This window comes from Delphinus delphis, chromosome 1 (genome assembly GCF_949987515.2).
Source record: "Delphinus delphis chromosome 1, mDelDel1.2, whole genome shotgun sequence".
Taxonomy (NCBI): domain Eukaryota; kingdom Metazoa; phylum Chordata; class Mammalia; order Artiodactyla; family Delphinidae; genus Delphinus; species Delphinus delphis.
The window spans coordinates 109,052,874-109,124,962 of record NC_082683.1 but is presented as its reverse complement, the minus strand read 5'-3'; the positions used below and the strand labels follow the sequence as shown (position 1 = coordinate 109,124,962).

General features: G+C 44.0%; 2 protein-coding genes, 1 long non-coding RNA gene and 1 other non-coding gene across 4 annotated transcripts; 2 read left to right on the top strand and 2 right to left on the bottom strand.

The window, feature by feature from the left end:
- Positions 1-12,096: 12,096 nt before the first annotated feature.
- Positions 12,097-12,169, bottom strand: TRNAR-CCU (transfer RNA arginine (anticodon CCU)). The gene has a single exon. It is a non-coding gene; the product is annotated as a tRNA-Arg (tRNA).
- Positions 12,170-17,878: 5,709 nt separating this feature from the next.
- On the bottom strand, positions 17,879-19,105 carry LOC132437021 (uncharacterized). The gene is made up of 3 exons (XR_009521948.1): positions 19,049-19,105; positions 18,445-18,543; positions 17,879-17,924 (listed from the first exon to the last, which is right to left on the bottom strand). It is a non-coding gene; the product is annotated as an uncharacterized lncRNA (long non-coding RNA).
- A 9,365-nt stretch (positions 19,106-28,470) lies between these two features.
- S100A11 (S100 calcium binding protein A11) lies at positions 28,471-33,665 on the top strand. The gene is made up of 3 exons (XM_060007350.1): positions 28,471-28,575; positions 32,346-32,498; positions 33,342-33,665. The coding sequence occupies exons 1-3, from the start codon at positions 28,573-28,575 to the stop codon at positions 33,495-33,497; spliced, it is 312 nt and encodes a 103-aa protein (XP_059863333.1). The 5' UTR covers positions 28,471-28,572; the 3' UTR covers positions 33,498-33,665.
- Positions 33,666-59,304: 25,639 nt separating this feature from the next.
- S100A10 (S100 calcium binding protein A10) lies at positions 59,305-70,116 on the top strand. Its single transcript, XM_060007337.1, has 3 exons — positions 59,305-59,459; positions 66,612-66,774; positions 69,704-70,116. Exons 2-3 carry the CDS (start codon positions 66,643-66,645, stop codon positions 69,863-69,865), a joined length of 294 nt encoding a protein of 97 aa, XP_059863320.1. The 5' UTR covers positions 59,305-59,459; positions 66,612-66,642; the 3' UTR covers positions 69,866-70,116.
- The last annotated feature ends 1,973 nt before the right edge of the window (positions 70,117-72,089 follow it).

Below are 72,089 nucleotides of genomic sequence, written 5' to 3'. Positions count from 1 at the left end.
ATGCTGGCGGGCCAACATTCCTGCTCCACAAGGATAATGTATATGCATGGGCAGAACCTTGAGGCTGTTGGGCAACTGTCTGCTTAACTATAAACTGGGAGCTCTATTAACATCACCTTGGCTGCTGCTGGAAAATGGGGTTGAGGATTTATTATGCTCTGTTATGGAAAAGCTGGTCTCCACGTTTTATGAATTATGTCCCCACAAAGGTTCATTTGATGAAGTCCTAAGCCTCAGTGCCTTAGAATGTGACCACATTTGGAGGTAGAGTACTTACATAGGTAATCAAATTAAAATGAGGTCATTAGGTAGGCTCTAATCCAACATGAATAGTGTCCTTATAAGAAGAGGAAATATGGACATAGACAAGGACAGAGGGAAAATGATGTGAAGACATAGGAAGAAGATGGCCATCTACTGGGTTGGCAAAAAAGTTCCTTCCGTTTTAAAGTAAAAAAAGACATTTTTCATTTTCACCAAGAACTTTATTGAACAATGTATTCACCCTTTTGTTCCACTACCTTCTGCCATTTTTCAGGCAACTTTGTAATTCCATCTTCCCAAAACGTTTTATCTTTTTGAGCAAAGAACTGTTCCAGGTGCCAGGAACAGTCTGCCAGGTAATTGAAATTTTTTCCATTAAGAGCATTTTGTAAAGACCAAAATAAATGGAAATCTGAAGGTGCAAGGTCTGGTGAATACGGCAGATGAATCAGAACTTCCCAGCCAAGCTGTAACAGTTTTTGCCTGGTCATCAAAGAAACATGCGGTCTTGTGCTGTCCTGATGGAAGATTATGCGTCTTCTGTTGACTAATTCTGCTTTTCGTCGAGTGCTGTTTCCAGTTGATCTAATTGAGAGCAGTACTTTTTGGAATTAATCGTTTGGTTTTCCAGAAGGAGCTCATAATAGAGGACTCCCTTCCAATCCCACCATGTACACAACATCACTTTCTTTGGATGAAGACCGGCCTTTGGTGTGCTTGGTGGCGGTTCCTTTCATTTTCCCCACGATCTCTTCTGTTCCACATTCTTGTACAGTATCCACTTTTCATTGCCCGTCACAATTTGTTTTAAAAACAGAACATTTTCGTTACATTTAAGTAGAGAATTGCATGTGGAAATATGGTCAAGAAGGTTTTTTTCACTTACCTTATGTGGAACCCAAACATCAAAGCGATTAACGTAACCAAGCTGGTGCAAATGATTTTCAACGCTTGATTTGGATATTTTGAGTATGTCAGCTATCTGCTGCGTGGTATAAAATTGATTGTTCTCAGTTAATGTCTTGATTTCATTGCTATCGACTTCAACTGGTCTACCCAACTGTGGGGCATGGTCCAGTGAGAAATCTCCAAAAAGAAACTTTGCCCACTACTTTTGACACATTCGATCAGTCACAGCACCTTCTCCATATACTGCACAAATCTTTTTTTGCATTTCAGTTGCGTTTTTATCTTTCTTGAAATAATAAAGCATAATATGCCGAAGATGTTGCTTTTTTTCTTCCATCTTCAATATTAAAATGGCTACACAAAAATTCACCAATTTTGATAAGTTTTTTTTACATGCACGCTGGTATGACAGCTGTCATAATACAATCTAACAAAATTGTTTCAAATGAAGTTAAAGACAGCTAAGCACTACTAGAGCCATGTTACAGAAAAAGTGAACTAACTTGTTGGCCAACCCAATACAAGCCAAGGGTAGAGGCCTGGAACAGATCCTTCCCTTATGGCTCTCAGAAGAAATCAAACCTACCAACACCTTGATTTTTGACTTCTGGCCTCCATAACTTTGAGAAAATAAATTTCTGTTGGTTAAGCCACCCAGTCTTTGGCACTTTGTTATAATAGCCCTAGAAAACTAATATACCATGGAAGGTGAGGTTATGCTTCTAGGGAAATCTATCAGTATTTTGATGATCTTTATCCTTTGACATTGTACAGGTACAAGCAGGTCCTGGTTGCTCAAAGACAATTTCTTTATTAAATCTGCCATAGGGGCTTCCCTGGTGGCGCAGTGGTTGAGAGTCTGCCTGCTGATACAGGGGACACGGGTTCGTGCCCCAGTCCGGGAAGATCCCACATGCCGCGGAGCAGCTGGGCCCATGAGCCATGGCCGCTGAGCCTGCGCGTCCGGAGCCTGTGCTCCGCAACGGGAGAGGCCACAACAGTGAGAGGCCCGCGTACCGCAAAAAAAAAAAAAAAAAAAGTGATTTAATATTTATCAGAAAATATAGAAGCAAGGGTAGGCAGGAAAATTTGGGAAAGGATGTCAATAATAGGGCTTACTATATACTATATTGTTATTATACTATATAATATTATTATGTAGTACACATAGTGTTATACTATATCATATTATTGTATATTAAAATTATCATAAGCTGAAGTAATTAAAATACTGCAATAATAGTGATAATTAAAATGAAAGAGAAAGGTCAATGCAACATAATAAAAAGCTCAGGAACATATCCAAGCATAACTATGAGAATTTAGTATTTTATGAAGAAGATATTTTCAAATCTGGATGCTCTTTCCAGAAGTTTGGCTGGGAAAGAAACAGGAGATGAGATATAGCTACACTACAGACACCAGTTGCAAGCCCAGGTTGTTACCTGTACTTCTGACTGACTGACTACAAATTAGAGGTTCCCCCAACCTCCTCCTTGTGTTCAATTAATTTGCTAGAGTGGCTCAGAACTCAGGAAACCCATTTACTCACTAGATGACCGGTTTATTACAAAAGGATATAACTCAGGAACAGCCTGGTGGAAAAGATGTATAAGGCAAGGTGTAGGGAAAGGGTGCAGAGATTCCATGCCCTTTCCAGGCACAACACACTCTGGGAATCTGCACATGTTCACCAACATGGAAGCTTTCCCAACCCTGTCCTTTTTGGGTTTTGATGAAAGTATGACTGATTAAATCATTGGCCAACGGTGACTGATTCAACCTCCAGCCCCTTTCCCCTCTCAGAGGTCGGGGGGATGGACTGAAAGGTTCAACCTTCTAATCAAGTGGCTGGTTCTCTTGGTAGCCAGCCCCCATCATTAGGTGCTTTTCAAAAGTTACCTCATCAACCTAACAAAAGACACCATTCTGGCTCTCAGCACTTGGGACATTCCAAGCATTTTAGGAGCTCTGTGTCCCAAATGGGGATGAAAACCAAATACATGTTTATTACAAATCACCATATCACACCTCTTTAAAGACCCCATCTCCAAATATAATCACATTCTGAGATACTGAGTGCTGGGGCTTCAGCATATGAATTAAGTCCATAACAACCAAATGTCCTTGCTCTTTCCACTGAAGTACACTAGTTATGCTAACTCTACTAGACCACAAATTCTACGGGGCTGAGGACTGTGCCTGTCTTAAATTCTCTACCCATATCCATCTAGGCAATCGTAGGCATTCATTCAACAGATATTGTTACTCTAATGAACGAATCCTAACTTCTCTCCCTATTCATGCTGCCCAAACCCTCCTCCAGCTGCTCCACGGAGTCTTTGCCTTCACCAGCTCAGCCTGCCCACCCATGTAATAGAGCAAGTCAGCAGCTTCTTAACGGCCATCTAGAAAGAACCACCCACGTCTGGGAGGCATGTGGGCCTCAAGACTTCATGCCTGGGGCTTGTACGCCACCTCGTGGTCACTGACTGCAATGTCCCGAGTAGATCCATCATTAGGCAACAGGGAACGTGGAAAGGACCTCTCACTGCACTGCCCTGACCCTGGGCTGACAGGAAGAGGTGACGTTGTGTGTTCCTTCTTCAAATTGCCAATGGACAGGAAATTCTCACCTTCCATTCATCTGTAACTGAGGTTGTAAGGCGGAGAGTGCTGCACGGTTCTGAAACCCAGATCCTTTACGGATAGGTGTTCCTACTGCATTCCCTTTATTCTAAGGTATTGTGGGTTGTAAGAGGCACCATTGATTAAAAAGCATCATTTTTGTTGGGGGGATAGGGGAGCACTATATTAAATGTGGCTTTCAATTTTAAAACACATCTGAATTTCAGCAATGTTGTAACATGGGAACAAATAGTTCTTAGAATGTGGCTCTCATCCATAAAATCTCCCTGAAAGGAAGGGTGGTATCCACTACAGGCTTTGTGTTCATTTCAGCATCTATAATACTGTTCATGATCACAGCCAGCTCTGGAGGGCAAGTGTTTCAAAAATCACTGCCTAGAGGAGTTCCCCTGCCAGCCACCTGCTAAAAAATGAAGAAAACTCCTGTATGGAAGGAAAGACCAAGATAGAAACTACAAAAATAACTTGACTTCCATCAGTGGAGTTGTACAGTGCTAAGAGATGGTTATTCATTTGTTAATGACCAGGGCTGTAGACTGAGGACTAGCTACCAACTCCCAGCCTGCAGTTTGCTGAGCCTGCAGCTGGCTAATCAGGTAACCTTAGATCTAGAAATGCATACCCCTCCCCATCCCACTCTCTGGGTAGGTACAGGCACAGGAATGTGTTGTTATTGTAATAACAAAATACCTCTTTGAAGTGGAGCTGCTGAGAAAAATGTCTTGACATAAGTTCAGGGTGGAAGGCAAGACCCAGAGGGTATGTATAAGTGATAAAACATGACTGATAAACTTCTAGTCATGGAAAGAGAAATCTGGGTTTTTCCAAGAGGAAAGAGGAAAAGAAGAGGGAGGAGTCCACAGGTGGCGGAAGGCTGTGTGAGGTGTGATGTACCCCTTCCCAAGACCCCCAAATCTAAAATAAACACAGATGCTCGTGTGGGTGGTTTTTTGGTAGAAATCTAAAAAGAGGCTGAATTATCCATGTCAAGGAAGCAGAAAGCCAATACAGGTAGGAGGCCGCCACGAGAATAGGAGCTTCAGGAATACACAGAGATCACCCAGAAGGCTTGGAGTTTCTGCTGGACAGATTTAGTGTGGAGATGGTTCAAGTTAATTTCATTCAGCTCTGAGAGTCAGACCATTTCTGGCTGACCTATGGACAATATATGTCAAAACCTTTTTCAAACCTTCATTGTCCTTGACTCTATACCTTTAAGCCAAGCTGACCCGCCCATTGATCAAGCCCCCAACAGCACAAAGACAGCACAGAATAGCACCCCTGACATTATCTGATAGGCATGGCTAGAACCCCCTCACTGCTTCCATTCTGATCCAGCAACTCCTGTCTGCTGACCTTCAGCTTGATGTCCTGGTTTCAAACGTGTCCCTGTCCCTTAGACTTGGTGTGATATATTCGCCAGCTCTGACTCCTACCAACCCAAATCCAACCCTCTGATTCGTTCTCTTAAATATCTAGTGTAGCTTAAACCAACTTACCTTGAGGGAAACCTAACTCCCAAGACCCCCATGAAGAGGAGAAGGGAATTATGCCTGTATATGTTATTCCTATAAGTCATGCCAAAGATTCTCAGAGAGGGCTCTGGGACTACCTACCTCCTAAGCACCTAGCTGGTGAGTGAGACTTATTAAAATGCAGATTCATGACCTTCTGAATTAGAATCTCTGAGTGTGGAGCCCAAGTGTCTGAATCATTAATAAGCTCCCAAGGTAAGTCTTATGCATACTAAATTCTGAGAACCATCCTCAAACAAATGGAATGTACTTAAGTGGAGACACTCTCACAGTTAGGGACTGAATGCTCTTGGCCAGCTAGACATTCTAATCAAATAGATTCCAATTACCTCATGCAACCATTAGAAACAAGGAGGTAGATTATTCAGTGATATGAAAGGGTATTTACAATGTATAGTCACATTAAAATAATCAAATGTTATCCCACTTTTGTGTGAAAAGGGAATGTTTACATATGCATAGAACACAAGTCAGGAAGAGCATACACTGGAAAATTAACCTGGATGATAGAATTGTGTTTTCTCTCTCCCTTCCTTCCTTCCTTCCTCCCTCTCTCCCTCCCTCTCTCCCTCCCTCCCTCTTTCTCTCCCTCTCTCTCGCTTTCTTTCTTTCCTTCTTATCAGCAATTTCTATATTTTTGCAACAGGTACACAAATACATATGCATAATGAGATTTCTGTGAGATCAGGGACTTTGTTTTGTTCCCTACTAAATCCTTGTGCCCTAGAAAAGACTCTGGCACAGGAAGGTCTCCAATAGGTACTTGCTGAATAAATAATAAAGGGAAATTAACTTTTTAAAAAAAATTCCAAATATGACCTAACTTAATCTACCTTGAACATAGATATGGTTCCTAATACCAGGTTACTATAGTATAAATAAACGGCTTTGACTGAGGGTGCGTGCTGGGTGAGTTCACAATTAAACAGTAATGATGTTGCTTATATATTTGTAGTTGACACTTTGATTGAACACATATTCAATTTATGAAGTAATATGAATAGCATTTAACATTTATCATTTCATCTAACATCTTTAAAACCCCTTACTATGCACAACTGCAAGAGTAGTTATTCTAAAGGATGTCAACTACAATATGACAGGGGAGAGGTACCCAGTAATTCACAAGAGAAAATTAAGGGGGCCAGATGTAATACTTAGGACTCCAGAAATTGATACAGCAGTGAACAGACTGGACCTGATATTGTGACTCAAAGGGGAAAGTATGATGCCTTATCCCTAGCACCCAGCACAGTGAAAAGCATATAATGGGGCTCAATAAATGTAACTGTTGAATTTCCAAGACTTGGGGAGAAAAGACTTCTGGATGGAATACATGAGGGAAGTGCATACCCTCATCAGAAATAAATAAACAGCGCTATAAGGAGGAAGGAAGCACGGTGCTAGGCGACAAGATAGAGCTGCATGTACATCTCTAAGACTGAGGATGGGAGATTGCTAGGGAGCATTGGAGTGTAGACAGATATGATGTGTGAGAATATGCTAGAGGCTTCCTTGGCCAGATGGAGTGTACTTATGAGCATTCCTGAAGCAGATCACAGATATCACACCAGAGCACCCATGGGCTGTGACAAGAGGCAGCACAAAAGCACGGGAAGGCTTCAGAGCCAACTCCACATCTGCCTCTTTTTTTGGCTTTGTGAGATTTTTTTTAAAACTCTTTGATGGGACTTCCCTGGTGGCACAGTGGTTAAGAATCCGCCTGCCAATGCAGGGGACACGGGTTTGATCCCTGGTCCGGGAAGATCCCACATGCCACAGAGCAACTAAGCCCATGCGCCACAACTACTGAAGCCTGCGTGCCTAGAGCTCGTGGTCCCCAACAAGAGAAGCCACTGCAATGAGAAGCCTATGCGCACCACACTGAAGAGTAGCCCCTGCTCGCTGCAACTAGAGAAAGCCCACACACAGCAGCGAAGACCCAACGCAGCCAATAAATTAATTAAATTAAAAAAAAAAGAAATATGTACAGTTAAAACAAAAAAAAACCTCTGTGAGCCTTGGGGACTTCCCTGGTGGTCCAGTGGTTAAGACTCCATGCTTCCACTGCAGGGGGTGCAGGTTTGATCCCTGGTCAGGGAACTAAGATCCCACAAGCCGCGTAGAGCGACTGAAAAAAAAAAAAAACTAAAATCAATCAATCAATTAGTTAATTAATTAAAAACTCTTTGAGCCTTAGTTTCTTCATCTTTATAAAGAGGCTTATAATACTTACCTCATAGGTTTATTGTCAGGATCAGGGAAAATGTATATAAAATATTAACCCTGGGCGGGGATTTTCCTGGCACACAATAAATGTTGAATAAATAGCAGCTAATATCATTACACTGGTGGAGTGGGGGTGGGGGGGTGCTGGCTGAAGTGAATTAGAAACTATGTGCTTGAAGGACCACCAATCCCAGGGCTGTGTGACATCTGCGTTAGCACAATCTACTAAAAGTACAGTTTTTTGATAAGGTCTTGACTTTCCTTCCTCTTTCCATCATAAGAGTCATCTCTCGCAATGAAGAAAGTGCTGCACAGTATGGAATAAGGAAGAGTTGACTGATGCTGTGAAAGTGATGAAAATCTTGAAGGAGAACAATGTCATCTTAGGTTTCATGAAAGCCAAGACATGAAAGACTGGGCATGATATGAGATAAAAACTAAAAATCAAAGTTCAAAGGAAATGCAGGCATAGCTCCATGTTGTGCTTAAGAAAATCACTGATGTACTATTAATTTGTAATTACATTATTTGGTGACAGTCTATTACATGCTCTATTAAGCACTGTTTATAAAATATACATTCCTATGAAATCATAATATTTTGTTGAAACAATTTTTCATTAACTTCTGTATATTCAAATCTTCAAAATACAAAACTATTAAAAACCCTAGAACAGAAAATGGATTTAAATATGGACATTTTTCTCATTGGCCTAAAAAAAATCTTCAAAGGGAAAGAAAACAGAAGTATATATGAAGGAGAAGATGACAAGATGATGAGCTCACCTTTAGACATATTTAATTTGATGTGGCTGTTAGACACCCTGGTGGAGATGGCCAGTGGACTATGGAGTACGGAGATAAAGATTTGGAGGTCAACTTGTATATAAGTGCTGGTTAAAACTAGGAAACAGGACTTCCCTGGAGGTCCAGTGGTTAAGACTCCGCACTTCCACTGCAGGGGGCAAGGGTTCACTCCCTGGTTGGGGAATTAAGATTCCTCATGCCACGCGGTGCGGCCAAAAAAAAAAAAAGGTAGTTTGCAAAATGAATTGTTAAAGCATAGTGATAATGAAAACTAGGAAACAGGGATTTCCCTGGTGGCGCAGTGGTTAAGAGTCCACACTCTCAATGTAGGGGGCCTGGGTTCGAACCCTGGTCAGGGAACTAGATCCCACATGCATGCCACAACTAAGAGTTCGCATGCCACAACTAAGGAACCCTCAAGCCGCAACTAAAGGAGTCCGCCTGCCTCAACTAAGACCCAGTGCAACCAAATAAATAAATGAATATTAAAAAAACTAGGAAACAGAATGAGATGCCCAGGGTTGGGGGCGGGGGATGCACAATAAGAAGAGTGGGGTGGGCGCCGAGGACAGAAGCCTGGACAGCACCAGCGTTTAAGGGGAAAGCAAAGGAAGGGACCCCAGAAAGAGAAGCAGAAGAAACAACCATAGAGGTATATGGAGAGACAGGGATGTGAGCAATCCCAGAAGCTAGCATGTGGAGGACAGATCCACAATGTCATTCATACCCCTCACTCAGGGAGGCCACGTGAAACAAGCACAGAAATAGGCCCAGGAGATTTGGTCATTAGGAGGCCTTTTTCAAGAAGTACGTTAGAATGATGATAATAAAGCCAAATTGCAGAAGCTTGAGGAAATGAGTGGGAGCTGAGAGAGAGCAGATGTTACATGAAAACTACTCACATATAGATGTATAATTAAGAAATAAGAGAGGAGAGTAGGGGCACCAGTTATTAAGCTAGTATCTGTTGGCTTCAAAACCACTCTTCTGTGCACACTTTGGGGTGTTGGAGCTGGGACTCCACTTTGCAGCTGAATCCCAGTTACCTCTGCCAATGGGGACCATGGAGGGAGACCGGAAGAGGAGAGGAACTTACTACTCCCCCTGGCTTCTGGTTAGCTGCAGTGTCATGCCAGCTTCATTTCTTCACCCAGCAGGGCAGTTTCCCCACAAAGGAACAATGTATTCGCAACTGAGAAGCCCTGCAGGAGGAAGCTGAACTAGCTTGGGTTTTGTTCCCCAAAGGCAGTTGAATCCAGTGTGCAGTCTTTCCAACCTCACAGAACCAGCTCTGAGACCTCTGCACCAGCAAGAAGCACCCCTTCTCAGAGGCTTAAGTCTCAGTCCCCCTCCTCCAACCTTCTGATAATTCCAACCTCTCCCCTTGGAAGTTAGCCGTGGGGGTAACTGCTGGTTCCTGAAATTGCTACTTGCATATACCCTAGAGCAGTGGTCCCCAACCCCCATGCTGCAGGGTCCACGGCCTTTTAGGAACCAGGCCGCACAGCAGGAGGTGAGTGGCAGGCGGGAGAGCGAAGCTTCATCTGCCACTCCCCATTGCTCCCCATCGTTCACATTACCACCTGAACCATCCCCCACCCACCCCGTCTGTGGAAAACTTTTCTTCTACAAAACCGGTCCTTAGTGCCAAAAAGGTTGGGGACCACTTCCCTAGAGTTCTCTTTACCCTTTGTTACCTAGTTAACGAGTCTCTCTGTTAAATTCTTTCTGTTAAAATAACTGGTGTGTAGCAAACAACCCAATCAAAAAAATGGGCAGAAGAACGAAATAAACATTTCTCCAAAGAAGACATACAGATGGCCAACAGGCACATGAAAAGATGCTCAACGTCGTTAATTATTGGAGAAATGCCAATCAAAACTACAAGGTATCACCTCACACCAGTCAGAATGGCCACCATCAAAATGTTTACAAGTAATAAATGCTGGAGAGGGTGTGGAGAAAAGGGAACCCTCCTATACTGTTGGTGGGAATGTAAATTGGTACAGCCACTATGGGGAATGGTATGGAAGTGCCTTAAAAAACTAAAAATAGAGTTACCATATGACCCAGCACTCCCACTCCTGGGCATATATCCAGAAAAGATGAAAACTGATTTGAAAAGATGCATGCACCCCAATGTTCATAGCAGCACTATTTACAGTGGCCAAGACATGGAAACAACCTAAGTGTCCATTGACAGATGATTGGATAAAGAAGATGTGGTACATATACACAATGGAATATTACTCAGCCATAAAAAGAATGAAATAATGCCACTTGCAGCAACATGGATGGACCTAGAGGTTATCATACTAAGTGAAGTAAGTCAGACAGAGAAAGACAAATATCATATGATATCACTTATATGTGGAGTCTTAAAAAATGATACAAATGAACTTATTTGCGAAACAGAAACAGACTCAAAGACATAGAAAACAAACTTACGGTTACCAAAGGAGAAAGTTGGGGCGGGGAGGGGATAAATTAGGTGTTTGGGATTAACAGGTACACACTACTATACATAAAATAGATAAAACAACAAGGACCTACCATATAGAACAGGGACCTATATTCAGTATCTTGTAATAACCTATAATGGAAAAGAATCTGCTGTGCACCTGAAACTAACACAATATTGTAAATCAATTGTACTTCAATTAAAAAAAATAATAGTAGCTGGTGTGTTTTTGTCTGCTGCCTGATACATAGGAAATAATGACTTTTTCTTACATTGATGAAACTAGAGTGTATTAATAGACTATGATAAAGGAGCCCCTAGAGAGAGGGATCAAAGAAACAGAAAAGAGGAGAAAACTATGGCCAAAGTCGGAGAGTATACAAAAAAGGCAGGATCAAGGGCAGGAGGGTGCTGGCCTAGAAGAGAAGGGGGGAAAGAGGTCAGGATGGGTGTGAAAGAAGACATGACTGTGTATGGCAGAAGTTGAGGAAAACTGTGCCTAAGGGCCTGTGTTTCTCCAGGAATTAGGAGGAAAGCCCCCCTGCAGAGGTGGGAGGATGAGAGATGAGAAGAAGCATCTTCAGATGTGGAGAGGTCCCTGAGGGGAATGAAGATCATTAACCAAAGACAAGTAAAGGGGCTGATAAGAACACAGGCTAAAGTGGAAAGAACAGGATCCATGACTACTTGATCTTCCCCACTGGACCCGACCACAGCTGAGCGGGTGCAGCAAAGATACGATGAGGGTCATGAGGGTCCTGTTGGACAGACAACCACTTCAAGACAGAACTGAAGGGAAATGAGACTGTCGTTGACTGAATTACTCAGGTGGTCCATGGAGTCCAGCCTGGGAGGTCAGGAAAAGAGGCATTCAACAGACAGAGAAACAAGGGGATCAGGGACTCCATTAGGTGAAAGCAGATAAGGAGGTGAGGTCCATGTCAGCTCTTATAGGACCATGGTGCCAGGCTCTGAGCTAATGACACCTGCCACCCTGGAAAGAGAACCATTTCACCTCTACATAAGTGGTTGATCTCTTCCCCAACAAAGCCTCCAGATATTGGGAGGGAAATTATGATGTCAGACAAACATTGGTTTTTGTTGTAAGCTTTTTTTTTTTTTTTTTTTTTTTTTATTTGGCCGCCCCGGGTCTTAGTTGTGGCACACGGTATCCTCGTTGCCACGTGTGGGATCATTTAGCTGCCGCATGTGGGATCTTTTAGCTGCCGCATGCAGACTCCAGTTCCCTGACCAGGGATCGAACCCGGGTCCCCTGTATTAGGAGCACAGAGTCTTAACCACTGGACCACCAGGGAAGTCCCTGTAAGCTTTAAAGAAGCATACACTTTATATTTCAGGTTTCCTTTTTCAGCAGTCCCGTCTATTTGCAAAGATTTATATTTCATAACTCTTATTCTGTCTTAGAGTTCTTCTAAAGAACTAGGGAAGACTGACTGACTTTTTAAAAAGTAGAATAGGGCTTCCCTGGTGGCGCAGTGGTTGAGAGTCCACCTGCCGATGCAGGGGACGCGGGTTCGTGCGCCGGTCCGGGAAGATCCCACATGCCGCGGAGCGGCTGGGCCCGTGGGCCATGGCCGCTGAGCCTGCGCGTCTGGAGCCTGTGCTCCGTAATGGGAGAGGCCACGGCAGTGAGAGGCCCGTGTACCGCAAAAAAAAAAAAAAAAAAGTAGAATAAAACTCATTCTGTCTTGTGATTATCATATGGGTCCATTGGACCATTTTAGAAATCTAAGCTACATTTTGAGGTCTTAATGATCATATTTTTTCTCTATCATGAAACATTTCAAGATATAAGAAAACAGCAATGATGGGAACACTTCAAGAATACTGCAAGAGTGAAACAAATCATCACTGTGACAGCATCTGCAACATCCTTCAGTTTTCCTAGGAGGTACCCAAAGCATTGCATCATCTTTTAAATACAAATCTTCCAAATACAAATACATAAATGTACGGTGTTGATTTGTATTTGTTTTAGTTTTTCTTGAACACAGTTGAATAATTAGAATTTTTCATTTTCTTCGGTTAATAGCAAAGAGAAGAAAATTGGCAAAAGAACACATCGCTCAACTATCTCATGAATCAAAAGATAAATGCGAAGAGACCCATAGCAAAACTCTCTAATGACCATGGCAAAATTGATCAAACAAATGAAATCTCATACTTTGAGTCTTCAGAGGACAGTATTCTCAGTGAATTTACTCAAGCTCAGGGATCATTGCATGGGAGAGCGAGACATGGTCTCATTGAGATATTGTCACCTCGCTGATTACCAGGGTTGATTCTGCTGCTCTGGCTGGCTAGCTGGGTGCAGCCTGCCCTCCTCACACCTCGGTGTCTGTCTCTCCCAAAGCTGAATGCTTGGTAGAGGAAGATGGTGTTCCCTAGTAGAGAAGATCATTATTTCCTAAAGGTAATACAAGTAGCTGTGCTGCCCTCCAAATAAGCTTGCAAGAATCAGAGAGTGAAGAATATGTTTCTAAGGACAAAAAGAAATATGGTATTTTCATCCAGTTAGTTATTCAACAGGAAGAACTGTTTCACTCAATATTATGCATGAACCTTAATTATCCCATTTTGCTAAAAAGACGTGTGACTTTATTCTTTCATCTCTTATAATGTTTATGCACTAAAATGTACTTGATATATTTGCCATAACAATGCTGAAGACAGGTGTGTGTAACAAGGCAACTGGGAAGAAATAGGTGATATAGAAACAAAAACATTCATTGGATTATTTGGTATTTATAAATCTAAAAATGAAAATGTTTTGCAATTATGGAATAAAGATGATACACATACATATAAGCCTATATATGTGTGTGTGTGAATGTATACACACATCAAACACACACACACACAAAGTGAGTATGTATATCTTCAAATCCAGGAACATATGGAACAAATATTTGAGTTTGCTATATCTAAATTCTTATTATAATTTCTAATAAATTTATTTTTTACTATTTCCTTCTTCTTCTATAAATTATAAAATGATTCAAAAGATAGATAGGTGGGTAGGTAGATAGATTCGATAGATAGATAGATAGATAGTTAAAAAGAGTGCCTTGGACCCAGATGGTAAATGGTGATCATTATTTTTCCTGGTATACTAAGGGTGTAAGGCGTCATGCGACTCCTATAATTTGACAACTCCTTCTAGGTGAAACCTGTAATGAATTAGGTCTGTCTTCCCCACCCTCCCAACACCAGCTCTGCGACCCACAGTAACTCCAGCCCCGGTTGCTGTGCCCACGGTTGAAGCCATAGGGCTGCCACCTTCTGGGATTGTGGACAATGATGGTGGGTGGAGAGCGTGAGGTAGCATGACAGCATTTCTCTCTGGCAACTTCTGGGGCACGGCTTCCTGGCATTTTTAGAGCCCCCAAATATTTGTGACAACAGGTGGTGCTCACATCTCTAAATTACTAGAGTTCTGGCTACCAAGGTGTCCAAACTCAGGAAATTGAGTGGAACAGAGCCGGACCACCCTGAGGGCTGGGATCATTGAGCCCATAGCAGCTCTACTCAGGGACCCACCCACAAGCTCTCCAGAGAGATAAGGAAAGCTGCAACTCAGACAGTACATGTTTCTGAGTCATTTCCTGGGGAGTGGCTCTGAGCCTCTACCCTGCCCCAGGCCCCAAATCTGCATGAGCAAACATAATTTTTTCCACTCAGACCATCAAAACCACCACATTTCCTGGTCCACTGCTAGATCTCTTACTGACCAGCCTGGCTTGGAGGGGAGAGACAGAGCAGTGGGTCTTCCTCCATAGGGACGAAAATCATGAGACAGACTAGAGACAGGGTTCCTCTCTGCTCCTGATTTGTGGGACCAGAACAGGAGGCGCAGCGGCACTCAGCCCTGCTGTGCCCAACACTCCCTCACACATTCAGTCTGTGCCTTGGTGCTCTGAACTGGCACAGGGTACGTGCTCAATAAATATTTACTGACTAAATAACCTTCCCATCCTCACATTGTGAGCCTGTTTAACCTGGTTTCTTTCGTGTTTTAAGTTTACGACTTAAAAATTCATACTGCTTTGCTCTAAAAGAGCATTTGCTTTTCTCTCTTCCTCTAAAGCGCACCCAGCAAACCACAAGGAGAGGCCACACTCTGGATAATAACTGGGAAATCATAGACCTTTCTGGCAGCAGGGGCTTGACTGAGAAACGGGAAATTCCTGTTCCTCGGGCTGACGGGTTTTTTTGCTTTGGCTCCTTATCAAGGGGTAACTAAGCAACAGAGGGGGATTTTGCCAAGTGCCGAGAGGCTCACAGTGGAGAAAAGGGAGCTCTATAGGCTGGGCTGGAAATGAGGAAAGGGTGGCTAAAGGAAGCCAACCAGAACCAAAGCAACATTCCCAGTGGGCTCCAGAAATGCCTCATATCTAGGATAAAACACAAAAATGTACCACAGCATTTAACTCCTTTGTATCCATTTGGTGTTTTATGCCTCAGCTGACTTGCTGATCCACAGACCTAAGAAGTGACTTGCTTTCTGTATCAAAAACTACTAACCTCTGAAGGACAATTTTGCAACATCTGTTAAAAATTTAAATGCTCGTATCAGGGAAACCATTGATTGCGTAATACTTCCAAGAATTTCTCCTCAGTTATACCTGTATGTGTACAGGATTTCTGGAACATTTCTTAGGGAAAAAATGAAACCATCTAACTGTCTTTCAGTAAAAGTCCACTACTAGACCTTTGATATTATATCTGTATTATAGAATGCTATGTAGTCATTAAGAAGACTAAGGTGGAAATATATGCACTGATATGAAAAGATGTCCAAAATAAATCATTAAGTGAAAACAAAGTAAGTGGTGAATGATGATATACAGTGTGACTCCATATATGTAAATCAAACAAAATAAACTCCTCAAGAAACAGATTACAGAGGGTAGTGGATCTAGAAGGAACGAGAAGCTGCTGCTTTTCACTCTAAAGCCTTCTACATTATTGGAACTTCCAATAATAAGTCTGTATTTCTTTTTCTAATAATAACAATGAGTTTTAAGAGAAAAAATTAAAATGCATATATACAGACATATATACAATGTCTAAGGAAAATATTTTATTATAAAGTGTTGAAGCACTTGATCTGACAGGTCTACAGAAGGGCTGAAATTCACTATCACAGGAGAAAAATCTAAGATATGCAGTCACTATATGCACTCACTCTTTCGTCTGTTCATTTACATATTGAAGGCCACAACTGCGTTATGTGTTAATTAAAAAAAAATAACTAAGATATGGCGTCCATCTGCAAGGAGCTTATAGTCTCAACAGGAAGAGATGTACGCGTAGATAAATAACTGCTTGCAGCAGTCAAGGACATCAGGGTACTGTGGAGACACTGGTCAGCTCTACTGGATGGGGAGTGGGTGGGAGAGGCCATCAGGATCACCTTCAGAAAGAAAGGGCTGCTCTGTTGAGTCCTAGGATGAGCAAGTATTTACAGTAAAGCCGGAGACCTAGTTCTAAAGAGTCCTCACCAATTCCTGCAACCCCTCTGGACTTCAGCTTCTTTATCTCTAATGCAATCAGCTCCAAGAATTCCAACCCATAGAAAATCATTCAAATAGACAGTTAATGAGAACCTGACTGTATAACACAGGGAACTCTACTCAATGCTCTGTGGTGACCTAAACGGGAAGGAAATCCAAAAAAGAGGAGATATATGTATATGGATAACTGATTCACTTTGCTGTACAGCAGAAGCTAACACATTGTAAAGCAACTATACTTCAATAAAAAATAAATAAATAAATAAATAAAGTGTGGCTTGTGTAGACTAAAAAAAATTTTTAAATAAATTTAGACAAAAAAAGAAAATCATTCATTCACTCAGCAAATACTTACTGAGTATCTCAGTGGTCCGAATAACAGAAACCTTGAAATAATAAAAACCCAGAGGGACCAAAGTCTTAGGGATGTCTCATCTTATAATTCAGGAAGCAACCAAAGTTACCTCCACATTTGATCAGTGGAGGAGAAAGAGGAGACAGTCTCTCCTCTGGAATCTAGAAGTTGTTCTCTTCCTGCCAAAGGCTCAGATGTTCTACATAAGCCCAACTGTTGCCAGGTTGCAGGGCAAAAGACGTGCAGAGAACGGAAAGCCAATTCCGGGAACAGGCCACTTTAGCAGAACACTGCAAAATGCACTCAACAGAGATTCAAGTCTGCAACCGCCAATTAGCTGGTGAAGACAGTGCTTGAAGCCTGAGCTTTAAGAAATTGTCAACAAACTCTTAGACTTCATAGTAGGAGCTTTGAATATCAGGAAAGGACCGATGTGGATCATATGACGGAGGCAGCAAGGCAAAGAGGAGGTACATAAAAGTTCAGGGAAATAAGCAAACCCAAGATTACAAAGTAGAAGATCAAGACAGCAATAATTCCTTTAACCACACCTACTTAAGGAGTTTAGTCAGATCCCTAAGAGACACAGAATTTGTTACCATTTAAATAACACTAGAGCATGGACTTGAGGATATGGGGAGGGGGAAGGGTAAGCTGTGACAAAGCGAGAGAGAGGCATGGACATATATATACTACCAAACGTAAGGTAGATAGCTAGTGGGAAGCAGTCGCATAGCACAGGGAGATCAGCTCGGTGCTTTGTGATCGCCTGGAGGGGTGGGATAGGGAGGATGGGAGGGAGGGAGGGAGACGCAAGAGGGAAGAGATATGGGAACATATGTATATGTATAACTGATTCATTTTGTTGTAAAGCAGAAACTAACACACCGTTGTAAGGCAATTATACTCCAATAAAGATGTGAAAAAAAATAAAATAAAATAAAAAAAGAACAATTATAAAATACACAGAAAAAAATAATAAATAAATAAATAACACCATATTACTCTATTACTTATATATTTATGATTGAGTTAACACTTTAAAAACAGTATATAGATTTTTCTAAAGTGTGAATTCAGTCATTCTCATCTTCAGTTAAAACAAATAAATAAGTTACTCTGGGGAATACTTACTTGAGCTGAGTGGACCCTTCTGACAGCGAGTCAAGATCCTGGTTCCTAGAATAGGCAAAACGGGTAAGAAGATGCCTTAACAAGGATTACTCCTTCCAGGGTGGGCCGTACTTTAAGTAAAAAGGGAGTAGATAGTTGTCATTGATTATTTTCCTTGGATCCTGAACATCCAAATCACAACCAGCCATCTCCTACTGCAACTTCTCAAGGGAGATGTGCAAAATCACTGCTTGTTATTATAAATCATGAACCTCCAAATCCCATATAGAAATCCCAGACAGCGAATAAGTTGAACTAAACAATAAAATTCCTTTCAGGCTTCAACTCTTTCCTCACTTTAGGCCTTGCCCTTGATACCTAACTAATCCAATGACAAAAAGAGTAAGACACCAGAGAAAGCACTGAGGAAACACAATTCTTTCCAGAGTGCACCCCTGTTCCAGCTGTCTACTGCCGCATAACAAACCACCCCAAAACTTAGTGCCTTATAGAACGGCTCTCCTCTGCTTCACATGGTGGCAGCGGGGTAGCTGGAGGCTGGAGGGTCCACTTCCAAGATACGCACCTCACACGGCTGGCTGTTCAGTGCTGGCTGGTGGTTTCCCTGCACATGGGTCTGTCCATGTGGCCGCTTGGGCTTCTTCACAGCATGGTGGCTGGTTTCCTTGAGTGCGCACCCCAAGAGAGAAGCAGATAGACTCCATGTCACCTTTTAACATCAAGTCTCAGAAATCACATAGTGCCACTTCCAAAGTAGTCACCACAAGCCCACCCAGGTTCAAAGGGAGGAAACATAGATCCTACCTCCTGAGGAGGGGAGTGTGAGGGTCACATTGTAAGAAGGGCGTGTGGGAGGGCAGATAGTGTTATGGCCATTTTTGGAAAATATAATCTCCCAACACAGCTCCCCAACATCCATTCCATCCCTAAACAATTTGTCTCAGCTAATTGGGGTAATTCCATCCCTTTGGCCATCTATTCCTTCAGGGATAGGCAGGCCTAAACCGTGTGAGGTAATGGGATTTAAGAGAAGGCTGTTCAGGATTTCTGGAAAAGAAAAGCAAGTTTCTCCACCCGAGATGTGAACAAGAAAATACATGCCCTGGATGTGTCACCTATGATTATAATGGTAAAGTGGATCATGGGATAAAAAGATGAAAGAATCTCACCCCTAATGACATCCCTGAGCTGCTGAACCAATCAACCCTGCTCTTCTGCTCCGGGGGACTCCTGTTGTAAAGACAATAAATAATAACGTTATGGTTCCTTAAACTGTCTTAAGTCAATTTCCTATTATCTTCACCCAAAAGCACCCTAACTCATATATTTTCTCTCTAAAGCCTGGGAACAGAGCTGAACTAACCTGCCCACTCCTAGGCCTTCCAAGAGCTGGGGGGTGGGGATATGGGGACCAGGGAGAGGTGAATCAGAAGGAAGTCTTATTGCACAGAAATGTCAAACCGTTGAAAAAGACTGCAACGCAGACCACAAGAAACTTTAAATTCTTCATTTGTCACATAAAAGTCCTCATGCCTACTACTAACCCATCACACACTTGTCCTAGACCCAGAGTATGGGTAGTAGTAGTTTGAATGACATTTAGGGTGAGTGGGTGGTGCCCCACAAAAAAGGCATTATACTATACCTGGTCCTCAAGGAGCTGACAGTCTAACAGGAAAAAAATTGGTACATACTTAAATAGCTATAATTCAAGATAGGCTGTAATACATGCCACAAAAAAAGTGCAGATAAAAGGCTGTGGTAGATCAATGAAGAGACAGATCCTTTTTAGTTGGAAGAGATAAGTAAAAAGCTTCCTGGAGAAGGTTCTTTATGAGTTGGGTCGTCTTTGTACAGGTAGAATTTGGACATGAGAAGATGAAGGAAAAATTTCAGATGAAAGGAAGGAAACACAAGAAAAAAAATCAGTAAGTGGGAAATTCTGGGGCTCCTAAAGACAGGAAGATATTCAAACTGTGACCTAGCACTGACCAATCAGAACAGTGGCCAGGCTACGAGGCTGGAGCAAGTCCTAGAGACCCTCACCACTCCGTGCATTAATCCTTAAGTTACTTGATTATGGGAATCACATGGCCCAGGAGAGGGACTGAGGTGGCTGGGGCTTCAGGTGAATGGCACTCAGGGATTCAGGCAAGAAGCGAGGACAGGGCTACCCTGGTGGGCAAGTGGTTAGGAATCTGCCTGCCAGTGCAGGGGACATGGGTTCAAGTCCTGGTCTGGGAAGATGCCACATGCTGCGGAGCACCTGAGCCTGTGGGCCACAACTACTGAAGCCCGTGAGCCTAGAGCCCGTGCTCTGCAACAAGAGAAGCCACCACAATGAGAGGCCCGTGCACTGCAAGGAAGAGTAGCCCCCATTCGCTGCAACTAGAGAAAGCCCGCGTGCAGCAACGAAGACCCAACGCAGCCATTAATTAATTAATTAATTAATTTTAAAAAATTAGAGAGGACACTTAGCAACTGGTAGAGAAGAACTTCAATATTGTAACAACTAGTGTGGGCGAACCAGTGAGAACCGGCAGGAGGATCAACCCTGCCTACAGGCAATAGCGAAAAGTTCCCACTTGACCAGAGTTCACAGTAAATGAAAGAAAATAATGAAAAAACAGAAGCTGGGATTCGAATTTCATCTTGAATTCCAAGATGAAAAATTTGGACAAAAAATGAGCAATACAGATCCACTGAGAACACTTTGATGACACATTCAGATCACAACGGATTAGACATGGATCTGATATGGTGTGGCCTCCTCGGAGTAGAAATGTAACATACATGCAACTATTTGCTGTGGGTCATTGTGAAAGAGAAAATTTCTCAACTCTGCCTAACGACAGTTGGAGACTAAAAACAACTATGTGGAGGACTTTAATGGTTTCCAGCCACCAGCATGAAAGATGTCTAGAAGAATATGAAGGAAAATGTAGATGTGTGCAGACAATGGAGGAAAGCAGTTAACTTCCACCAGCTTGCCCAGGAACTCCATGTCTGTCCTGAAGATGCCATCACCATAGGACAAATGAGGGAATTAGTGAGGGCCAGCAATTAGGGCAGAGGCAACGGGAAGTGAAAAGACAAGGGCTTGAAGGGATAACAATAGTGACACCAAGATCTGCAAAGTAGAGCCTACAAAGCACACTTTCATTTAATCCACACAGCAATACTGCAAGTAGTAATTAACATTTGTATAACACACCACCATTTGAAGAGCCCTTTTATATTTATTTTCTCCTTTATTGCTATCACCATTTTACACAAGGAAAACTGAAGCTCAGAAGTAAAAACAGTTTATCTAGGGAGAGGGCTGGAACTCAAACTCAGGCCTTTAGATTTCTTGTCCAGCATTTACGTTTACATCACAGTGGCCTCAGAGATTGACGGGTCATTCCTTAATATTGCAAATGTGGCCTCAGTGCTGTGGGCAAGCACTGCAGATTATGGGAGAAATCAAAGGCTCTCCCCTTACAGTCCTTATCTTCAAGAGGTAAATCTTCCAGCCCAGGACTTAAATGGGAAGAGCCTCAAGAGACTGAGTGTACACCTTCTGATGCAGATGACTCAGTTTCTAGAAGGAGCCCATTCCTGTTTTTTTTTTAAAAAAAAAAATACTTATTTATTTATTTAATTTATTTGGTTGAGCCAGGTCTTAGTTGCAGCTCCAGGGCTCCTTAAGTTATGGCTCCAGGGCTCCTTAGTTGTGGCATGGAAACTCTTAGTTGTGGCATGCATGTGGGATTTAGTTCCCTGACCAGGGAAGGAACCTGGGCCCCCTGTACTGGGAGCGCAGTTTTATCCACTGCGCCACCAGGGAAATCCCAGCCCATTCCTGTTTTATTAATCAAATTAGATTTGGGGATCCTCAAAGGCAGGAACCATGACTTTTTTATCTTTGTACCCTCAGGCCCTAGCACAGGATCTGGTACTTAATAAATACTTGCTGAATAACTTAACTTATATAAAATTTAAAACTCTTAACAGAAAGAGCTTGCGATCCTTCCCCCAAAAAAGAAAAACAAAACAAAGAGTCAACAATTCTTGGAACAAGTATTTAACATTGTCCTGAATGTTAAATCACACAGAATTAAACCAAATACAGCCCCTACTCTGAAATCATACTATTCGTTCAATCCCATGAATGTTCACTGGGTCCTACTATGTGCAAATGGCTATGAATGACACAAAAATGAACATGACGGATCCATAATTTCAAGGAACTCACATGCTATCAGAAAAGATACATCTATTAACATAAATCCCTGTAATACACAGCAGAATATTAAAATCCCTCCCCACAAGAAACAATTTACAAAATATTATGGAAGGAAGGGTAAATGTGGGTGGTGGAGATCAGAAAAGCTTCATGAAGGAGGAACTTCATTGAAGGAGCCATAGAATTTCATCAGAGGGAACTGAAATTAAGGATGTTTCAAAGGCAGAGAAAGCTTGGGTAACAGCAAAGAGGTAAGAAAGTACAGAGGATCTTTGAGTGATAAACAGTGGTTCCATTTGTTAAAGCATGGAGCATAGAAAGGAAAGTGGCAGATGACACGCTGAGAACCCCTGCCACAACCTGTCAGCGTCCTATACCTGTTTCACTTCAGACAGCATAACCTGCTTCACACTCTTGCTCTCCACTCCAGCTCCTCTCATCATCCCGGCTGAGCTCAGCACTGACGAGGATCACCCACCCAATGCCCCACCCTCATAGCTCTTGACCTCCCTCCTTGATGCCCACGCCACATACACTGCAGTCAGTTTGAGGCCCTTAGGCATGCTTGGATTTTGCCATCATAAGAGTTCTATCTACAAATTACTAAACTCACTGGAAGTTTGTATTATACGAATAACTTCTTAAATCCCCAGCTCTCTCCATCCCTCTTTTCCATTTAACTTGTTCTTTGATGTTATGGAGAAATTTTTTTGTGCCCACCCACCTTCCATGTCCTCACTCCTTCCTTTTTCTTCCTGTACTCAATGCCCAATCAAGTGGATTACTTTCTCACCCACATCCTCAACTCCTTCACTGCTTTATCCTTTTGTTATATCCATTCTGTAAAACCCTAAACCTATTTCACAAGCCTCTCTCTTGGATCCGGTGACTAGATTTCTAAACACACCAGAAGAAAGCCATACAGCCTCACAATCATACAATCATGTGTATTAGAGTCACTGCAAAATTATAGCTTCCTAATCTTCTGCACCACTCAGCCATCTGAGTCAGCTCCTGTTTCCATTTCCCTCTGGGACCATAGAGAACCTCTTCAAGTCTCCTACTCAAATCCTGTGGGCTCTGTCAAGCATGTCCTTACCTCCCTCTTCGTATGCCAACAAGGGTATCAGGAAGGATACTCCTCTGCAGCCCTCCCAAGGCTATGGTCCCTCTATAGTCTCACTCCTCATTTTCCCCTCTTCCACTCTGTGGAGTAATTCATCCACCATAGCTCCTGAGACCTTGCTCTATCGTTTGTATCATCTCAACCTTGTACATGTGCCTTCCCATTCTGGTGACTCCTCCATACCCTGTGAACCCCCTCAAGGGAACACTGCAGTAAGCAGGATACTGGCTCTGCCCTCAAGTAGATTGCTGTCTAGTGAGGAAAATAACCAAGTAAACAGAAAATGACTGTAGAGTATAGTAAGAATTACAGTACAAGGAGCTATGGGGGAACGTATAGTGGATACAGGACATGCTGAATTCCTCCAGCTTTGAATTGTGACAACACATGCGAAGTTCTGTCTACCAGAGAACCTCATTAGAGACTCGGTGCCCAAGGCTTTTACTGGAGGCTGGTCGCATACGCACACTCTCTCCAGCATGTACTGGAAAACTCCAAACTCCCAGAAGGAAAGCAGGTGCTTGGCATAAACTACATTGTTTGTACCAACAGTTTAGGCACAATGAGCCACCTTAGGCACAGTGAGGCACAGTGAGGGAACAGATGAGAACCCTCTTGAAATCCAAGTTCCCAGATGCCAGCCGAAGTCCAGCCTTGCAAGCAGGCCTTTCCAAGGACAGCAGTCTCGGGCAGCTATGCTAACTCTTTTTTTGCATAGATACCTAGCACTCTCTTAGGAGATGAGGAATGCTTAGGGAAGATGATTTCTAAGTTATATGAAGGATGACACTATGGACTTAACTGTGTCTGTCCCAACAACAACAACAACAAAATTTGCATATGTTAAAGCCCTAATGTGACTGTATCTGGATATAGGGTCTTTAGGAGGCAATTACAGTTAAATGATTAAATGCTTAAATGTCATAAGAGTGGAGCCCTAATTCAGTAGGAATGTGGCCTTATAACAAAAGGAAGAGAGAGAACCCTCCCTCTCTCCACCATGTGAAGACTCAGCGAGAAAGCAACCATCTGCGAACCAGGAAAAGAGCCCTCATCAGGACCTGAGTCGACTAGTACCTTGATCTTGGACTTCCAGCCTCCAGAACTGTGAGAAAACAAATTTCTGTTTAAACCAGTCAGTCTGTGGGAGTTTGTTATGAGAGTCCAAGACAACTAAGATGAGAAAAAGACTATTGCAGGCAGACCAGACAGATGTGCAAAGGCCCTGAGGTGAGACAGAGATTTGAAGAGCTATAAGTAAATGTGACTGTTCCCGGTCCTATTCTCTCCTAAAGTGATTTCATTCCTCTTCCAAACCCCCCACATCTAAGCAGAGGCCAAGTTTGATTGCTTTTGCCTTCTCGGTACTTGGAAATTCCCTGCCCCACCTCCATGGCCATCTCACCTTGGTTATTGCAACAGTATCCTAATATGTTCCTTGCCTCTAGTCTGTCTCCTCTCTGGTACATTTTCTATGCTTCCCAAAAGGTGAAGTGGATCAAATCTCCTGATTTAAAATCTTCAGTGGTTCTTGATAGATAACCCTCAGATACAATCCAAATTTCCAAGCGTAGCCCTTAGTGCTCTGACCCTTACCTCTCCAGGCTCAGTCCCACAGCTCCTGGCTCACATTTACCATCACCCCATACCCAAAGCCCAGGACTACCGAACCACCTGCAAGTACTGAGAATACACATATGCTTCCCCCCTGCTTACTTTTGCACAAGCCATTACGGAAGGGTTCCTCTGAAGACACCACTCTACGTTCTAAGTATTTTACATGATTACATCTTCATCCTCACAACAACCATATGAAGTGAGTACTACTACTCTCCACTTTATAGTTGAGGAAACCAAGGCACAGAGCAGATAAATGACTTGCTGGAGCTCATACAGATAATATGTTGCAGCACTGTGCTTCACCTTGCTTCACCACTGTGCCCATCTACCTGATGAATTATTTTATTTACTTTTTTTTTTTTTTACACCTGGTGGATTCTTATTCATCCTTCACTACCCAACTCAAGCACCACTCTCTCCACAACACTTTCTCTGCTCCTCCAGAGTTAACCACTCACTTCATTCCCAGCAGTATCACTGTGCCTTGATCACACCCCTGTTATTATGGTTGGCTATTGTATCCATTTAAGATCCTGCCCAGCCCTGCACAGAGCTCAGGTTGCACATAAGAATTACCCTGCACAGTGGAAGTCCCCACATTTATTTCCTGAATAAATTGACTCATCTGTACCTCATTTTTGTCTCTTGGTATCAACTTACCAGCCCTCACTCATCCTCAGCTCCCTGCCCACTTTAGCCCTTCACTTTGACACACCATTTACCTACTTTGCCAATTCTACTTTGCGTGCCATCTTCCTGAACTCTCCCCTCCTTTAACTGAAAACCCCTTTCATCATGACCCTGGTGAGTTGTCAACACAGACAGCCCTCACTGGGCGGGGCTGATTCCCCAACCTGGTTCTGGAGAATTCATACTTATTTGATTCAGCTCTTTACGTTGGTTTCACTCAAGCTACCTCATAGGGCAGGGAAGTTATTGAAAGAATAGAGGCCTTACATGAAATCAGGAAAACTAAACAACCAGGTGCAGGGAGAACAAGAACACTATTCTGCACATTTTTTCCAAACTTCACAGCTCCTACTTATTTATGGTGTCTGCTTCTTCCTAATTTTTATTTGCCGTGACCTCATGATTCTGTCCATGCAAATGTTCAGCTTCACTTTTCTCAATGCCTAATTTGCTATGTGTTGCTAATTTCAGTTTCCCAAAAAGCTGAAGGGTCCCAGCTCATCTTTTCACGTCACGTCGTGAAACATCCACTACTATCCATTCTATGGACTAGCAGTCCTTGAGTCCAGCACTAACCTCAATCCAATCAGCTGTGACAGTGGGCACAGGGTCAAATCATGCAAAAATTCACTAATGGGGCTGGATTTTCAGCAGAGGCAATAAATGGGGTGTTTTTCCTTAAAGAGGAATGTTGTATGGGAGGTCCCATGATTCAGGTATGGAGTAGTTTAGACCAATGATTCTTTACTATTTTTGATCATAGATTTTTCTGAGAAACAGATGAAAGCTCTGAAGAAGAAGTTCTCTTATGCAGAAAATTTCACATATACCTTTAGGGTATTTGTGGACCCCAGCAGCCATCCATGGAACACCCCCCAAAACACCATAGGTCTAAAGTCTATCCATAGACCACCCCAAAGGCAGACATTAATATCACATTTATGTTTGTATCTCTTGTACCTAGCAGTGGGCCTGGCACATAGTAGTTTTCCAAAAATATTTTTTGAATGAATAAATTGAAGGAGTCATTCATTAATTAAGGTTAAAGAGGATTTTCAAAGCCAGATAGAAGCTAAGAAGTTTGGATTTGATATAAAAGGCATTAGAGAGCCATCTTGTTTGGTTCTTTTGTTGTGTTTCGTTTTTAAGCAGGCACTTGATCAGAGCTGTACATTAGAAAAATGTGTCTTTAACAGTCAATAGAACAGATTGGAGGGCAAGAGACCAGTTAGGAAACTGGAGGAAAGAGGGAATGCAAACCTAAACTAGAACACTGGAGGTGAGAATAGAAAGTATGAGGGGCAGATCCAAGAGAAAGTGTAAAAATAAAACTGATGGGGCTTCCCTGGTGGCGCAGTGGTTGAGAGTCCTCCTGCCAATGCAGGGGACACGGGTTCGCGCCCCGGTCCGGGAAGATCCCACATGCCGCGGAGCGGCTAGGCCCGTAAGCCATGGCCGCTGAGCCTGTGCGTCCAGAGCCTGTGCTCCGCAACGCGAGAGGCCACAACAGTGAGAGGACCGCGTACCGCAAAAAAAAAAAAAAAAAGAAAAAAACTGATGGTACTTGGCACTCGATAACATTTGGGGGTAAGAAAGGGATTTAGAGTCAAAACCTGGCTCCAAAGTTCTCAAGTCGGGAGAACAGAAGAGTGGCAATACCATTAGCAGAGGTAAGGAAGACAGAAGAGAAACAGATTTAGGGAAAACAAGTATCTCTTGAATTGAGTTTGAGGCTCAGGTGAGACTTTCAAGTGGATTCAAGAACAACTGAAAATGTGGGTCTGGCGTAGGTGAGAAGAGATGAAGGTCTGATCAGAAGTGACCAGCTGAAGCTGCAGGAGCAGAGGGGATGCCAGGAAGCAGTTTACACAATGCCCTGCAGCCCATTATCTTTCCTTTGCATCTATTCCCGTTTTTGAAGCCCTCCCAAAGCCATCTCTTTTTTTTTTTTTTTTTCGGTCCTCAGGCCTCTCACTGTTGTGGCCTCTCCCGCTGCGGAGCACAGGCTCCGGACGCACAGGCTCAGCGGCCATGGCTCACGGGCCCAGCCGCTCCGTGTCATGTTGGATCTTCCCGGACCGGGGCGTGAACCCGTGTCCCCTGCATCGGCAGGCGGACTCTCAACCACTGCACCACCAGGGAAGCCCAAAGCCATCATTTTATCTGATAGTCATAACAATTTTGTGAAGTAGGAAAGGAAAGGGCACCTACTTTTACAGGTAAGGAAATGGAGACTCAGAGGACTGAGGGGTTTTGCCAAACGTATTGCAACGAAGTAATTACAGATCTAGGATTAGAACCCAGAGCTTCTGATTCTTCATACAACTCCCAACTCCGTTGCCAACTGCACACAGATAAATGCCCTACTTGCAGGGTTCAGTAGTTTGCAGTAGTACTGTACCGTTGCAGTTCTTTGGGGTCTAGGGTCTTGCTCTGTTTTGTTTGTTTTTTTTAACTGTTTTCGGTTTAGAGAGAAGTCTGAGACAACGGTGCTCCAGCTGGCACAAATCACTACCATTTAGTCTGTTAACGTCTCCAGTGCGAAAGAGACAGCCCTGGTTTCTAAGGAACTTATAGCCCACACTCCACGTTGCACGTTTTTCAAAGGGACCTTTCTGCCTGTCTAACATGCATGACCAGAATGAGCTCGTGAGCTTGTACAGGGAAAAGACCCACAGACTTGGACAGACTTCCAGAAGACCGCTATGCAAAACTTTCAATTCGGAAAAGTTCAAAATCTTCAAGGTTCACGGGACAGGGGAGAGAGATTATTTAGGGCTCAGGGAGGACAATGGGTTTTGTGTGAGTTTTAAGGTGAAGCCGTATGCTTGGCAAAGAAAGGCGACGGTGACCCGTCCGGATCCGCGCGGCGGCGGACGGAGCGGAGGAGGGGTCGCGTGAGTCAGGCGGAAGCCGCGCGGGGCGGAGCCGGGTGGGGCCGGACCTGGGAGTTAGCAGACCCGGCCCGCCGCCCAGTGCGCGCCTCGCCGCTCTTCGCTCGCAGCCCTGTGCTTCGTTCCTCTCCGAACATGGTAAGCCGCGCTTTTTATTTGTCTTCCTCTTGCATGAAAAGAAAAAAGCAACAGCATACTTTTCACCAGACTTGGTCTTTGATTTTTATATGGACGTGTTAGGAACCAGAGCAGGACGAATGAATCTATGGCAGGGAATTAGGAAAGAGCGGATGGAAGGAAGAAGCCCTGAATTATACCTGTAATAACAGCCTAGGGGTAGCAACGGGAGGTTCTTTTGTTTTCCAGGCGAAGGTCTAGGGCTGGGATAGAGGAAATGCACTGCGAGCCGCGCCCGCTCGGAGCCCCGCACAGGGTGAAGCCGCCCCGACCCCTCGCTCAGCCGGGACGGGGGCAGGGGTGTCCGGCCGGTGCGGGACGCCCCTCGCCGCCGCTGTCCGCGGAGCCCGGGGTACGACCTAAAGACAGGGGTTGGAATTCTGCGCGGCGACGCTAGTTATGTACAGTTCTAGAGACCAGAAAGGGAACGTTTCAGACCTAATGGTCTGACCCCTAGGGGAAATCAGAGTTTCGGTAAAAGACCGGCAAACGGCCAAGGCGCAGAGACTGAAACTGAAGCGGGTCCCAGCTAGCCGAGCGGCGCCCAGGAATGTGGGAGGAGCCCGGCGACCGGAAGCCCCCTCCTCCTTTCTTTTTCCCCCTAGCCCACCATCTTGTTAGGTGCTCACCCCGTCTCCTGTTTTTCTTCTCTCAGCTCCTGCCATCCCCATTTTGAACTCTTTTCTTTTCCATTAATACACCTCCAAAATCTGCCTCTTCCTTGGCCTCTCTTTAGTGAAGGGAGGTCTGCAAACTTCCGCCCAAGGGCCAAATCGGGGTTCTGTTCGCCCACGAGCTACGAACGGATTTTACATATTTAAATAGTTGAAAGAAAGTCAAAGGAAGAATAATACTTTGTAACACGTGAAAATTATATGAAAATCAAACTTCAGTGTTCATAAAGTTTTATTGGCGCACGACCACGCCCATTCATGAGTTTTCTGTGTGGTTGCTGCCCTGCTACAAAAGCAGAGTGACAGAGACCATATGAGCCGCACTGGCCTAAAACTTATACCATCTGGCCCTTTACAAAACACGTTTGCCAACCCCTGCTTTAGTCTGCCAGTCTGTACCCCCGACTGCGCTTTCTCCTTTCCGTGCAAAAGCGAGGAATCAATGTCCCATGGAACATAGAAAAGGCAGACCCAGCACCACCAAGTGGTAAAGACGTGGAATGACCGCCCCGGCGGAAGGTGGATGCCACCAGGGCTCCTTGGGAGGAAAGGGAGCATGTTAGTTAAGAATGAGAACTGCAATACTTGAGTTTTTTCAGGCGTTACTTTTTTTTTTTTTAACTTTCTCAAATGTTGAGTGTTTAGCATGCATTTTTTAACATTTATTTTTGTCTGCGTTGGGTCTTAGTTGCTGTGCGTGGGCTTTCTCAAGTTGTGGTGAGCGGGGGCTACTCTGTTGCAGTGCAAGGGCTTCTCATTGCGGTGGCTTCTCTTGTTGCAGAGCACAGGCTCTAGGTGCACGGGCTTCACTAGTTGCGGCATGCAGGCTCAGTAGTTGTGGCTCACGGGCTCTAGAGCGCAGGCTCAGTAGTTGTGGCACACGGGCTTAGTTGCTCCGCGGCATGTGGGATCTTCCCGGACCAGGGCTCAAACCTGTGTCCCCTGCATTGGCAGGCAGATTCTTCACCACTGCACCACGAGGGAAGTCCCTAGCATGCATTTTTTTTAATTCTCTCACAGCACCCATTTATCACGCTGTTTTCTCCTTCCTATCATTGTTCCCATCAAATACAACTCTGAGGATGCAGTGATGGGGAGCACTGGCCTCCATCCAAGCAGGAGATCTCCTCCTTCAGCCACTTCTCGAACTTGAGCAAAGCTTTCCTGTCTCTGGGCCTCTCTGCCCCTCCAGCACTACAAATTTTGCAATTCCATTTAAGTAATTTGATAATTGTGTTTCTTTTCCTCTGGAAATTACCTCTGGGAAGAAATGCAGGGGTTTTAACTTTCTCCATGTGGCTGATAGCAACAGTTTTAAAGGGGAAAAAAAAATCTGTCAAGATTGACGTTAAGGAGAGAAAAAGGAAAAGCAGAAAGCCACTTTGAAACTGGAAAATCAAAAAGCAATCTGAATTCCGCAAAGAAAAGAGGCAGAGGACACATCTGTAGGTCTAGAAAAAGATCACAAAGCCCTTGCTCCTCAACCTGGAACCTTCTACCCTATCTGGTGTGCCCTTCCAGTCAGCCTTGTTCCTGTAATCTGACACGTTAGTAAGACTGTGAGATTGTAGTCCTGGTAAGAAAAGCTGTTGTGCAAACACATCTGTTTCTAGGCTGTGGTATTTTGTTTCTCACCAAAACTCTGAAGCTACCAACACTTTTCTAAAGAAAAAGTTCTGACAGTGTGACCATTGAGGAAGAATAGATCTCCAGAAGGGGCTTTATAGATGCTTCAGGATGCAATGAGCACCGGCACCTGGCTAGGCAGTTAAAGCACCTGGAGAGACTGAAGGAGGGAAGGAGACTGGCAGCTGTGCAGCTAAGAGCTCAGATCAATAACAGGGCTCACATCAATCCTTAACATATTAATTATGGGGCCTGAAAGTCTCTAGCTCTGGGCTCCAGGAAGTCCATCCCAAGAACAAATTAACGGGCTAAGTGCCACATTGCGAATGTCACCATCCAATGTAGACATTGTTAATGTCCACAGAGAAAGCTTTGGAGGAAGGGTGTGGCCCTGCAAGATTTCCAGAAAGTCTGCAGTTCCCCTTCTTATCCACCAGGGGGAGCCCACGAGTTCCTCACGTCTGGGGCCCAGGCGCTGGCTGGAATGAGGGGCAGACTCGGCATGACAGAATTTCCTTGAAGACATCTGTTGTAAGGAAGGCAGAGCCCAGAACAGGATATGAAGCTTGTGCTCCTTCTAGTGCAGCCACAGCTGTGGTTCAGCTCCGTAGATGCGATGGGAGCTGTGTGAGCGGCAACCTAAGAGCCCCCATATCAACCTTCCTGGTGTGAAGTGACCAGAGAAGTTCCACCAGCCTTTTCTGTGGGAATTAGTGGCATCTGGGAATAGAAGGAGCAAAGGCCAAGGGCTGCAGAAAGCAACCTGGAGGCTGAGATTGTAGCAGTAGCTCTGCCATGTCAGTTCCCTTCTCATGCCTGTTTCCTCACGTGTAAAATTAAGGGGTTCTAACTCTCAAATACGAAAGCTGCTTTCCAACATCCAAAAAGTTCTCAGATCTCCTACCCCATACACAATAATAACTATGCTTTTAGTTTTCTTCTAGAAAATGTATGAGTCCTGGGAATTCAGTATTCCTTTAAAAAGAAATGCCATTTCACTTATCACAGTAGCCTCCATATACTCTTGGAAAATAGGGAACTTTTTAATCTATAGACAATGCTTGGTATGTATATGGATTTGTGGATATATAGTTATACATATATTTATCCACACATTCTAAAAATATCAGTAAACCCTGTCACCTCACGCTCATCTAGGCAGTCTACTGCTTTCAAACATACCAGCATGCTCCATATTTACCCTCACTAATTTTCACCTGGAATAAACATGTGAGGAGATGTGGGGAGGAAGCTCACCGAATGTGACTTTCTGTGGTTGTCTTGGGCCCCTTAGCCCCCTAAACAACGACCGAGTCTTTCAGGAAACTGCTTGACCCAAAATGAAGAGACAAGATCCTCTGGAGTTTTCCCTAGCACCCAGCTTTTGATATCTTGCCCTTGTCTGAACCCTGAATTTTTTTTTTTCCAAAGGCAAAAACATCCAGCCCTACAGAGACTGAACGGTGCATCGAGTCTCTGATTGCTGTTTTCCAAAGGCATGCTGGAAGGGACGGTAACAACAGCAAACTCTCCAAGGCGGAGTTCCTTATCTTCATGAATACAGAGCTGGGTGCCTTCACAAAGGTATTGGTCCCTGCCCCCACCCCCAGGCCACACACAGCATGAAACAAGACCCTGGGAGAATGGCTAGGCGTGAAGGACAGCAGCTGAGCCCCTAGGGCTGAGTAAACTCTGAATGACTATTAAAGGACCTTCTGTTCTCCTCTTCTTTGAATAAAGTATGTTCTAAAGATCAAAGTTATCAAACTACACTGACATAGGGAACAGTGATTTTTTTCATTTAAGGAGAGGGGCTTACAAAATGGTAAATGGAGTAATAGAAGAGTTTTCAAATTTTATTCCTCCACCCCAAAGCCTCTAGGGCAGCCGTAGAACTTTCTGTAGTGATGGAATTAATGTTCTATATATGCGCTACCTGATATGGTAGCCACTAGCAACTAAAGGACTGACTTTCTAAATTAATTAAGTAGCCATATGTAACCAGTGGATGTAAGTGTGCGTATGTGCTGGGGGCTTGGATGAGTGGAGGATGGGGCTGATTAGGCAGGGACCGCATCCTCTTTCCACCTCCAGTCACTCTGCTTTTATGTAGTTTGTATATTGGAGTTGCATGCAACACTTAGAAAAAGTTTTCCACTGTTTTTACAAAATTGAGTAACCCCTGATGGTCACAGAAAGAACCCTGGACTAGGAGCTAGAAAAGCTGGGTTCGTGTCCTAGGTCTTCCGCTTAGGCCACTCACTTCACCTGTTTGAGTCTGTTTCTGTCTCTGAAAAGTGCGAATATTAATAACCCCTACCCGGTACCTCACACTCTTGTAAGAATAAAATGTGGAAACATTTTTGAAAGCATCTTAGAAAGTACAATATAAAGGTACTAATATCATTATTGTTATTATCTTTGCAGAACCAGAAGGACCCTGGTGTCCTTGACCGCATGATGAAGAAGCTGGACCTCGACTCTGATGGACAGTTAGATTTCCAAGAATTTCTTAATCTTATTGGCGGCCTGGCCCTAGCTTGCCATGACTCCTTTATTAAGTCTACCTCTTCCCGGAAGTAAATCGGAGGAGCCTTTGGGCCTGGCCTCCAGCCCCACTCCCTTTCCTTCAGCCTCCCAATTATCATCTACCCCTCACAGCCCACACATACCCTGAGCCCAGTGTACCCACCACCGCATGCAGGCCACTCCTGCTGGTAGTAATAAAACAATATTGTTTTTTAAAGCACACACTGGAGAGTCAGTAAATTTGTGCAAGGGAGGGAGATGACTGGGAGGAATATAAATTAGATTGATGGAAACAGTTACCAGAAGTTGCAAAGTAAATAGTAAAAATGCATCTTGGGTGTATAAATAATCATGACTAATGATACCAACATAATCATCTAAATTACTCAGACTGATGGAGAGACATCACTTATTGTTCACTCATTAAACGTCTATACACTCCTACTACAGGCACTGTCATAGGCTTTGAAGATACAGTCAGCAAGACAGATAAGTTCCTGCCTTCACTGAGGTTACCTTCTAGTGGGGGGGGGAACAAATGAATAAACAAACAAATAAACAAAGAACTATGAGTGCAAAAACATAGTTGTTGTCTTTCTGAAAGCCAAATTGAATTCTTTTCAAAAACTTGATTAGAGAAACTCACTGAAGATAACTGTGGTTGATGTAGGTGTAGCTGAAACAACTGTAAACAAATGTGAAAAGCCTCATAAAAATCTAGAAGCATCTTTCACTCAGATTGCCTCACAAGTATCTTTAAATTCCTCCACTTAAAGGAACTGGGACTTCATCCTGGTGGTCCAGGGGCTAAGACTCCACGTTCCCAATGCAGGGGGCCCAGGTTTGATTCCTGGTCAGGAAACTAGATCCCACATGCTGCAACTAGGAGTTCACATGCCACAGCTAAAGATACTGCATGTCGCAACTTAAAAAAAAAAAGAGATCCCACATGCTGCAATGAAGATCCCTCGTGCAGCAACTAAGACCCAGTGCAGCCAAATAAATACATAAGTAATAAATTGTTTTTTTAAAAAAAGGAACTGAAAATCATAAGTGTGATTTATGCGAGAAAGGCAGTATAGCAAAATATTGGTAAATGTACATGTTTTAAGTTTAAATATTTAGAATATTTTTATGAATACCCATTTTAACTGATTTTTTTTTTTAAGTTAACCAGCCAGCTACTGGTCCCTAGCCTTCAGAAAAGACAGTCTCTACCATTTCCCAATAAACTCGTATTCTTCTCTCTGCCCCAGCTTGATCTCTTCCACTCCTTTCTCCACCCTGTGACCAAAGAGTTTTTAAAGGCAAACTTGATGTCACTCCCTTGGTTAAAACCAAGCATTGATTCCTCTTAATAAGCAAGATGAAATCCACAGTTATCTTTGGGCACCCAAGGGCTTTCATGGTGGGTCCCTAACCCCTTCTCCAGCCTCATTCCCACTTCTCTCTAGACTTGCCAAATACTCCTGAGCTGATAACTAAGTGCTGTGCCTCTGTCCCTTCATAATCTCTTCTTGCTGCCCTGAAAGCCCTTCGCCCCTTTCCCACCTTTTCCTACTCTATAGAGCAGCACAAGTGTCATCTCCCCTTACACTGTGCTTCCACAGCATTCTGTTCTCACCTCTCTTACAGCACTTATCACTCTGTATTGCAACAGTGATGTCTTCCCAGACTTGACTTTGAACTCAGGAAAAGGGATCTAGTTAAATGCATCACTGTATCACTAGTACCTAGCGTGGTGCCCGGCATATAGTGGGTCTGAAAAAGTAGATAGTGCTATAAAATCAGACTTGGGACACTACGCATATCAGTCAGGGTTCCCACAGGAAACACGTGCACACTCACCAGGGTCACTGAAGAAAGTTTACTGAAGAGACTATTACAAAGTTGTGCTCAGGGATAAGAGAAACAGAGGGATGTCAAAGCACCAGGGACTAACAAAATTAGGAAGCTGTTACCACCACTAGGCCTGACTGGGCAAACCAAGGAGCAGTTACTGGAAGCTAGCAAGAACCACAGGCAAGGGAGAGGAGTCCCCACAGATGCTGTGGCCTTGTTCATAGAAATACGGCCACTATCAGACCACAGGCGGCAGGAGGGAGCCAGGGGAATAAATACCGATTTCTCTCTCTTCCCATCTTCATGATCTCCTGCCAGCACCTCCCATGGGACAAGCCAGCTGGAAAGCTGAGAAGGGCAGAGAAGCATAGAAAGTGGATATGGAGGGGCAAAGAGAATATCTATCACATCGTAGAAAGATGAGATCATTATTTCCCTACCACAGAGTTACTCCTGTCAGAGAGAGAAGCAGAGGATAAAGTGCTAATGCAAATAAATATTTTTTAGTATATATCCTTCATTTATTAAATGTTTTTTTGTGGTTAAATTTACATAACATGAAATTTAACATTTTAACCATTTTTAAGTATACAGTTCAGAAGCATTAAGTACATTCACACTGTGGTGCGACCATCACCACTATTCATCTCCAGAACTTTTTCTTCCATGACGGAAATTTTGTACTCCCCACTCCCCTCTACTCCCATCCCTGGCTACAGACATTCTACTTTCTGTCTCTGTGAATTTCACTACTGCAGGTACCTCATACAAGTTTTTTTGTAACTGGTTTATTTCACTTAGCATAATGTCCTCAAGGTTCATCCACGTAGCGGCACATGTCAGAATTTCCTTCCTTTTTAAGGCTGAATAATATTCCATTGTATGTCCATTGTATGTATATATTACACTTTGTTTATCCATTCACCCCCCAATGGACACTTGGATTGCTTCCACCTTTTGGTTACTGAGAATAATGCCACTATAAACATGGGTGTACAAATATCCATTAGAGTCCCTGCATTCAATTCTTCTGGATTATACACCCGGAAGTGGAATTGCTGTATCATATGGAAATTCTGTGTTTAATTTTTTAGGAACCACCATGCCCTTTTCCACAGCAGCTACACCATTTTACATTCCCATCAGCAATGTACAAGCAATGTCCAATTTCTTCACATCCTCACCAACACTGGTTATTTTCTGTGTCTTGGATAATGTTCAACCTAACAGGCATGAAATGGTATCTCATTATTTTCATTTTCATTTCCCTAGTAATTAGTGATGTTGAACAGCTTTTCATGTACTTATTAGTCACATATATCTCGACTGGAAAAATATCTATTCTAGTACTTTGCCCATTTTTTCCCTATTGAGGTATTAATTGGTATAAAAAAACTGCACATAATTTACGTATACAATTTGGTAAATTTGTCCATTTTTTAATTGGGTTGTGTGGTTTTTTATTATTGAGTTGTAGGAGTTCTTTATATATTCTGGATATTAATCCCTTATCAGATACATGATTTGCAAATATTTTCTCCCATTCTGTGGGTTGCTTTTTCACTCTATTGATAGTGTCCTTTGATGCACAAAAGTTTTTAATCTTGATAAAGTTTTATTTTTGAATGTGTCTATTTTTCTTTTACTGCCTGTGTTCCTGGTTTCACATCCAAAAAACTATTGCCAGGGGCTTCCCTGGTGGTGCAGTGGTTGAGAGTCCGCCTGCCGATGCAGGGGACGCGGGTTCGTGCCCCGGTCCGGGAAGATCCCACATGCCGCGGAGCAGCTGGGCCTGTGAGCCATGGCTGCTGAACCTGCGCGTCCGGAACCTGTGCTCCGCAACGGGAGAGGCCACAACAGTGAGAGGCCCGCATAAAAGAAAAAAAAAACCATTGCCAGACCGAATGTAGAATTTAAAAAAAAAAGAAAAAAAAATCAAGCAAAGATCTAGCCCTTTTTAGGAAGGTTTGGGCCATGATGTTAGGACTTCTGTCAAGATTGAGGATGGAGCAAATACAGCAAGCCCCTTCCTACTGCAAATAATGCTGGATAAAATGGAACACCCCCCTCCAAAATAAGTTTAAATACTTAGTTCAAAATTCAGAAAGAGAAATATCCAGATGCCAAAAGCAAAAAAGGAACCCACAGTTGTAATTATGCCAGAATTGAGGTCATGTGAACCTAGGCTGCAGAACAGGAGCTCTTAGCTAAAGGAGACAAACCACTAAAGAGTTGCCCTATCAGTGATGAAGACTGAAAAACTCAGCCCACCACCCCAGACAAGACTCAGAATAAGCCATAGGGGGAACAAAGTTATCTGAGAGAAGTCAAAATGCTGCACTTGTGCTTCCTGGAGGCATGGGGCTCAAACACACACTGCTGCTTTGTACAGAATCTCCAGGCTAAGAAACTACCTTAAAAGTGCTCCAGAGCAGTAAACACAATAAAACCCTAGGCAAATGCAAACCACCTCATGGAGACACCCCAGGCATTTGGAGGATTTCCACAGAAGACAAATTCTGCTAAAATAGGCTGCAAACATTACAAACATTACACTGCATGTGAGAGGCTATCAGTATGTGCAAAAGATGAGAGACTTTGCACCCAAGTAAAGAGAGAGAGCAATCTGGAAAGGACTTTAACATGTTTGTTTAAAATGTTCAAATAAACACAGGCAGGAAGTAGGATACATGAAACAAGAACAGGGATACATGAAGTAGGAAAAAAAAAGAGAAGCAAATAGAGAGTCTATACGTGAAATATATAGTCATGCAGATATATAAAGGATCATGAAGCTGGACGTTTCACCAACAATTCCTGGCCCTGCTGGGGTGATGACGGGAGGATCCCGTCCTGCCCGCTAGACCTCAGGAAGACCTCACTGACTCACTGCACCCGCCCACCTCACAACGACCCTGTTGTACTCTCCACGAACCTGGTGAGAGATGTTTCGGGAATTTGGGCAGAGAGACAGAGAGGACCACACCTGTACAGCAAGATTGATAATTCACGCTTTGTTTCTCTGCTGTCTCTAATCTCCCCTAGTCACCAGTGAAAACATTCCTGAATGGCCACAGTCAAGAAAGAAGACTCTGAGAGGGAAAGACAAGTCTGCACTGGCTGGGAACTGGCTCTCAGTGACTGAAGCACCCTGTGAGAACAGGCAGCGAGGGCGGAGAGGAACAACGATAATCCCGGGCCCTTGCCGCACCTCTCCCGGCTGAGACTGCAGCCCACACAGAGAGAAATGTTGCTGTTGCCAGATTCATATTTCATCCTCACAGCGACTTAGTGTCAACGTTATCTTAAACATGATGCATGGAGTCACCAGAACTTCTGGTAGGAATGCAAAACAAAGACAACTCAGGAACGTTGTAAGTCCAGTCCACAAAGAGATTAACTTCTGACAGAGCAAGAAAACCAAATGTGGAAGTTGGAGAAGGTGTACGTTAACATCACCTAGGCAGCAGAGGTTGCTTCATAAATGCTAGCGACCCTCTCCTCATTTCATCACCATTAAACCTCCTGAACGGATGGCTGGAACTTTTGTTCTCACCCTGCTGACTTCTGGGGAGGGGAGAGGAACTAGATGTTGGGTTCAATCACCAATGGCCGATGATTTAATCCATCAGGCCTATGTAACGAAGTCTCCATAAAAACCCAAAAGGATGGGGTTTGGAGAACTTCTGGGTTGGTGAACACATGGAGACAAGGAGAGAGGGGAGCGCTCTGAGGGGACATGGAAACTCTGAGCCCCTTCCCGCAAGCCTTGCCCTATGCCTCTCTTCCACCTGGCTGTTCCTCAGTTATATTCTTTATATAACCAGGAATCTAATAAATAAAATGTTTCTCTGAGTTCTGTGAGCCACTGTAACAAAGTGACGGAACCCAAGAAGGAGGTCATGAGAACCTCCAAAATAGAGCCAGTCAGTCAGAAGCACAGGTGACAACCTGGACTTTCAGTTGGCTCTGAAGTGAGGGGAGGGAAAGGACTGAGCCCTTACCATGTGGATCTGACCCTATCTCCAGGGAGATAGTGTCAGAATTGAGTTAAATCGTAGGACACCCAGCTGGTGTCAGAGAACTGCTTGGTCGTGTGGGGAAAAAAACACGCATACAGTAGTTGGTGTCAGAATCATTACCTAGCATCCTCTAAAAGTGACCAATGGGGGAGTTCCCTGGCAGTTCAGTGGTTAAGACTCCGTGCCTCCAATGCAGGGGACACAGGTTCGATCCCTGGTCTGGGAACTAAGATCCCGCATGCCGCACAGCGCGGCCAAAAAAAAAAAGTGAGCAATGAGATCGTTTTGCTGTCATTATTTAGTATCATTAGTAACTCATGGATTTAAGCATATTAAATATGTTTCCATTGTTTTCCTTATCAATGCTCATACTGTCTCATGTTTGGCCAGTGGGAGTTCCTTTGAGGTGGGGCCTAAGTTCCTATGACATGACCCTAGTAGTCTTTGATAACTTCCTTCTTGCTGGTATAAGATGTTCCTAGATCATCTAGTGCATTTCCTGCACCAGACCTTTCTTCAAGGATCCCTTCTTCCTTTTAGCAACCTCTCATCCTTTTTGTTTCCTTTGCCCACTCTTCTTTCTGTACCTTAAGACTCAAACTCAGTCTTTGACCTTCTCCTCTTATGTCCCTAGTTTCTCCCATCAATGAAAGTCATAACCAGTCACACTTCAACTAGCACTCCTAGCTGGGCTATATGTCTGCGTTCTTTTTTTTTTTTCTTTTTTAATAAATTTATTTATTTATTTATTTTTGGCTGCGTTGGGTCTTCATTGCTGCGCGCAGGCTTTCTCTAGTTGTGGCACACGGGGGCTACTCTTTGTTGTGGTGCGCAGGCCTCTCATCGCGGTGGCTTCTCTTGTTGCGAAGCACAGGCTCTAAGCATGCGGGTTTCAGTAGTTGTGGCTCGGGGGCTCTAGAGCGCAGGCTCAGTAGTTGTGGCGCACGGGATTAGTTGCTCCGCAGCATGTGGAATCTTCCTGGACCAGGGCTCGAACCCGTGTCCCCTGCATTGGCAGGTGGATTCTTAACCACTGCACCACCAGGGAAGTCCAATTTCTGCATTCTTAACAAGAATAAGCTCTTCAACCTGGTTTGAACCTGCACCATCTGCCCTCCAAATTCTCGGGCTTTTGGACGGAGACTACATTATCACACCGGCTTTCCAGGATCTCCAGCTTGCAGGTAAATTTTGTAGAATATGTGGAATTAGGCCAAATAGAGGGGAGGGGAACAACAAATAGATTACCTCTGCACCTTTGCTGTTTTTTCCTTCACATGGAATTCAATTTGACATGATTCAACTTAAATTTATTGTCTTCCATGTCCTAAATGTTGTACCCTTATTGTTGGCATTAATAGTAATAATTCTAATAGCTAAAACTTAAGTACTTACTGTGTGTCTAAGAGCTTTACATATATTATATCTTAACAAGTATTCCTCAACAATTCTATAATATAAGCACAATTATTAATGCCTAGTTTATAGAGTAAGACACTAAGGCACAGAGAGACTGAGAAGTTTTCCCAGGTCTCACAGCAAATAAGAGGCAAGGCCAAGTCTGCCTGACTCCTCGTGATGGTTAATTTTATGTGTCAGCTTGATTGGGCAAAAGGGATGCCCAGGGGCTTCCCTGGTGGCGCAGTGGTTGAGAGTCCACCTGCCGATGCAGGGGATATGGGTTCGTGCCCCGGTCCGGGAAGATCCCACATGCCGCGGAGCGGCTGGGCCCGTGAGCCATGGCCGCTGAGCCTGCGCGTCTGGAGCCTGTGCCCCGCAGCGAGAGAGGCCACAACAGTGAAAGGCCCGCATACCGCAAAAAAAAAAAAAAAAAAAAAAGGGATGCCCAGATAGCTGATAAAATATGATTTCTGGGTATGTCGTGAGGGTGTTTCTGGAAGAGATTAGCATTTGAATTGGTAGACTGAGTAAAGCAAAAGGTCCTCCCCATGTGGGTGGGCAGCATCAGATCCCTTGAGAGGCTGAATAGAACAGAAGACAGAGGAAGGGCGAATTTGCCCTCTCTGAGCTGAGACATCCACCTTCTCCTGCTCTCAGACTTCGACACTCCTGGTTTTCTGGCTTTCAGACTCAGGTGGGGACTTGCAACATCTGCCCTCCGAATTCTCAGGCCTTTGGACTTGGACTACATTATCGCACCAGCATTCCGGGATCTCCAGCTTGCAGAGAGCATATCATGGGACTTCTCGTCCTCCATCACCTCATGAGCCAATTGATATAATAAATTTCCTTCTATATGTATCTATATATGCTCTTGGTTATGTTTCTCTGGAGAACTCTGACTAAAACACTTCCAAACCCTATCTTGACCACTAATCCATTTGTTGTTTCCCTCCCCTCTATTTGGCCTAATACCACATATTCTACAAAACTTACCTCAAGTCTCAGGTCTTCTGAGAAGCCTCCCTTCCTAGTCTGACCAGTGTGACTCGCCCTGTCCCTCAACTACTTCACTACCCATGAGGCACTTAAGAATACACTGCCATGCAGCTTCATTCCATTTCAGCTGCAGATTCTGATTCCCTGAGTCCGTGGTGGAACGGGAGATTCTGCATTTCTAACAAGCTCCCAGGTGATGCCGCTGCTGCTGGCCCATGAACCACATGTTAAGTAGCCAGGATATAGCAGACATACATATATAACTTCATCAACTATATTTACCAAAATATGAACAATGGTTATCGCTGGATGCTCCTTTTGTTCTTTATATGTTTCTGTATTTTTCATTTTTCTATCAATGGATACCGTTTACTCTTATAATCAGAAAAAGGTATATAAGTATTAAGCTTTCGGGACTTCCCTGGTGGTCCAGTGTGTAAGACTTCATGCTCCCAATGTAGGGGGCCTGAGTTCAATCCCTGGTCGGGGAACTAGATCCCACATGCATGCTGAAATTAAGAGTCCGCGTGCTGCAACTAAGAAGCTCACATGCCGCAACTAAAAGATCCCGCATGCCACAACTAAGGATCCCACATGCCACAATTAAAGATCCTGCATGCCACAAAGAAGATCTTGCGTGCCACAACTAAGACCCGGCAGAGTGAAAATTAATTAATTAATTTATTATTTTTAAAAAGTATTAAGCTTTCAATGTTCCTCACAGTATTCAAAATAAAGTTCAGATTTCTTCACTCAGCACCAGTAGCTCTTTGTGATTTGGCCCTTTACAGATTCTATGTCTTGATCTCCTGCAAGCTCCCATGTACCCACACATCCCACGTACCCACCAAACCTTCCAAATCATCTGTGGTTCTCTGGATGCCTCTCCCTTATTCCCTCATCCCCCCACCTTCTTCACCTGGCTCTTACTCATCCTTCAGGTTAGCCTCAAGTGGCTCCTCCTCCAGGAAGCCTCCCCAACTCCCCTATCTCTGCTCTCTTCTCTGCACTCCAGCCAACAACCAGAAGCACTTTGACCACAATACTTTTCACCTTACATGTTTTATTTTTCTGCCTGGCCTACTAGAGCGGGGTTCCTGAAGACAGAGACTACGTCTTTCTATATTTTTCTATATTTTCTGTATTTCTATATCCTCAGCATTTAGATAGTGCCGGGCATATAGTTGGCACTCAGTAAGTTTCTGAATGAATATACAAAAATGATCTGTATAATAAAGTGCAATGGCTTTCCCAAATATTGGTTATTATTATCCTCACTTTGAAGATGAAAAAACAAATTCAGAGAGGTTAGTAACTTGGCCTAAGTCTCAAAGCTAATGAATGGTAGAACCTGGTTACTATGAGGTCTCTCTCTCTCTATATATATATACATATATATGTATGTGTGTGTGTGTGTGTGTGTGTGTGTATATATATATATATATATATATATATAAATAATTATTCTAAGTTGCTGATGTCTTAATTTCAAATGCATTTTAACAGCCCTGCATTTTTACTTCCCTCTTCCCATGATTATTGTTTTTGACATCATATTTTATATCGTTTTGTTTTGTGTATCCCTTAACTATTTATTGCAGATATAGATGATTTTACTACTTTTGTTTTTTAACCTTCCTACTACCTTTGTACATGGTTGGTTTACTACTTTTTCTATATATTTGCATTTTCCAATGAGTTTTTTCCTTTCGTAATTTTTTTTTTTTTCTTTCGGTACGCGGGCCTCTCACTGTTGTGGCCTCTCCCGTTGTGGAGCACAGGCTCCGGACGCGCAGGCTCAGCGGCCATGGCTCAACGGGCCCAGCCGCTCTGGGGCATGTGGGATCTTCCCAGACCAGGGCGCGAACCCGTGTCCGCTGCATCGGCAGGCGGACTCTCAACCACTGCACCACCAGGGAAGCCCCCTTTCGTAATTTCTATGTTTCTAGTTGTACCTTTTCTTTTTTGCTTAGAGCAATTCCTTTGACATTTCTTTTTTTTTTTTTTAAGGTTTAGTTTTATTTATTTTTGGCGGCGTTGCATCTTCGTTGCTGCACACGGGCTTTCTCTAGTTGTGGCGAGTGGGGACTACTCTTCGTTGCGGTGCACGGGCTTCTCATTGTTGCAGAGCACGGGCTCTAGACGCGTGGGCTTCAGTAGGTGTGGTGCACGGGCTTAGTTGCTCCGCGGCATGTGGGATCTTCCTGGACCAGGGCTTGAACCCACGTCCCCTGCATTGGCAGGCGGATTCTCATCCACTGCGCCACCAGTGAAGTCCCCTTTGACATTTCTTGTAAAGCTGGTTTGGTGTTGCTCAACTCTTAACTTTTGCTTGTCTGTAAAACTTTTGATCTCTCCATCAAATCTGAACAAGAGCTTTGCTGGGTGGAGTATTCGTGTTGTAGGTTTTTTCCTTTCATAACTTTAAATATATTGTGCCACTCCCTTTTGACCTGCAGAGTTTCTGCTGAAAAGTCAGCTGATAGCCTTATGGGAGTTCCCATGTACAGAACTTGTTGCTTTTCCCTTGCTGTTTTTGTTTTTTTTTTAAGCTTTATTTATCTTATTTTTTATTTATTTTTTGGCTGCGTCAGGTCTTAGTTGCAGCATGCGGGATCTTTCATTGCGGTGTGCAGGCTCTTCATTGCAGTGCGCGGGCTTCTCTCCAGTTGCAGCGCACAGGCTCAGTAGTTGTGGCGCATGGGCTTAGTTGCCCTGCAGCATGTGGGATCTTAGTTTCCCGACCAGGGATGGAACTGGTATCCCCTGCATTGCAAGACGGATTCTCAACCACTGGACCACCAGAAGTAGTGGAAGCCCCTCCCTTGCTGCTTTTAATATTCTCTCTTTAATTTTTGCCATTTTAATTACAGTGTGTCTTGGTATGGTCCTCTTTGGGTTGATCCTATTTGGGACTCTCTGTGCTTCCTGGACCTAGATGTTTGTTTCCTTTCCCAGGTTACAGAAGTTTTCAGCTATTATGTCTTCAAACATGTTCTCTGCCCCTTTCTCTCTTCTCCTTCTAGGACCGCTATAATGTAAATGTTAGTACACTTGCTATTGTCTCAGAGGTCTCTTAAACTGTCCTCACCTCTTTTTATTCTTTTTTCTTTTCTCTGCTCAGCTTCAGTGATTTCCACTACTCTGTCTTCCAGATCACTGATCCATTCCTCTGTATTATTTAATCCACTGTTGATTCCTTCTAGTGTATTTTTTTAATTTCAGATATTCTTCATCTCTTTAGTTCTTCGTTATATTTTCTCTTTATTGAAAACTTCTCACTGTATTCATCCATTCTTCTCCCAAGTTGTTTGATCATCTTTATGATCACTACCTTGAACTCTTTATTGAATACATTACCTATCTCTACTTCACTTAGCTTTTCTGGGATTTTATCATATTCCTTTGTTTGAAACATGTTCCTCTGGTGCCTCATTTGCCTAATTTGTTGTTTATATCTCTATGTATCTGGTAGGTTGGTTATATTTCCCAACCTTGGAGAAGTGGCCTTTTATAGGAGATGTCCTGTGTCCAGCAACATACTCCCCTCTGGTCACCAGAGCTATATGCTCCAGGGGCACCCCTTATATGTGGGCTGCGTGGGTCCTGTTGTGGTGGCTGACTACTGTGGGCAGTCTGGTAGGCATGGCTCGTCCCTTGTCCAGTTGGCTGCCAGGCCCTGCCTTGTGCAGAGGCTGCCAGCCGCTGGTTGATGGAGCTGGGTCACAAGGCGGCTAGCTGCAGAACCCCAGGGGGGTCCTAGGGCTAGTGCTGGCACACTGGTGTGCACAGCCAGGTTCTAGGGTGGGTGGTTGTGAAGCCACGGTTCCCAGATCTAGTGTTGACCTGCTGGTAGGCAGGGCTGGTTCCTGACACAGATGGCTACAGTTTCCGGGGTGTCCCAAAGCTGATGCTAGCCCACTGGTGATTGGGGATAGATCCTGGGGTGGCTGGCTGAAGAGTCCAATGTGTCTCATAACTGGTGTTGGCCTGCTGGTAGCCGGGGCTGGGGCCCAGTGGTCTCTGGTTACAGGGCCCTGGGGGTCCTGAAGCTGGTGTCAGCCCGCTGGAGGGTGGGGCTGGATCCCAGGACCACTGGTTGAGGGGCCCACAGGCTGTGTTGGCCAGTTGGTAGAGAGGGCCAGGGCCCAGGGGCCTCCCAGGGCTTGTTCTGGCCTGCTGATGTGTTGGCTGTGTCTTGCCACGGCAGATTGCAGGGCTGCAGTGGTCCTGGGGCTAGTGTCTGCCTGCTAGTGAATGGTGTTGGGGTCCAGGGGACGTGGACTGAGCCTGGCTGGGAAGAACTCTGCAGGAGTGGAATCCTGCCAGGACCCTGCCTGACCATGAAACACGCACAGGTAGCCAAAGGTCAGTGCTCAGGGAAACAGACAACTGGGACAGCCTGTGTCTACACACTCTCACAAAGCAGGTCATTTCCACTTAGAAATCCCACCTGCAGCGATTTTATCACCTTCCTTCCGAAGCCAGTATTTCCTCTCCGCATTGGGCAGGTACCACAATACTCCAGGTGCCCGGGCTGGACAATTCTGGGTAGCTGTGCTCATCCTCTCCCTCATGCCCTGCAGCTCAGTAATGGCAGGACTCTTCCTGCAGATTTTTCTCAGATCTGTACCTTCCTGTCTACTCTTACCACCACCATTCCAGTGCAGGTCTGTATCATCACCAGCTTCACCTCCATCATCTCCTGGCCCCCATTCTCTCTCACCTCCGGTTGTCAGTGGTTCTGGCTTCTGCTGTTTAGTTGTGTCTACAATTTAAATTTTTAGTCTGCAACTCAAAAGCATCAATAATCTAGCCCTTATCCCTCACCCTAACCCTTTTTCTAGTTGTACTTGATCCTTCTCCAAACCTGTCCCGCACATTCGCTCCTCTGTGCTGAGAGGATGGTCCTCCTCTCAGCACCTGTTCCACATGCCCCATCGATGCCTATCAAATGGGATAGAGACCCAATGTTCAAGGCTCTCTTCAAATCTTATCTCCCATGAAGTTATTCTTAAGGATCCCAGCAAAGGAAGCCTGCTCTTCTAAATTCTTGCTGGTCTTACTGTCTACACCCATGCAAAACTGGCCACACACACTACCTCCTATTACAGCTATTTGGGAATATTCCCATGTTCCTGCCTAGATTACGGCTACGTTCCTAAGCAGCTGTCCTATTGCTGCTCTACCCCCCCCCCCAAAAGTAGAGGGTGGTGGTGGCAATAGGGAGGCTTTAACAGTAGGCTTATCTGGGTTCTAATAGGGCCATACAGATGCCCTTAGGTAAGTTATTATTTAAACTCTCTGAGCTTCCTTTCCTCATCTGAAAACACACTTAGCATCTGTCTTACAGGGATTTTATGAGACTTAGAAATAATATATGTAAACCTCAATAAATTACAATAATCATAATTCTAATAGACCTCAAATACTTCTTGGGGTGATTATAAGGAACAAATAAAATAACACATGAGACAGAGCTTTGTAGACTATAAAATTATTATGTTAATTTTTAATAAGCGAGACCTGGATTACATTTTTCTTTTTATAGGACATGACCAATATAGACCTCAAAGATGCCCCCCATTAATTACCAGCAAGTATATCCTCCAATATCCAGGCACTTTGGCTTTCAGAATATCTGTGCCCAAAACTGTTAGAATGAATGCGCTTAAAAGCCAACCAATAAAACTGGTTGAATTCTATGTCCCAGTTGAGGCTTTTATCTATATAGCACCAAACGCTAGTTCAACCTAATGTCTCTATTTTCATGCTTTTTTTTTTTCATCATGTACACAGAGCATTACTGTTCCCACTGTTCAAGCCCTGAGAAACGCTACCAAAGGAATGAGCCACTGGGGCAGGGTTCCCACCTAAATCACAGCCTCCATCTCAGTACAGCTCTGAACACTTCCCAGCACCATCTTCATCCCTCGGGTTTCTCAACAAAGCTTCCTGCTCCATATGCTGCCAGGCCCAGTCAGAAGAAAGCAAACCCAACTGCAGAGCTACTCACTCTGCAGCCACCAGAGGGTCCCACAGCATTAGCTAGGAAGCAAGGACACACCCTCTCCCAGCACAAATCTCCACCAAGCTTACACTTCCCCGGTGCCTCACAGCAGCTTCCCCTAGCTTCCAGCTACCAAACAGGATTGCCTGGAACCCCCAGAGCTACTTGCTGGCTAATACTATTGAGGCACCAGTTCATACTAAGTGGCCAGCTTTTCACAAGGGGTTTGTGTCACCAGGGCCCCATGGAGTCACATTTCTGTGGGTCTGAGAACTCCTCAGCCACATTCCATTATCCATGAACACAGAGTATCTGGGGCTTAAATAACTTTCTCTTTCATACAGGCCCCAGAATTTCTGTCTGGAACACCACTTCCTCTCAAGTTTTAATAAAGAAAAGGTAACTGCATATGAGACTGGCAGACTACAGCCCATGATGGGCAGGTCTCATCTTGCAGAGTTCTCCCCCAACTCCAAGCATTCTTGGGGTACAGACAAGCTGGTGTTCTGTTCTGGACTGATTACTTAACTCAAGGTACAGCATCCTTTTTTCTTCCTCCTTTGAAGAGCTCTGGAAAATCAGAGTCCCTTATGACTAGAAGATGGAAGAGGAAGGCTAGAATTCCCAGGTTTTTCTTTGTCGACTACCCCAATCCATAACATAAGTAGACCCGCAAACTTGTGACTGATTTTCATTAAGTTTTTTTTTATAAATTTATTTATTTTTGGCTGCTTTGGGTCTTCGTTGCTGCATGCAGGCTTTCTCTGGCTGCGGCGAGCAGGGGCTACTCTTCATTGCAGTGCACAGGCTTCTCATTGCAGTGGCTTCTCTTGTTGCGGAGCACGGGCTCTAGGCACGCGGGCTTCAGTAGTTTTGGTGCACGGGCTTAGTTGCTCCATGGCACGTGGGATCTTCCCAGACCAGGGCTTGAACCAGTGTCCCCTGCGCTGGCAGGCAGATTCTTAACCACTGTGCCACCAGGGAAGTCCCTCATTAAGGTTTTGTCTGTCTCTTTTTTGAGTGTTTAAAAAGAGGCTGGATATATTTGGGAAAATACTTTAAAATAATTAAAAGACCTTGAGAGGTTGGCTGCTACCTTCAGGATGGCTGCACATAAATCACTTCATATAATCCCCATAATAACTTACCTCCCAGGATAGGAATACGAAGTCCATTTTATGGATGAGGAGACAGAAGGCATGGAGGCTTACTTTCTATGGCACAAAGCAATCATGCAGCAGAGCCAGGTTTCAACACAAGTCTGTCTGCCTCCAACCCGCCCTCCACTTATTAATAATAATTATAGTTAACAGGAGTGGGGCACTTACTATGTGCCAGGCACACTGCTAAGTATTTACTCATTTATAGCCACAATATTCCTAGGAGGCAGGTATTCCTTTTGAGTCCATTTTCCAGATGAGAGAACTGAAGTTTGGAAAGGTTGGTGACATGTCCAAGATCACATAGCTAATGAGCGGCAGAAAAAATATGACTCACTCCCCAAGCCTGCGTTCTTAACCCCTGTGATATGTAGCCAAACTGTCTCTCCGAATGTCCAGTCCCCCTCCCCCGTGCTCCCCTTGACACAGGCACACTGGTGTTTTTCAATTCCCATCCCAGACCAAGCCCCTCCCCACCTCCCAGCCTCTGCATGTGCTTTTCCCTCCACCCAGAAAGCTTCCTCCTGGTCCCTCCCTTATTTGCAACCCTAGTTCCTCTTCTTCCTCTAGGTCTGAGTTCCAATGTCCCCTCTTCAGTGTAGTCTTCCCTGACTTTCTACTTCGATTCTTCTCTCACTCAGATCCTTGTTTTTCCCATCAAGGCACTCATTACAACTTACCCAAAATTTTATTAGTTTCATTTTACTTGTATTTTATTTGCCTTTCCTGCTAGAATGAAAGGCCTATGAAGGCAGAAATTTGTCTGTCTTGGTCCCTGACATATCTCCAGTAGCCAGAAGATTCCAGGTATTAATAGGTGCTCTGTAAATATTTGATAGATTATAATCATTAGAATTTGCAGCTCACCAATAGAAGAAAGCTAAGAGTTCTAAGCTAACCCCAAGCTCTGTAAATATTTGATAGATTATAATCATTAGAATTTGCAGCTCACCAATAGAAGAAAGCTAAGAGTTCTAAGCTAACCCCAAGCTAAGAGTTCTCTTGTGTTAAAAAAAAAAAAAAAAAGGTTTCAGCTTCTGCTGCTCCAAGAGGTAAGTTAGCACAGCAAGCACAGCCTCGATGGAGTCCTCCCAGTGCCCTAGCAGGAAGTCTGCTCAAAGGTGTTCACACACAAATCCCACACCAGGGACCTTGGGCCACAGAACAGCCCTGCTTGGCCTCCTTAAAGCTTCTTCTCCACAGGGAGGGATCACACAGAATCTAATCTGCTGCCCAGAAGCTGCTGCATACCAGGGCTGAGCTGGATGCCTCATGGTCATGAGCCAGTTCATTCTTTGCCATCACCCCAGACGATAGGCATCTATCCCTATTTTACCCATTAGGAGACTCAGGTTCACAGTGGTGAGATGGCTTTCCCAGAGCCACGCAGCTGGTAAGTGGGAGAGTCACTCACTCCCCCTTTAACATTCTTCAGTGGCTCCTTGTCACCTTCAGAAATGAACTCCAAATTCTTTAGCACGTAACAGAGCAGGACCCTATAGAACTTTCCTGGGACAGACCCTTCACCACCTTGTCTTCTGCCTGCCTCCTTTTTGTAGAAAAGCTGTAGTCTCCCAGGCTGCCCCTGAGTCACAAAAGCCTGACTCAAGAGTTAAGGACTGAAAGGATGTGAACATGTAGTGGCAAAAATAGCAGTTGGGCCAGGAGAACTGATAAGAATTTAAACAGTAGATTGGCCATATGGCAGTCACAGAATCTTTAGTTCTTATCTGAAGTATATAGATAACAGTATCCGATGCACATTTCCTGAGTTGTTTTACAGATGCTAAAACCCCCACCAAATGGAAGAAGTTAACTACTTGATGACCATGAGCACTGTAGCCCCCAGAGCTACCGGAGCCTGAGGATTGATAATGTTAACCCCTGTGACACCACCCTGTTACCTCACCATCAACCAATCAGAGAATTGTGCAAGAGCTGATCACATACCCTGCGACTCCCCTCCCTCACCTTGCCTTTAAAAATGCTTCCCCAACCTAAATGTCCATCAACAGAGGAATGGATAAAGAAGATGTGGTACATATATACAATGGAATATTACTCAGCCATAAAAAGGAAAGAAATTGGGTCATTTGTAGAGACATGGATGGACCTAGAGACTGTCATACAGAGTGAAGTAAGTCAGAAAGAGAAAAACAAATATCGTATATTAATGCACATATGTGGAATCTAGAAAAATGGTATAGATGATCTTATTTGCAAAGCAGAAATAGAGACACAGACGTAGAGAACAAACATATGGACACCAAGGTGGGGAAGAGGGAGTGGGATGAATTGGGAGATTGGGATTGACATCTATACACTCTTGATACTTTGTATAAAATAGATAACTAATGAAAACCTACTGTGTAGCTCCGGGAACTCTATTCAGTGCTCTGTGGTGACCAAAATGGGAAGGAAATCCAAAAAAAGAGGGGATATTTGTATACATGTAGCTGATTCACGTTGTTGTACAATAGGCTAACACAACATTGTAAAGCAACTATACTCCAATAAAAATAAATTTTAAAAAGTAAAACATAATAAAAATGCTTCCCTGAAACCCATGGGGGAGTTCAGGTTTTTGAGCATTAGCTGCCCCGGACTCTTTGTCTGGCACCTACAATAAACGCTGCACTTTCCTTCGCCACAACCTGGGGTCAGTAGATTGACTTTACTGTACACTGGCGAGCAGAGCGAAGTTTGGTTCAATAACAAGCAGAGTATCCCAGGTGCCCTGGAGAAAGGCACCTCCTCTTGAGACTCATCCCCATCTGAGGCCCTAATGGACTTAGCACTCTCCCCATGCAGAACTGAGGCAATTCCTGGAATAGACACAATACCTCAGAATTCCATGCCCTGGCACATGCTTTTCCCTCCTATCTGCCCAACCACAGAATGTGGCTAACCCTACTGGTCCTTTAAGATCCCCATAAACAAACAAACAAAAAGGACAGTCCCTGATAGGAGTCTATCCTAAGAAAATAAACATGGGCAAAGATGTTTATTCAAAAGTAGTTCTTTTATATACAATTATTATTTATGACAGTAAAAATTGGTAACAACTTAAATGTTTGAAAAATATGGGAAATGTTTAATAAATTGTATTTCCCTATTTAGGGTGTACTAGTAAAGCCACACTTGGAGGTTTGTTGTTTTGTTTTGTTTTGGGGGTTGCCAGCAAAAAGTCTTGACCAGGCAACTGTAAATTGGTAGTTCTCAAATGAACTGCCATGGAGGACTGTTGTGACTCCTTACTAGGGCTCTGTAATTGGTGAATAAAGTTTCCTTTTGTTACAACTATGATTCAAACCATTAATACAATGCTTTGGAAACCCAGGACTTTGGAAGTCCTGTCCATCTTGTGGAGCTGCAGCCACTAAGATGTGGGAGCCCTCAGAATCTGGCCAGCAGGCCAAAGAAGAGAGCAGAGAAGCCACAGTGTAACTGAATACAGTTTTCCCTTGGTACCCTTGTGGGTACTGGTTCCAGAAACTCCCCCCATACCAAAATCCATGGATGCTCAAGTCCCTTACATAAGATGGTACAGTATCACATAAAACTTACACACATCCTCCAGTATACTTTAAATCATCTCTAGATTACTTGTAATACCCAATAGAATGTGAATACCATGCAAATAGTTGTAAATAGTATGTAAATGCAATGTAAATAGTTGCCAGAAAGGCAAATTCAAGTTTTGTTTTTTGGAACTTTCTGGAATTATTTTTCTGAAAATTTTCGATCCATGCTTGTTTGAATCTGAGGATGAGGAACCCCCAGATATGGACAGCCAACTGTAGTTACTTGTTGAGTGGGAAAAAAAAAAAAAATGAGTAAATGAACAATCATGCTCTTGATATTTAGTGACATACAAAGTAATAAAGATAAGGTATTATGGGACAAAAATAGAATACATAATTCTATAATCAGTGTGGTCACAATTTAGGAATTTCACATCAAAAGCAAAAAGAATGAATTTGCTTATTTTTAACAATTTTCAGCACTTCCTCGCTCTTCACTAAATAACTACCACCCAACCCACCAATGGATTTGATAGCAGTTGTCACAACGGCTATTGTTTGCCAATTCTGGCTGATGCCTGACAACTCTGATGAAAACTGGATGTACTCTGTTGGAGTAGAGAAAGCTTTGGAGTTCTTTCTTCCTATTGGATTGCATCTGGAACTTTTCCTTTGCTGCCCACTTTTTTAGTGAGCAAGTTTGGTGAAAGGTGGGAGAGACAGATCCATTGCCTCAATTAACTTTTTCTGAATTCCCTTTAAGGATCAAATTCAACAATTCCTTCTGGGGTCAATTTTCAAAAAAAAAAAATCCTCCCTGGACTTCCCTGGTGGCGCAGTGGTTAAGAATCCACCTGCCAACGTCGGGGACGTGGCTTCGAGCCCTGGTCCACGAAGATCCCACATGCCATGGAGCAACTAAGCCCGTGCACCACAACTACTGAAGCCTGTGCACCTACAGCCCGTGCTCCGCAATAAGAGAAGCCACTGCAATGAGAAGCCTGTGCACTGCAATGAAGAGTAGCTCCTGCTCGCCGCAACTAGAGAAAGCCTGTGCGCCCAACGAAGACCCAACACAGCCAAAAATAAATAAATAAATAATTCTAAATCCCCAAATTATATATATATTTATTTATATTTATATATGTAATATATGTGCATAAAAAGACTAAAAGGTATGGACAGAAATAATCCAAAAAAATCTATAAAAGGAATAAAAAATAGTTGTATTTGAGCCAAAGTGAGGATGATATCAAGGGAGACACAGATTCAAGAAGCACCTGAATTGTGTTCCACTGGACTACAAATGAGGAGGCTTATAAACGCAAAAACTGCAAAATTACATAAGTTGTTTGTCGAGAATTAAAATTAGATCTGGCAAGAAGTAAGGGTGCTTATTAAGTAAGGGTTGGTTGGTGCCCCAAATGGTTGCACAGTTACAAAGGAAGACCTTAAGACCATGAGGTTGCAGCTGGCAGCTGCTGGCAGATACTGGGTTTTTTGTTTGTTTTGTTTGTTTGTTTTTTAGCCACGCTGCACAGCATGCTGCATCTTAGTTCCCCGACCAGGGATGGAACCGGCGCCGCCTGCAGTGGAAGCGAGGAGTCTTAACCACAGGACCACCAGGGAAGTCCCTAGCAGATACTGTTTTGAGAGGGGCTGGTGGTGTTCTTGAGTCTGATACAGTTCAGAAAATTCAAGTTCTTAACGATGTAGGAACTATCTGAAATCACATTCACAATGGCCACCCAACTCCATTTAGGATGCCTGAGCCACACTTACTCCATTTTGATCTTTTAAATGCACTCTTCTCTTTAATGATTAAAGCAGATGTACAATGCATGTTTGGCAACAAAATAGGCTGTTCTAGTTAGCATAAAGTTTAGGTGAAATCATGTATAAGCCAAAATGGCTTCCCCATACCTCATAATGTAAAAACTTCTTCCATCAAAGGAAATATATAAAAGTATGTCTCTTTGGTCCATGAGTTTACAAATAATCTTATTTTCCTTTTTATACATTGGTATATTTTCCAAACCTTCTACAATAAGAATGTAATCTTTTTTACAATCAGATTTAAAAGTCATGGTAGAAGGAAACAATAGCAAAGATCAATAAAACTAAAAGCTGGTTCTTTGAGAAGATAAACAAAATAGATAAACCACTAACCAGACTCATCAAGAAAAAAAGGGAGAAGACTCAAATCAATAGAATTAGAAATGAAAAAGGAGAGGTAACAACTGACACTGCAGAAATAAAAAAGATCACGAGAGATTACTACAAGCAACTCTATGCCAATAAAATGGACAACCTGGAAGAAATGGACAAATTCTTAGAAATGCACAACCTGCCAAGACTGAATCAGGAAGAAATAGAAAATATGAACAGACCAATCACAAGCACTGAAATTGAAACTGTGATTAAAAATCTTCCAACAAACAAAAGCCCAGGACCAGGCGAATTCTATCAAACATTTAGAGAAGAGCTAACACCTATCCTTCTCAAACTCTTCCAAAATATAGCAGAGGGAGGAACACTCCCAAACTCCTTCTACGAGGCCACCATCACCTTGATACCAAAACCAGACAAGGATGTCACAAAGAAAGAAAACTACAGGCCAATATCACTGATGAACATAGATGCAAAAATCCTCAACAAAATACTAGCAAACAGAATCCAACAGCACATTAAAAGGATCATACACCATGATCAAGTGGGGTTTATTCCAGGAATGCAAGGATTCTTCAATATACGCAAATCTATCAATGTGATAAACCATATTAACAAATTGAAGGAGAAAAACCATATGATCATCTCAATAGATGCAGAGAAAGCTTTTGACAAAATTCAAATTCATTTATGATAAAAACCCTGCAGAAAGTAGGCATAGAGGGAACTTTCCTCAACATAATAAAGGCCATACATGACAAACCCACAACCAACATCATCCTCAATGGTGAAAAACTGAAACCATATCCACTAAGATCAGGAACAAGACAAGGTTGCCCACTCTCACCACTCTTATTCAACATAGTTTTGGAAGTTTTAGCCACAGCAATCAGAGAAGAAAAGGAAATAAAAGGAATCCAAATCAGAAAAGAAAAAGTAAAGCTGTCACTGTTTGCAGATGACATGATCCTATACATAGAGAATCCTAAAGATGCTACCAGAAAACTACTAGAGCTAATCAATGAATTTGGTAAAGTAGCAGGATACAAAATTAATGCACAGAAATCTCTGGCATTCCTATACACTAATGATGAAAAATCTGAAAGTGAAATCAAGAAAACACTCCCATTTACCATTGCAACAAAAAGAATAAAATATCTAGGAATAAACCTACCTAAGGAGACAAAAGATCTGTATGGAGAAAATTATAAGACACTGATGAAAGAAATTAAAGATGATACAAATAGATGGAGAGATATACCATGTTCTTGGATTGGAAGAATCAACATTGTGAAAATGACTCTACTACCCAAAGCAATCTATAGATTCAATGCAATCCCTATCAAACTACCACTGGCATTTTTCACAGAACTAGAACAAAAAATTTTGCAATTTGTATGGAAACACAAAAGACCCCGAATAGCCAAAGCAATCTTGAGAACGAAAAACGGAGCTGGAGGAGTCAGGCTCCCTGACTTCAGACTATACTACAAAGCTACAGTAATCAAGATAGTATGGTACTGGCACAAAAACAGAAAGATAGATCAATGGAACAGGATAGAAAGCCCAGGGATAAACCCACGCACATATGGACACCTTATCTTTGATAAATGTGGCAGGAATGTACAGTGGAGAAAGGACAGCCTCTTCAATAAGTGGTGCTGGGAAAACTGGACAGCTACATGTAAAAGTATGAGATTAGATCACTCCCTAACACCATACACAAAAATAAGCTCAAAATGGATTAAAGACCTAAATGTAAGGCCAGACACTAGCAAACTCTTAGAGGAAAACATAGGCAGAACACTCTGTGACATAAATCACAGCAAGATCCTTTCTGACCCACCTCCTAGAGAAATGGAAATAAAAACAAAAATAAACAAATGGGACCTAATGAAACTTCAAAGCTTTTGCGCAGCAAAGGAAACCATAAACAAGACCAAAAGACAACCCTCAGAATGGGAGAAAATATTTGCAAATGAAGCAACTGACAAAGGATTAATCTCCAAAATTTACAAGCAGCTCATGCAGCTCAATAACAAAAAAACAAACAACCCAATCCAAAAATGGGCAGAAGACCTAAATAGACATTTCTCCAAAGAAGATATGCAGACTGGCAACAAACACATGAAAGACTGCTCAACATCATTAATCATTAGAGAAATGCAAATCAAAACTACAATGAGATATCATCTCACACCAGTCAGAATGGCCATCATCAAAAAATCTAGAAACAATAAATGCTGGAGAGGGTGTGGAGAAAAGGGAACACTCTTGCACTGCTGGTGGGAATGTGAATTGGTTCAGCCACTATGGAGAACAGTATGGAGGTTCCTTAAAAAACTACAAATAGAACTACCATATGACCCAGCAATCCCACTACTGGGCATATACCCTGAGAAAACCAAAATTCAAAAAGAGTCATGTACCAAAATGTTCATTGCAGCTCTATTTACAATAGCCAGGAGATGGAAACAACCTAGGTGCCCATCATCGGATGAATGGATAAAGAAGATGTGGCACATATATACAATGGAATATTACTCAGCCATAAAAAGAAATGAAATTGAGCTATTTGTAATGAGGTGGATAGACCTAGAGTCTGTCATACAGAGTGAAGTAAGTCAGAAAGAAAAAGACAAATACCGTATGCTAACACATATATATGGAATTTAAGGGAAAAAAATGTCATGAAGAACCTAGGGGTAAGACAGGAATAAAGACACAGACCTACTGGAAAAAGGACTTGAGGATATGGGGAGGGGGAAGGGTGAGCTGTGACAGGGCGAGAGAGAGTCATGGACATATATACACTAACAAACGTAAGGTAGATAGCTAGTGGGAAGCAGCCGCATGGCACAGGGATATCGGCTGGGTGCTTTGTGACCGCCTGGAGGGGTGGGATAGGGAGGGTGGGAGGGAGGGAGACGCAAGAGGGAAGAGATATGGGAACATATGTATATGTATAACTGATTCACTTTGTTATAAAGCAGAAACTAACACACCATTGTAAAGCAATTATACCCCAATAAAGATGTTAAAAAAAAAAAGTCATGGTAAACGTTATTATTATTTTAAGAACGTCTATCAAATGTTTCTCCTCCAGGAATTGTTCTGCGACCATTCCATGGGGACTTGGAGGCCCCTCCTCAATGTTCTCACAGTGTCCCTTCGTGTCCTCTACCATTCACTGAGCTCACTGGATTTTAGCCATTTGCTAATCTATCTTCCAACAAGATTTGAAGCTCTTTGAGAGACAGGACTGATTCTTTGATTTCTGAATCCCCAGGCCCTAGCACATACATTAAGCATTCCTAAATGTTTGTGAATCAAATGAAGAAATCAAATAAGGAGTCTATAGTATACGGAACTCAGGTATTCTCATTCTAAACCCAGTTGCATATTTCCTGGAACTAAAGGGATCTAGAATTTTCTCCATTCTTGACTGTAACCTAGGGCCTAGCAAGAATTTAGGAAGCCTGTGTTTTTTGCAGGAGTGCCCCCCTGAACATTCAGCACCAGTGTTGCAGGAATCCAGCAGAGTGAGAGCTGAAATCCAAGTTTTTTCCTGGCAAGAGCCAAGATTAGTCACTTAGAGGCACTTGGAGGATTCCCCAAGTCTGCTCATTCCTTTGGGATCACTCAGTCCTCCCAGGACCTCCCCTGGGAACAAAGGAAAACCCAAGACTTGGGACTGGGCCCTTTTCCAACAACAGCTGCTAGTAGTTTGCATTTAACCCTAAACCACAATTAAAATAAAGGGGGGGGGTACTTTCCTGGTGGCGCAGTGGATAAGTCTCCGTGCTCCCAGTACAGGGGGCCAGGTTGGATTCCTGATCAAGGAACTAGATCCCACATGCATGCCGCAACTAACAGTTTGCGTGCCACAACTAAGGAGCCCTCCTGCTGCAACTAAGACCTGGTGCAACCAAATAAATAAATATTTTTTTAAAAAAATGGCGGGGGGAATAGCGTCAGCTAGGAAACACTTAGGTTTTCTCTAAATTTCTTCTAAAGAGTTTGAGAACCAAACAGGCCAATTTCAGGACAAAAAAAGGAGACCCTGAAACAGGCTTTAACAATATCAACTACGACAGAAACCATTCACACTAAGAGGGGTAAATCTCCAGTTCAACAAAGGGTTTGTAACGCCCTCGAGCTGACTAGCCACCAAACGGCAACCACCCCCCTCCACTCCGCGAGCAGGCGCCGGCAGGGAACTCGCCTTCTCTGAGAGCTGCCCGTGGACTGGGGGCCCAGGCCTTGGAGACCCTCCCAACTGACCTCCTAGGGCCTTATCTGAAATCAACCAAGTCTGACGCCCTCGCGGTCGTTAGGACTCCACGAGCCCCTCCCTGCAGTATCATCTAGAAAATAATTCCTAGACCCGTAGGTTACGGACGAGCGCTTACAATCTGGTTCTGGGCCAGCGCGCCCCACCCGCAGAATGGCTGGATTCTTGGATTTGCACACTCATTCGCTCTCTAAAACCAAACCCGAGAGGAAGGGCATGGCCGAGGGTGGGGATGTCCTAAAATATTCCAGAGTATTTGAGTAGGAAGAGAAGTTTACAGTATTGTTCTCACTGGGGGCGGTGTGGAGCCCTGGAGCGAGGCTCCTCCGCACAGCGAAAGAAGGGTGTGTGCGCTGCGCCCGGGGTGTGAGTGTTGGGTGCGGGGGCAGGAAGAGGAGGGAGGAGAAGGGGTGGGGTGAGCGGAGGCCCTGACACCGGCCCAGGCTCCTCCTGCCTCCCCCGCTCCCCGCCCCCACTTACTAAGGCGCCCAGCCCGCGGCGCTCTGCTCACTGGCCGCGCGTCACCGCCAGCCGAGCGCCCCCGCCAGCCGAGCACCCCCGCCTGCCGAGCGTCCCCGCCGCGCCTCCTGTCACGGTGAGTTCCGCCCGCCGGTCCCGGGCGGTCCCCAGCCCCAGACCCCGCGCCCGTGGAAACCCCCGCATCGGCGGCTCTGGCTCGCCCGGCTGGCTTCGCCGGGTGTCCCGGGCGCCGGGGGGCCTGGTCGAGGATCAGCTGCAGATGGGGAGGTATCTGGGCCACACCCCGGCTTGGCGAGCAGCGTCCCCGACCCGCCCCGGCGCGACCCCCCAGATCCTCGCGGGGGGGGCGGGAGGGAGCCCTTGTCCTTCACTACTGTACCTCCGTTTTGGTTGACCCGGGGTCTGCTCTCTCCTACCTTTCGGTTTATCTTTTTTTACACCCACTTTCCTACTTTTCGACTAGTCTCCCCAGTTACCCGAACCCCCGCTTCTGGCCCCCTGTCCTGGCCGGCGTATTTCTTTGTGCGCTCCGGCTGCAGGCTGACCTCTGTCCAGATGTTCGTAGCCACCTCCTAGATGGACGGCCCGTGCAGGCTCGGGGAGGGCTGGCGGTTTCCCTACCCAAAGGACACCCCTCAGCCCCTCTCCCCGATGCTTCAGGTTGGGCTTCCTGTTGTTTGTCTGCTAGACGGGAAGGTTCTTACTGCCGACCGAGGGAGGAAAGTCTATTAGTTTTCTTTATAACGCAGTTTTGCTGAGGGGTGGGGGTAAGAGGGGGAGGGAAGCCCATGTGAAACCTGTGTGAAGTGATTTTTGTACTGAAAGGGATCCCTTCTTGCTGTCTTAAACAAGTGGAACTATACAGAGATAGAGGAAGAGCAGGCTTAATGAAGGATCTTCTAACCCAGACTAATCTGTCCCAGTGCAATGAGCTGTAGGTACCTGGTCACAATTTGAGCCTGGCCAGAGGAGGGGCGCTTCCCCCAGGCCTGGATACCACACTCTCTAGCCGCGGCCGGACTCCACCTAACTGAAACCCGGAATCTGCCTTGTTGGGCCGGGATGGTGGGGAAAGCAGAGCAGCAAGCCCCGTGCCAGGCGCAGCCGAGCCCTGGGCCGGACTCTGGAATACATTAAGCCCACCCCCTTCGCTGGGAGCTTTCTGCAGGGCGTGGTCAGCACAAAGGGCTCCCGGATTCTCCTAGTGGAGGCCTGTGACTCAGTTGTAAGCCCATGTGGGTGTGGCCCGGATGGTTCCAGATCCTCTCTGCAGATGGTTCAGACAGAACACTCCCTGAAGGAAAAGGGGAACTGTGCCATCTTAGAGGGCATTTTCCAAGAGGAAGTGAGTCACACCAGGACTTGGCCCGCAACCTGAAGGAGAGGTTTCTTGACTGAACTGCGGGTGAAGACAGCAGTTAGACTGGTAGGGCCGTGGCAGAACTGCTGCTGGGTTATCGGCCTGTATGCCTGCTGGCAGGCTGCCCCGGCTTTATTTGGGAGGTAGCTCTTCCCGTTAAGAGGTTTGCAGTTGCTGCAGACGCTTTTTCCCCTGCAGCCTGAGTTTCAACCTGCAGCAGTGGATTTTTATATCCTGCACCTCAGGTGAGGCCAGGCTCAACACTCTGTCAATGATCTTTGCCTCCAGCGTGTTTCAGCAAATTGCAAAAGGTAATGACAGGCATTAGGGCAGGAATGAGTTCATATAACTCATCTGGAATTTCTTCATCAGCCCTGCCCCCACAGATTCCTCTCCAGTTTCTATTTAATCATCTCTTCCAAATGATGTATTCCTTCCTTGACAGCCAGAAGCTACTTTCTTCACTGGGTCCTTGATATACCATTTGGAGATTATTTTGGTTCTTCAAATTTTCCTGAGGGTCTACTGAGCATAGCACCCTGACTTCTAGGTGATGGTCTTCCCTGGCTTTTCCTGCATACAACATCAGATGGCCCCTTTTCCTTCCATGTCTGGCCCCTGTCCAGCCTCTCCAGCAGCCACTCTAGTGAGGTCAGGCCTTGCGCTAGGTGGAGCTGAGACTGAGTGCCTCCTTGCTTGCCATGGACAGCTCCAAAAATGTGAATTTTTTAGAGCACTACCCACTTGGTATGGCCTTGATCCAGTCTAGTCTTTTAAAGTTGAGGGAAACAATGGAATCCTTTCAGAGTTATAATGTGCAGATTAGCACTCAGAGTGCTGGGAAAGCTAGACTGATCTTTTTATTAGGATCTTTCTTAAGCTTCTCATTTTCCCGGGACTCAACAATTTAGGAATCTCACATCAAAAGCAAAAAGAATGAATTTGCTTATTTTTAACAATTTTCAGCACTTCCTAGCCCTTCAGTGGTTTTAATAGCAGTTGTCACAGTGGCTATTGTTTGCCGTTCTGGTGATGCCTGACAACTCTTCAAGGAAAACTGGATGTACTCTTTTAGGGTAGAGACGGCTTCAGAGTTCTCCTATTGAATTGCATCTGGAGCTTTTCTTTTGCTGCTCACTTTTTTTAGTGGGAAAGTTTTACATTTGGTGAAAGGTGGGAGAGACAGCCTGGATCAGATTCATTGCTTCCACTCACTTCTTCTGAATTTCTTTTAGGGATCAAATCAAGAATGCCTTCTGGGTTCAATTCCCCATCCCACCCCCCCCAATTTTTTTCTTCTTAAATTCCTCAAAGCAAAAGGAAGGAAACCTAAAACACATTTTAGATAACAGATGTTTGTTTTTACCGACATTCTGCCAACTGTTTTCTGGGTGGGCTGTAAGAAAAGTAGGGTATAGACAAGACACAAAAGAGCAAAGCAGATCAGACTTCTTGCTCTTTGGAAGTCTCCTTTTTGAAATTATGGCCTGGATCTGGGCATGGGTCCAGAGCAAACATTTGGTATTACTTAGGAGCAGACACTTTTCTAAGGAGGCCTCCTACTTCCCTGCTACTCCCAGAAGGATCAAAATTTACATTATTGTCAATTTCCTTCTTACTGATTCATTGAGCAGGCTCTGAGGACAAGGTGCTAGCTTATGTGACCCTGCTACTGGAGCCCACAGTTTAGTGTGGAAAGAAACGAACAGTTAACTAGAATTCGGGACATATTTTAAAATAGTATGACCTTAGCTGGTGAACTCCCCAGAGGCAAGCATCACAGGATAGAGGTGGTGGAGAGCACACCCACGTGTGCCTAACACCGTGACAGGGTCATGCAAAGTAGGTGCTTGGTGAAGGAACAGAAAAAATGGAAAATTGAATTCCCACCACTGTAAATTTGTAAAGCTCAGAATTCTTTTCGGAAGAGAAAACTACACAAAGAAAGACACGTGAGCTTCCACTCTTCAGACCTGTGTAGGAGATACACAGACATCAGAATAAAATGATTCAATAAAAGGTGAGTGAATGATGAATTAGTTAGAGCCTGTGGAGCTCACAGTGAGAGAGCAGTAAAATGGGATAAACCAAAACTCAAGAAAACGGTAAAACTGAGAAGAGAAAGAAAAGTCAGGTCGTGTTGGGTGACCAGACCTGTTTAGCAGGACACACCGTTTTCTCCTCCGCTATGGAATGTACTCTGCTATGGAATGTACTCTGCGGTTCATTCATAGGCCGCCCCTTTCCTGGCCCTTCCCAGCCCTCACCTCCTCCCACAGAGCTCCCAGCCTCAAGGGTTTCAGCCCAGACCCGGTAATCACACCTGCACCTCAGCTCCAGCCAAGGGAATTGTTTGATTGATTCATTCACTCATTAGCAAACACTAAACCACTATTTAGCTGTTAGTGGATAGAACTGAATAATTCACAGTTCTTAACGTAGAGGAACTTAAATCTAAGATAGAGAGACGGGCAAATGATTGGATGGAGTGTTTCAGGTGCCGGAGTAGGCTGTCTGGGTAACAGAGAGGACGCTGCGGCCTCTCAACCCCAGGCCCAAGGCTATCCATTGGAAGTGTTTCCGAGCCAGAAGCTATAGAGTCCCGGGGTGGGACTCTTCCGGGGCGGTGGAAACGGCGAATTCAAGTCCCTGAACTGCTTGCTGCTTTAGCAACCAATGGTCAGTGCTTCTGTCAGCCCAGGCCGGGCAAGCCCCGCCCAAAATGGGAGGGCCGGGCAGGCTGACTCAGTAGGTCAACCGCTGCACTCTGGAAGAGCTGTATGATTCATCCACTAGCCGAAAGAACAGTATTAATCACATCTTCCGCTTTTCCTTCATCTCACTTTAAAACCAGTGTACTTGCTTCACCTTCAAAACGGAATAACTTGCTCGTAGCCCAGGTCAGTGCCCTCAGGGGCCCTGGTTACTGATGAGAGGGTGGTCATCTCTGGTTTTCAAAGCTGTTTTCACTTTCACAACCTTAGACCTCCTGAGTAGCCCCTGATCTACATTCTTATTGCAGAACAAACAGGGAGTCTGTGCTGACTGCGGTGTCCACAGCCCATGTGCTGAGTAAACAGCAGAGGGAGATCCAGTGGGGCAGGAAAGCTCTGTAACTTCATAATGAGCATAGACAATCCTGGGGTGGGTTTGGAGTGACCTGAGTGCTCACTAGAGGAAGACTGGCCTCACTCTCTTGAAGAAGGTATTCAGGGGTGGCCAGGACTTCCTCAGCTTACAAGCTGTATTTCTTAGAGGTTCCTAAATTAGCCTGTTTCCTATTTTAGGGGTCCTTACCCTGCTGTATTCCCTTTCTTACTTCTCTGGCTTTGCAGTGCATTTTCCTTCTGCTCTGCCCTGTGAAGAATGTGAACTAGGTGTCCCACAGCCAGTTCCAGTATCTGGGATCTTTGGGCATTTGTTGTGAAGTGCTCTGCCCCTTGAGCTTGGGCACGGGTATTTTTAAACCTCTGTGGTGGCTGACTCCTTTCCTGAGATATTTCAGAACTGGGGTGGGATGCCACAGCCTTCTCCCATAGGTGACTCATTCAGTTCAGTTCTCTTATGTTGCTGGACTTCCAGAGCCAATCCAGGCAAGGCTGACTCCCTCTAAGCCCACTGCCATCTGAAGCCAGATCCTGGCTGTGTCAGGAGAGAGGGGAAAGGGTGTGGTTCCCCTGGAATTCATCCCACAGTGGACCTTGAATTGGCTGCTCTCTCCAAGAGAACTGCTTTCCAGATGAATCATGCCAGATTCTGGTTTATAGCATTCTCCAGAGTATAGCATTCTTTGGCATGCTGATTTCTGTACTTTTCTGGGGATTAAGGGATAGAACTTTTGACTCTTAAAGTGTAATTTTTCAATCCTCATGTTTACCAACTCCACCTTCTCTGTAGCAGACAGCATTTACGGATCTGTGTTGAGTATGCATGTGTCAGCGGAAGGAACCAGACTGAAAGCATGTCTCCGGTTCCTATTGAGACTCTTCAGGGGAAGTTGCCAGCCTCTCCTTCAGTCTCTGCTCTAAACTTATTCTTGATGGGTTTTTTTGTGGTTTTTTTTTTTTTTTTTTGAGTGGTATATTACAGTCTCAATTCAAATTCACCTGTTTCCTATCCAGTAGTGATTTTAGGTGGTGTTAGCCAAAGCTACTCCATTCTGGCTGAAGCATGCTCTCCAGTTAAGCAAGATTCATTGGGCTCCTATTAAGTACCAGGCATTGGGTCTTGATGAGACATATGCCCCTAGATTATTATACCTGAATATAATGATCTGACACATCCTTTCCTTTCTTTCTTTTTTTTTTAAATTAAATTAATTAATTTATTTATTTATTGGCTGTGTTGGGTCTTCGTTGCTGCGGGTGGGCTTTCTCTAGTTGCAGTGAGCGGGGCTACTCTTCGTTGCGGTGCATGGGCTTCCCGCTGCGGTGGCTTCTCTTGTTGCGGAGCACAGGCTCTAGGTGTGTGGGCTTCAGTACTTGTGGCACGCAGTCTCAGTAGTTGTGGCAAACAGGCTTAGTTGCTCCACGGCACGTGGGATCTTCCCAGACCAGGGTTCGAACCCACGTCCCCTGCATTGGTAGGCGGATTCTTAACCACTGCACCACCAGGGACGTCCCTTAACTTTGTTTTAAACTATTCACAATGAAAAGCTCTTCCTTTCCCACTGCACCCCAGACTGTGAGAGTAGCTCTTTTGTCTAGTGCTGCCAAAAGTATATCAGATCCCCAAAGGAATTAGGATATACTATTACTTGTTCCTTCTCAAGGAAGTAGATAATGGGCTTTGGATAGCTTTTATTTGGGTAGGGCAACTGCATGTTACTACCAAAGATGCAAATGTCTTTGTTACAATCAATAACAAGTTCAGAACTTTAGTAAAGAATACATGGTGGGCTTCCCTGGTGGCGCAGTGGTTGAGAGTCCGCCTGCCGATGCAGGGGACACGGGTTCGTGCCCCGGTCCGGGAAGGTCCCACATGCCGCGGAGCGGCTGGGCCCATGAGCCATGGCCGCTGAGCCTGCGCGTCCGGAGCCTCTGCTCCGCAGCGGGAGAGGCCACAACAGTGAGAGGCCTGCGTACAGCAAAAAAAAAAAAAAAAAAAAAAAGAATACATGGAATTCCCTGGCGGTCCAGTGGTTAGGACTCAGCACTTTCATTGCAGTGGCCTGTGTTCAGTTCCGGTCGGGGAACTAAGATCCCGCAAGCCACGCAGTGAGGCCAATACATACTCAGGAGACAAAATTCATTTTTAAGCAGATTTCTAAACCCTAGAATGACTGAACAAGGTTACCTAGTTAAGCTTGGAGAGTTGAAGTTTTTATATTAACCAGGCTTGATTGTGTGGGTTGTTGGTATTCAGCCATATCCATAGTGAAGAGTGCCATTTACCAGCGCTAAGAGAAACGGAGAAACGTCTGTTCTTTCAGTAGGTGCTTTGTCAGTTAAAAGGAGGGGCACTGATCCTTTTAGCAGGCAACTAGATAAATCCCTTATTCAGAGCACCAATACCTAAACTGCCTATTTCCATCAGCAGGAGGCATAAAACCTGAGTCCTTATATTCATTGAATTTTACAGCTGAAAAGGACTGAATGAATGAGCTTATCACCCTCTTCCAATCATTCTCAAAAGACTGATAATTCATGTCACTTAAAAGTTAATGTAGGGCTTCCCTGGTGGCGCAGTGGTTGAGGGTCCGCCTGCCAATGCAGGGGACGCGGGTTCGTGCCCCGGTCCGGGAAGATCCCGCATGCCGTGGAGCGGCTGGGCCCGTGAGCCATGGCCGCTGAGCCTGCGCGTTTGGAGCCTGTGCTCCGCAGCAGAAGAGGCCACAACAGTGAGAGGCCCGCGTACCGCCAAAAAAAAAAAAAAAAAAAAAAGTTAATGTAAGTTGTTTCTTTACAGCCTTTAATAGGTTCCAACAGACCTCACCAAAATGCCCTCTCAAATGGAACACGCCATGGAAACCATGATGTTCACATTTCACAAGTTTGCTGGGGATAAAGGCTACTTAACAAAGGAGGACCTGAGAGTACTCATGGAAAAGGAGTTCCCTGGATTTTTGGAAGTAAGTGTTGAAAGGCTCAGAAAGAACCAGAACCAGATGTAAAAATCAATGCTTCTGGGCCCTAGTTCCTTTCCCTTCCTCTTTCTAGCCCTTCCCTGTGGAAGTCACTACTAGAAAGGTGTTTTCATTCATTTACTTATTAAACATTATTGAATGCCTACTGTTTGTAAGATACTAGGGGAGGAAACAGAAGGTAAAGAAGACACAGCCCCTGCCCTCAAGGAGCTTACAGTTTGGAAGTGAAATGAGACTACACACAAATCACCATAATGCAAGGTGTTAGAAGGAATCCATCTGGAGTCATCTGTGTCCATTGAGACAGAGTTGCAGGAAGGAAGGCCTTTCACCAGAGTAATCAACCAGGTTGCCTTGTTGCCCTCGGGTCCATAAACCAGGCACTGGAGGTACCACATCCTGGTCACATCCACTTTGAGCAACTTGAATCTCCCTTCTTGAATTAAATCCCTTTAGATAAAGGCTTTAAAATTTTTTTCCAACACTGCTCTAAAGCAATGGTGTCAAGTATCTGCTGAATGAGTGCCAAGCGGCACTCCAGAAATAACTTCTTTTCACATTGAAAATGCAATGAGACAGGAGCACAGTTTGAGCTTATGCCTCACCTTTGACAGATCGAGGGGTCCGTGAAGACCAGAAGAGGATCTGCCATGAGCTCAGATACATCACTCAGGACATTAGGCAACAAGGCACAGTTGCCCTTTTACATCATAGGCCCTCAAGAGACGGCTGTTGCGTTTCACTGAAGGTGAAACACTGCCTAACAAAATATTAGATTGAAATGCAGGCCCTTCTCTCCCTGCCACAGCCAGAGTCATTTGAAGGGATCAGTACTGTGTTTGGTGTGCATTAGCCTCTAAAGGGTGAAGGGAGGAGATGGTAAAAGACAGGGTTCTGCCTCTTGTCATCTCCTGGTAAACAGCATTAATCAAGCCCCTGACTCCTGACTCATTAAACATAGGGTTTTGTAGTACATGATGATTTACATGTTATCAATACCAGTCAGATAAACAGATATAAATAGCTTCACTAGTATCTCAGAGCTGCAGTTACCACAATTCTATCCCAGAATGAGTTAGAGGATACAGCTGTTCTGCTTTTGTACAGTTCTGTGATAGAGCCCCAGACCAGGACCCTAACTGGGAAGGTTGCTTCAGCTTTCTGTACCTCAGTTCCTGCCTCTGGAAAATGAGAGGCTGGACATGATTATCTCCAAGACCACTTTCACTTTCTGTGACCCTTCCAGGCAAGCATAAAATTCAAGGACAAAATGTGCTCATTGTAAACCTGCCCATCACACAAACAAAGGCGTTCTCGGTCTACTTCTGAACACTCATTAATTGTGTTGTCGCATAAGTTAGAAGCCAGGATGATATCACATGAGACGAAGATCCTTCCTCCCTAAAGGCTTTGTGGCTTGGTAAACATAAAGTGTTCAGTACCAAGTACTGAACATGGCAGTATAATTTATTCTAAGCATGGGGTCATAATTCCAAGCACACCCACACTCGCTGCATTCACAGATCGTTTTGTTTCTGAAGTTGACCGCTTACGTCATCCAAATTTCACTCCTGACCACGGCCAGGAAGCTGGGGTTAAGGCCAGAATTAACTGAAACCCACCAAAAGCAGATGTAGCTGCATAGACAGGTTATAGCTGATTGCTTAGGGCGTGTAGGAGATGCTGCTTTACCTTAAGGGATTTCTGAGTGCAGTTTATAAACATCCAGCACACTTGAGACACTGAGTATCAGTTCCCTCACTCATTTATACAATCAATGAAATTCATAAATATTTTACCTGAGTCCTTTAACACCTGTAAAGGGCCATATTTCCCTCTGGTTGATGGCATGGACCCTACAGGAGAAACCACACTTTCCCACTTCTAAGCATCATCACTACGAAAAGGAATGATCAAGCCAATCACCTTGAAAACAGAGTAAAAGAAAAAACAAAGGGGATCTTACCTGCTCATCTTAGTTCCATGTATTCATGCTAGGCATTGAGAATCATGGGGAGTTTTATAACTCCATCACACATACTGCTTTTGAAGTACATCCAGTGTAAAACAAAGAGTACATCCAGCAAAGAGTATAGGATGGCATAGATTGACCAACTTATTAAGAACAGAAGCAATCTTAGAAACACTCTAGTCCAACCTCAATTCTTAGTTGTTACACGAAGGCCCACCAAGCTGTGTGACTTACTCTAGGTCACCTGGCTAATATGATATGAAGCCACCCGAGACTGGCCTCAGCTGTGCCAAGAAATGAGGACCATCTGCCTGAACTCTTTAAACCTAACACACCCCAGGGAATCATTAACACCTCTTTAAAATCCATAGAACAATGATCTGAAAGTTACTCCCTAAATAATCGCATGAGGTCTTTCATAGGAGTTTCCTTCTTTAAGGACTTGACCGTGCTCTCAGGAATGAAAGCTTGTCAAGAGAATATAAGTTTAAACTAAAAAATGGGGGAATTTGGGGTGGTTCTCAGACAGAATTTTGTGATTTTGAAAATTGTAACAGTTGGACTGTAAGTAAAGCATGTCAGAAGGGCATGCTGGTTTCTAAGTGGACTGAGAGTTCAGAGTCGTGAGTCTCCCTTCTCTGGCACTGAATCTCCTCTTTCTAGAAATAGGCTGTTTCTAGTCCCTGAGTTATAAAAAAGAATGGAGTTATATAAAAGAGTGCCATGGAAACCTCTTTCCTAGCTTGAAATAAATATGAATTTACTGAAATGCTCCCTCAAAGCAGAAAAATACATTTAGACGACCTCCAAAGATCACTATGACCTAAAGCAAGAATTCAAATAATTAGGAGATTATATATATAGCTGTCAGCAGTACAAATCAAAGAAGCTCATCATTGCAACCATTGACTCGTATTTCTTGCCTCTGTCTTTTTTTTTCAGAATCAAAAAGACCCTCTGGCTGTGGACAAAATAATGAAGGACCTGGACCAGTGCCGAGACGGCAAAGTGGGCTTCCAGAGCTTCTTTTCACTAATCGCTGGGCTCACCATCGCGTGCAATGACTATTTTGTAGTACACATGAAGCAGAAGGGAAAGAAGTAGGCAGCACTGAGCAATTACTCCCACCCTGATAAGAATTCTCATAAAGGGTCACTTAAGGAATCTGCCCCACAGCTACCCCTGTATAAGGATTTCCTGAGCAGACTGGGACCCTTAGAAAATGTACAAATAAAATCCAGCTCCACCTTGAGAAGCAGAGAAAGAAAAGTCAATTAAAGCCAGATAAGCTTTTGATTTTTATATTGCTTGCATCCCCTTGCCCTCAATAAACAAATTCCTTTTTTAGTTCTGAATTTGAGACAGAATGTTTGTTCTTCTTCAGAAATGTTTGTTCCCTGCTTCATTCACAAAGAGCCCACATGCCCTTAAGCATCTAGCGCAAGGCAGAGCTCTTTCCACAGAACCTGCAAAATGGGAAAGCACTCTCCACTCAGGCTTGGAGTCTAACTTCTCAAATTGATCTGCCCTGTAGCTGTTCCTAGCTGAAGGACAACAACTCCAAGGATTAAAAGAAGGCACTTCAGGGTATATTCCACCTTTATAATTCCTGAGCATAGTCCTGCCCAGTTAAATCAGTGCCTTTCCAACCAGCACTTTGTATGCCTGAGATGTCTGAGTCCATTTTTCATAGCAAAGTTTCAGCAAACTAGGGTAAGAATAGTTCCATAAGACAACTAATCAAAATCAGTCTAGTGTGATGCCTCTAACAATATAACATTAACGTTTTTAGAGCTGTCATGAGATGCCATGATTGTACTAAGATGTCAGGAAATAGGCTAGCCATGATTTATAATATAATGGGGTGGTGCTTTTTTGTTGAAAATGAAATGCCAGTACTTATGTCTTGATAAATAGCAGAATGTTTCTCCCAGCCCTTTCTGTGTCTGTTACAAGCTTCAGCAGATATGCATTCCATAGCTATTATTAAATAGCTATGCTTATTAATAATACAGTATTCTATATTTTTTATGGAGAGATGAGGTATTAATTGGCACATGAAATTGTCCCAATTAAATAGGTCAATGAAGATGGAAACATCAATATAACTCTGGGGGACAGTTCAATATAAGGTCATCCACCATCACAAGGAAAAGCATGCAAAAGGGAACAGGATGTCCAAAACTATCTTTGGGGAAAGGATATCTGTAATAAAATCAAGGCCAAAGATAAAATTCCAACCATTTTATTTTGTCTCAGCCAACAAATGAACAAGGTAAGACAACTTATCTTGTTAGCTATAGTTAACGGATAGCTTTGCTGCTATAGAGTTATATCAGTCACAAAGTTTACAAAGAGAAGGATTTACTACAAGATATGAAATGGAGGAGCGGAGTTGGCCAGCTAAAGAACTGACTCGAGGAGTGATTCCCAAATCCGTGCTATAGAACTGGGCCCCCAAGGGAACTGCTGGCTCAGGAAGCTGCCTGCTGAACTGGGAAGCCGTTGCTAAAGCTAGCAGCTCCAGAACCACACAACCCATGGCACAGTCCACACTACCAAATATGGGTACCCATTACCCTGCCTCTTTCCACACATGACTTGGCTCCCACATCCAAGTATCAAAGAAGTGCATCTCATTACCAGAAACTCAATCACATCAAAACCTGATGTGATGTGCAAGGGAGTCTGGCAAATAAAGTTTTACATTTTCCAACCTCTACACACTAGGAGTTGGCATGCTGGTCCACCATATCTGCCACAGTGACAATTCTTAATTCTAAGAGAAATCTTCCAGTGGTCCTAGAGACTGTTGTACAGAATGAAGTAAGTCAGAAAGAGAAAAATATTGTATAATATTGCTAATATGTGGAATCTAGAAAAATGATACAGATGAACTTATTTGCAAAGCAAAAATAGAGACACAGACATAGAGAACAAACATATGGATACCAAGGGGGGAAGGGGGAGTGGGACGAATTGGGAGATTGGGAATGACATATATACACTATTATGTATAAAATAGATGACTAATGAGAACCTACTATATAGCACAGGGAACTCTACTCAGTGCTCTGTGGTGACCTAAATGGGCAGGAAATCCAAAAAAGGGGATATATGTATACATATAGCTGATTTACTTTGCTGTACAGCAGAAACTAACACAACATTGTAAGTGACTATACTCCAATAAAAATTAATTTAAAAAAATAAGAGAACTCTTCCAACCTGTAGGTTAAAGAGATTATTGCTCTAAGGAAACGAGACTCTAAAAGATAACCTCTGACAGCTACAGGGAATAGAGAAGCAAACTGGCCCATCCCAGTGA

What these genes read in the sequence shown, in the direction of transcription:
- S100A11 (XM_060007350.1), top strand. An exon ending in AGCTGGGTGCCTTCACAAAG is followed by an intron (nt 32,499 to 33,341) that starts GTATTGGTCCCT and finishes TTATCTTTGCAG; the next exon opens with AACCAGAAGGACCCTGGTGT.
- S100A10 (XM_060007337.1), top strand. Translation starts at nt 66,643, where the DNA reads ATGCCCTCTCAAATGGAACACGCCATGGAAACCATGATGTTCACATTT. An exon ending in AGTTCCCTGGATTTTTGGAA is followed by an intron (nt 66,775 to 69,703) that starts GTAAGTGTTGAA and finishes TTTTTTTTTCAG; the next exon opens with AATCAAAAAGACCCTCTGGC.